Source organism: Osmia lignaria, unplaced genomic scaffold (genome assembly GCF_051020975.1).
Source record: "Osmia lignaria lignaria isolate PbOS001 unplaced genomic scaffold, iyOsmLign1 scaffold0006, whole genome shotgun sequence".
NCBI lineage: Eukaryota > Metazoa > Arthropoda > Insecta > Hymenoptera > Megachilidae > Osmia > Osmia lignaria.
In genome coordinates, this window is record NW_027478163.1 from 14,680,793 (window position 1) to 14,752,881 (window position 72,089).

A 72,089-nucleotide genomic window follows, 5' to 3' on the forward strand; every position below is an offset into this window, starting at 1 on the left:
AAGCTGGAAGTGGCATTTGCAGCTCGCAATAGTGCAGAGTTATCTCAAAGAAAGGGGCCACGGTGTTTCTGTATCTCTATTATGTTGGTGCGGCTTCGGAACTTTTAAATATCTTGGTATATCTCGAGAACTACGCATCTGATCAAAAAATATCATAGAACATAAATTGTAGGAAACATAATTCTCTACAAAAAAGGTCTCTTAACATTTTGCCATAGCTCGCTTCGTTTCCGAGATATTTGCAGATATATCTCAAGGGAAGGGGCCTGACGGACATATTTCGAGATATTTCTTCTTCTTGTTGTTCTTCTTCTACGCAGCTAAGCTGGAAGTGGCATTTGCAGCTCGCAATAGTGCAGAGTTATCTCAAACAAAGGGGCCACGGTGTTTCTGTATCTCTATTATGTTGGTGCGGCTTCGGAACTTTTAAATATCTTGATATATCTCGAGAACTACGCATCTGATCAGAAAATATCATAGAAGATAAAAAGTAGGAAACTTAATTCTCTACAAAAAAGGTCTCTTAACATTTTGCCATAGCTCGCTTCGTTTCCGAGATATTTGCAGATTTATCTCAAGGTAAGGTGCCTGACGGACATATTTCGAGATATTTCTTCTTCTTGTTGTTCTTGTTCTGCACAGCTAAGCTGGAAGTTGCATTTGCGGCTCGCACTAGTGCAGAGTTATCTCAAAGAAAGGGGCCACGGTGTTTCTGTATCTCTATTATGTTGGTGCGGCTTCGGAACTTTTAAATATCTCGATATATCTCGAAAACTACGCTTCTGATCAAAAAATATCATAGAACATAAATTGTAGAAAACATAATTCTCTACAAAAAACGTCTCTTAACATTTTGCCATAGCTCGCTTCGTTTCCGAGATATTTGCGGATTCAGCTCAAAGGAACTGGCCTGACGGACATATTTCGAGATATTCCTTCTTCTTGTTGTTCTTCCTCTGCACAGCTAAGCTGGAAGTGGCATTTGCAGCTCGCAATAGTGCAGAGTTATCTCAAAGAAAGGGGCCACGGTGTTTCTGTATCTCTATTATGTTGGTGCGGCTTCGGAACTTTTGAATATCTTGATATATCTCGAGAACTACGCATCTGATCAAAAAATATCATAGAACATAAAAAGTAGGAAACTTAATTCTCTACAAAAAAGGTCTCTTAACATTTTGCCATAGCTCGCTTCGTTTCCGAGATATTTGCAGATTTATCTCAAGGGAAGGGGCCTGACGGACATATTTCGAGATATTTCTTCTTCTTGTTGTTCTTCTCCTGCACAGCTAAGCTGGAAGTGGCATTTGCGGCTCGCACTAGTGCAGAGTTATCTCAACGAAAGGGGCCACGGTGTTTCTGTATCTCTATTATGTTGGTGCGGCTTCGGAACTTTTAAATATCTCGATATATCTCGAAAACTACGCATCTGATCAGAAAATATCATAGAAGATAAAAAGTAGGAAACTTAATTTTCTACAAAAAAGGTCTCTTAACATTTTGCCATAGCTCGCTTCGTTTCCGAGATATTTGCAGATTCAGCTCAAAGGAACTGGCCTGACGGACATATTTCGAGATATTCCTTCTTCTTGTTGTTCTTCCTCTGCACAGCTAAGCTGGAAGTGGCATTTGCAGCTCGCAATAGTGCAGAGTTATCTCAAAGAAAGGGGCCACGGTGTTTCTGTATCTCTATTATGTTGGTGCGGCTTCGGAACTTTTAAATATCTTGGTATATCTCGAGAACTACGCATCTGATCAAAAAATATCATAGAACATAAATTGTAGGAAACATAATTCTCTACAAAAAAGGTCTCTTAACATTTTGCCATAGCTCGCTTCGTTTCCGAGATATTTGCAGATATATCTCAAGGGAAGGGGCCTGACGGACATATTTCGAGATATTTCTTCTTCTTGTTGTTCTTCTTCTGCGCAGCTAAGCTGGAAGTGGCATTTGCAGCTCGCAATAGTGCAGAGTTATCTCAAAGAAAGGGGCCACGGTGTTTCTGTATCTCTATTATGTTGGTGCGGCTTCGGAACTTTTAAATATCTTGATATATCTCGAGAACTACGCATCTGATCAGAAAATATCATAGAAGATAAAAAGTAGGAAACTTAATTCTCTACAAAAAAGGTCTCTTAACATTTTGCCATAGCTCGCTTCGTTTCCGAGATATTTGCAGATTTATCTCAAGGTAAGGTGCCTGACGGACATATTTCGAGATATTTCTTCTTCTTGTTGTTCTTGTTCTGCACAGCTAAGCTGGAAGTGGCATTTGCGGCTCGCACTAGTGCAGAGTTATCTCAAAGAAAGGGGCCACGGTGTTTCTGTATCTCTATTATGTTGGTGCGGCTTCGGAACTTTTAAATATCTCGATATATCTCGAAAACTACGCTTCTGATCAAAAAATATCATAGAACATAAATTGTAGAAAACATAATTCTCTACAAAAAACGTCTCTTAACATTTTGCCATAGCTCGCTTCGTTTCCGAGATATTTGCGGATTCAGCTCAAAGGAACTGGCCTGACGGACATATTTCGAGATATTCCTTCTTCTTGTTGTTCTTCCTCTGCACAGCTAAGCTGGAAGTGGCATTTGCAGCTCGCAATAGTGCAGAGTTATCTCAAAGAAAGGGGCCACGGTGTTTCTGTATCTCTATTATGTTGGTGCGGCTTCGGAACTTTTGAATATCTTGATATATCTCGAGAACTACGCATCTGATCAAAAAATATCATAGAACATAAAAAGTAGGAAACTTAATTCTCTACAAAAAAGGTCTCTTAACATTTTGCCATAGCTCGCTTCGTTTCCGAGATATTTGCAGATTTAACTCAAGGGAAGGGGCCTGACGGACATATTTCGAGATATTTCTTCTTCTTGTTGTTCTTCTCCTGCACAGCTAAGCTGGAAGTGGCATTTGCGGCTCGCACTAGTGCAGAGTTATCTCAACGAAAGGGGCCACGGTGTTTCTGTATCTCTATTATGTTGGTGCGGCTTCGGAACTTTTAAATATCTCGATATATCTCGAAAACTACGCATCTGATCAGAAAATATCATAGAAGATAAAAAGTAGGAAACTTAATTTTCTACAAAAAAGGTCTCTTAACATTTTGCCATAGCTCGCTTCGTTTCCGAGATATTTGCAGATTTATCTCAAGGGAAGGGGCCTGACGGACATATTTCGAGATATTTCTTCTTCTTGTTGTTCTTCTTCTGCACAGCTAAGCTGAAAGTGGCATTTGCAGCGCGCAATAGTGCAGAGTTATCTCAAAGAAAGGAGCCACGGTGTTTCTGTATCTCTATTATGTTGGTGCGGCTTCGGAACTTTTAAATATCTTGATATATCTCGAGAACTACGCATCTGATCAGAAAATATCATAGAAGATAAAAAGTAGGAAACTTAATTCTCTACAAAAAAGGTCTCTTAACATTTTGCCATAGCTCGCTTCGTTTCCGAGATATTTGCAGATTTATCTCAAGGTAAGGGGCCTGACGGACATATTTCGAGATATTTCTTCTTCTTGTTGTTCTTCTTCTGCACAGCTAAGCTGGAAGTGGCATTTGCAGCTCGCAATAGTGCATAGTTATCTGAAAGAAAGGGGCCACGGTGTTTCTGTATCTCTATTATGTTGGTGCGGCTTCGGAACTTTTAAATATCTCGATATATCTCGAAAACTACGCTTCTGATCGAAAAATATCGTAGAACATAAATTGTAGGAAACATAATTCTCTACAAAAAAGGTCTCTTAACATTTTGCCATACCTCGCTTCGTTTCCGAGATATTTGCAGATTTATCTCAAGGGAAGGGGCCTGACGGACATATTTCGAGATATTTCTTCTTCTTGTTGTTCTTCTTCTGCACAGCTAAGCTGAAAGTGGCATTTGCAGCTCGCAATAGTGCAGAGTTATCTCAAAGAAAGGAGCCACGGTGTTTCTGTATCTCTATTATGTTGGTGCGGCTTCGGAACTTTTAAATATCTTGATATATCTCGAGAACTACGCATCTGATCAGAAAATATCATAGAAGATAAAAAGTAGGAAACTTAATTCTCTACAAAAAAGGTCTCTTAACATTTTGCCATAGCTCGCTTCGTTTCCGAGATATTTGCAGATTTATCTCAAGGTAAGGGGCCTGACGGACATATTTCGAGATATTTCTTCTTCTTGTTGTTCTTCTTCTGCACAGCTAAGCTGGAAGTGGCATTTGCAGCTCGCAATAGTGCATAGTTATCTGAAAGAAAGGGGCCACGGTGTTTCTGTATCTCTATTATGTTGGTGCGGCTTCGGAACTTTTAAATATCTTGATATATCTCGAGAACTACGCATCTGATCAAAAAATATCATAGAACATAAAAAGTAGGAAACTCAATTCTCTACAAAAAAGGTCTCTTAACATTTTGCCATAGCTCGCTTCGTTTCCGAGATATTTGCAGATTCAGCTCAAAGGAACTGGCCTGACGGACATATTTCGAGATATTCCTTCTTCTTGTTGTTCTTCTTCTGCGCAGCTAAGCTGGAAGTGGCATTTGCAGCTCGCAATAGTGCAGAGTTATCTCAAAGAAAGGGGCCACGGTGTTTCTGTATCTCTATTATGTTGGTGCGGCTTCGGAACTTTTAAATATCTTGGTATATCTCGAGAACTACGCATCTGATCAAAAAATATGATACGACATAAATTGTAGGAAACATAATTCTCTACAAAAAAGGTCTCTTAACATTTTGCCATAGCTCGCTTCGTTTCCGAGATATTTGCAGATATATCTCAAGGGAAGGGGCCTGACGGACATATTTCGAGATATTTCTTCTTCTTGTTGTTCTTCTTCTGCGCAGCTAAGCTGGAAGTGGCATTTGCAGCTCGCAATAGTACAGAGATATCTCAAAGAAAGGGGCCACGGTGTTTCTGTATCTCTATTATGTTGGTGCGGCTTCGGAACTGTTAAATATCTTGATATATCTCGAGAACTACGCGTCTGATCAAAAAATATCATAGAACATACAAAGTAGGAAACTTAATTCTCTACAAAAAAGGTCTCTTAACATTTTGCCATAGCTCGCTTCGTTTCCGAGATATTTGCAGATTTATCTCAAGGGAAGGGGCCTGACGGACATATTTCGAGATATTTCTTCTTCTTGTTGTTCTTCTTCTGCACAGCTAAGCTGGAAGTGGCATTTGCGGCTCGCACTAGTGCAGAGTTATCTCAACGAAAGGGGCCACGGTGTTTCTGTATCTCTATTATGTTGGTGCGGCTTCGGAACTTTTAAATATCTCGATATATCTCGAAAACTACGCTTCTGAACAAAAAATATCATAGAACATAAATTGTAGGAAACATAATTCTCTACAAAAAAGGTCTCTTAACATTTTGCCATAGCTCGCTTCGTTTCCGAGATATTTGCAGATATATCTCAAGGGAAGGGGCCTGACGGACATATTTCGAGATATTTCTTCTTCTTGTTGTTCTTCTTCTGCACAGCTAAGCTGGAAGTGGCATTTGCAGCTCGCAATAGTGCATAGTTATCTGAAAGAAAGGGGCCACGGTGTTTCTGTATCTCTATTATGTTGGTGCGGCTTCGGAACTTTTAAATATCTTGATATATCTCGAGAACTACGCATCTGATCAAAAAATATCATAGAACATAAAAAGTAGGAAACTCAATTCTCTACAAAAAAGGTCTCTTAACATTTTGCAATAGCTCGCTTCGTTTCCGAGATATTTGCAGATTTATCTCAAGGGAAGGGGCCTGACGGACATATTTCGAGATATTTCTTCTTCTTGTTGTTCTTCTTCTGCACAGCTTAACTGGAAGTGGCATTTACAGCTCGCAATAGTGCAGAGTTATCTCAAAGAAAGGGGCCACGGTGTTTCTGTATCTCTATTATGTTGGTGCGGCTTCGGAACTTTTAAATATCTTGATATATCTCGAGAACTACGCATCTGATCGAAAAATATCATAGAACATAAAAAGTAGGAAACCTAATTCTCTACAAAAAAGGTCTCTTAACATTTTGCCATAGCTCTCTTCGTTTCCGAGATATTTGCAGATTTATCTCAAGGGAAGGGGCCTGACGGACATATTTCGAGATATTTCTTCTTCTTGTTGTTCTTCTTCTGCACAGCTAAGCTGAAAGTGGCATTTGCAGCTCGCAATAGTGCAGAGTTATCTCAAAGAAAGGGGCCACGGTGTTTCTGTATCTCTATTATGTTGGTGCGGCTTCGGAACTTTTGAATATCTTGATATATCTCGAGAACTACGCATCTGATCAAAAAATATCATAGAACATAAAAAGTAGGAAACTTAATTCTCTACAAAAAAGGTCTCTTAACATTTTGCCATAGCTCGCTTCGTTTCCGAGATATTTGCAGATTTATCTCATGGTAATGGGCCTGACGGACATATTTCGAGATATTTCTTCTTCTTGTTGTTCTTCTTCTGCACAGCTAAGCTGGAAGTGGCATTTGCGGCTCGCACTAGTGCAGAGTTATCTCAACGAAAGGGGCCACGGTGTTTCTGTATCTCTATTATGTTGGTGCGGCTTCGGAACTTTTAAATATCTCGATATATCTCGAAAACTACGCTTCTGATCGAAAAATATCATAGAACATAAATTGTAGGAAACATAATTCTCTACAAAAAAGGTCTCTTAACATTTTGCCATAGCTCGCTTCGTTTCCGAGATATTTGCAGATTTATCTCAAGGGAAGGGGCCTGACGGACATATTTCGAGATATTTCTTCTTCTTGTTGTTCTTCTTCTGCACAGCTAAGCTGAAAGTGGCATTTGCAGCTCGCAATAGTGCAGAGTTATCTCAAAGAAAGGGGCCACGGTGTTTCTGTATCTCTATTATGTTGGTGCGGCTTCGGAACTGTGAAATATCTTGATATATCTCGAGAACTACGCGTCTGATCATAAAATATCATAGAACATACAAAGTAGGAAACTTAATTCTCTACAAAAAAGGTCTCTTAACATTTTGCCATAGCTCGCTTCGTTTCCGAGATATTTGCAGATTTATCTCAAGGGAAGGGGCCTGACGGACATATTTCGAGATATTTCTTCTTCTTGTTGTTCTTCTTCTGCACAGCTTAACTGGAAGTGGCATTAACAGCTCGCAATAGTGCAGAGTTATCTCAAAGAAAGGGGCCACGGTGTTTCTGTATCTCTATTATGTTGGTGCGGCTTCGGAACTTTTAAATATCTTGATATATCTCGAGAACTACGCATCTGATCAAAAAATATCATAGAACATAAAAAGTAGGAAACATAATTCTCTACAAAAAAGGTCTCTTAACATTTTGCCATAGCTCTCTTCGTTTCCGAGATATTTGCAGATTTATCTCAAGGGCAGGGGCCTGACGGACATATTTCGAGATATTTCTTCTTCTTGTTGTTCTTCTTCTGCACAGCTAAGCTGAAAGTGGCATTTGCAGCTCGCAATAGTGCATAGTTATCTCAAAGAACGGGGCCACGGTGTTTCTGTATCTCTATTATGTTGGTGCGGCTTCGGAACTTTTAAATATCTTGATATATCTCGAGAACTACGCATCTGATCAAAAAATATCATAGAACATAAAAAGTAGGAAACTTAATTCTCTACAAAAACGGTCTCTTAACATTTTGCCATAGCTCGCTTCGTTTCCGAGATATTTGCATATTTATCTCAAGGGAAGGGGCCTGACGGACATATTTCGAGATATTTCTTCTTCTTGTTGTTCTTCTTCTGCACAGCTAAGCTGGAAGTGGCATTTGCGGCTCGCACTAGTGCAGAGTTATCTCAAAGAACGGGGCCACGGTGTTTCTGTATCTCTATTATGTTGGTGCGGCTTCGGAACTTTTAAATATCTTGATATATCTCGAGAACTACGCATCTGATCAAAAAATATCATAGAACATAAAAAGTAGGAAACTTAATTCTCTACAAAAACGGTCTCTTAACATTTTGCCATAGCTCGCTTCGTTTCCGAGATATTTGCAGATTTATCTCAAGGGAAGGGGCCTGACGGACATATTTCGAGATATTTCTTGTTCTTCTTGTTCTTCTTCTGCACAGCTAAGCTGGAAGTGGCATTTGCGGCTCGCAATAGTGCAGAGTTATCTCAACGAAAGGGGCCACGGTGTTTCTGTATCTCTATTATGTTGGTGCGGCTTCGGAACTTTTAAATATCTCGATATATCTCGAAAACTATGCTTCTGATCAAAAAATATCATAGAACATAAATTGTAGGAAACATAATTCTCTACAAAAAAGGTCTCTTAACATTTTGCCATAGCTCGCTTCGTTTCCGAGATATTTGCAGATTTATCTCAAGGGAAGGGGCCTGACGGACATATTTCGAGATATTTCTTCTTCTTGTTGTTCTTCTTCTGCACAGCTAAGCTGAAAGTGGCATTTGCAGCTCGCAATAGTGCAGAGTTATCTCAAAGAAAGGGGCCACGGTGTTTCTGTATCTCTATTATGTTGGTGCGGCTTCGGAACTTTTAAATATCTTGATATATCTCGAGAACTACGCATCTGATCAGAAAATATCATAGAAGATAAAAAGTAGGAAACTTAATTCTCTACAAAAAAGGTCTCTTAACATTTTGCCATAGCTCGCTTCGTTTCCGAGATATTTGCAGATTTATCTCAAGGTAAGGGGCCTGACGGACATATTTCGAGATATTTCTTCTTCTTGTTGTTCTTCTTCTGCACAGCTAAGCTGGAAGTGGCATTTGCAGCTCGCAATAGTGCATAGTTATCTGAAAGAAAGGGGCCACGGTGTTTCTGTATCTCTATTATGTTGGTGCGGCTTCGGAACTTTTAAATATCTTGATATATCTCGAGAACTACGCATCTGATCAAAAAATATCATAGAACATAAAAAGTAGGAAACTCAATTCTCTACAAAAAAGGTCTCTTAACATTTTGCAATAGCTCGCTTCGTTTCCGAGATATTTGCAGATTTATCTCAAGGGAAGGTGCCTGACGGACATATTTCGAGATATTTCTTCTTCTTGTTGTTCTTGTTCTGCACAGCTAAGCTGGAAGTGGCATTTGCGGCTCGCACTAGTGCAGAGTTATCTCAAAGAAAGGGGCCACGGTGTTTCTGTATCTCTATTATGTTGGTGCGGCTTCGGAACTTTTAAATATCTCGATATATCTCGAAAACTACGCTTCTGATCAAAAAATATCATAGAACATAAATTGTAGGAAACATAATTCTCTACAAAAAACGTCGCTGAACATTTTGCCATAGCTCGCTTCGTTTCCGAGATATTTGCAGATTCAGCTCAAAGGAACTGGCCTGACGGACATATTTCGAGATATTTCTTCTTCTTGTTGTTCTTCTTCTGCGCAGCTAAGCTGGAAGTGGCATTTGCAGCTCGCAATAGTGCAGAGATATCTCAAAGAAAGGGGCCACGGTGTTTCTGTATCTCTATTATGTTGGTGCGGCTTCGGAACTGTGAAATATCTTGATATATCTCGAGAACTACGCGTCTGATCATAAAATATCATAGAACATACAAAGTAGGAAACTTAATTCTCTACAAAAAAGGTCTCTTAACATTTTGCCATAGCTCGCTTCGTTTCCGAGATATTTGCAGATTTATCTCAAGGGAAGGGGCCTGACGGACATATTTCGAGATATTTCTTCTTCTTGTTGTTCTTCTTCTGCACAGCTAAGCTGGAAGTGGCATTTGCAGCTCGCAATAGTGCATAGTTATCTGAAAGAAAGGGGCCACGGTGTTTCTGTATCTCTATTATGTTGGTGCGGCTTCGGAACTTTTAAATATCTCGATATATCTCGAAAACTACGCTTCTGATCAAAAAATATCATAGAACATAAATTGTAGGAAACATAATTCTCTACAAAAAAGGTCTCTTAACATTTTGCCATAGCTCGCTTCGTTTCCGAGATATTTGCAGATTTATCTCAAGGGAAGGGGCCTGACGGACATATTTCGAGATATTTCTTCTTCTTGTTGTTCTTCTTCTGCACAGCTAAGCTGAAAGTGGCATTTACAGCTCGCAATAGTGCAGAGTTATCTCAAAGAAAGGGGCCACGGTGTTTCTGTATCTCTATTATGTTGGTGCGGCTTCGGAACTTTTAAATATCTTGATATATCTCGAGAACTACGCATCTGATCAGAAAATATCATAGAAGATAAAAAGTAGGAAACTTAATTCTCTACAAAAAAGGTCCCTTAACATTTTGCCATAGCTCGCTTCGTTTCCGAGATATTTGCAGATTTATCTCAAGGTAAGGGGCCTGACGGACATATTTCGAGATATTTCTTCTTCTTGTTGTTCTTCTTCTGCACAGCTAAGCTGGAAGTGGCATTTGCAGCTCGCAATAGTGCATAGTTATCTGAAAGAAAGGGGCCACGGTGTTTCTGTATCTCTATTATGTTGGTGCGGCTTCGGAACTTTTAAATATCTTGATATATCTCGAGAACTACGCATCTGATCAAAAAATATCATAGAACATAAAAAGTAGGAAACTTAATTCTCTACAAAAAAGGTCGCTTAACATTTAGCCATAGCTCGCTTCGTTTCCGAGATATTTGCATATTTATCTCAAGGGAAGGGGCCTGACGGACATATTTCGAGATATTTCTTCTTCTTGTTGTTCTTCTTCTGCACAGCTAAGCTGGAAGTGGCATTTGCGGCTCGCACTAGTGCAGAGTTATCTCAAAGAACGGGGCCACGGTGTTTCTGTATCTCTATTATGTTGGTGCGGCTTCGGAACTTTTAAATATCTTGATATATCTCGAGAACTACGCATCTGATCGAAAAGTATCATAGAACATAAAAAGTAGGAAACCTAGTTCTCTACAAAAAAGGTCTCTTAACATTTTGCCATAGCTCTCTTCGTTTCCGAGATATTTGCAGATTTATCTCAAGGGAAGGTGCCTGACGGACATATTTCGAGATATTTCTTGTTCTTGTTGTTCTTGTTCTGCACAGCTAAGCTGGAAGTGGCATTTGCGGCTCGCACTAGTGCAGAGTTATCTCAAAGAAAGGGGCCACGGTGTTTCTGTATCTCCATTATGTTGGTGCGGCTTCGGAACTTTTAAATATCTCGATATATCTCGAAAACTACGCTTCTGATCAAAAAATATCATAGAACATAAATTGTAGGAAACATAATTCTCTACAAAATACGTCTCTTAACATTTTGCCATAGCTCGCTTCGTTTCCGAGATATTTGCAGATTCAGCTCAAAGGAACTGGCCTGACGGATATATTTCGAGATATTCCTTCTTCTTGTTGTTCTTCCTCTGCACAGCTAAGCTGGAAGTGGCATTTGCAGCTCGCAATAGTGCAGAGTTATCTCAAAGAAAGGGGCCACGGTGTTTCTGTATCTCTATTATGTTGGTGCGGCTTCGGAACTTTTGAATATCTTGATATATCTCGAGAACTACGCATCTGATCAAAAAATATCATAGAACATAAAAAGTAGGAAACTTAATTCTCTACAAAAAAGGTCTCTTAACATTTTGCCATAGCTCGCTTCGTTTCCGAGATATTTGCAGATTTATCTCATGGTAATGGGCCTGACGGACATATTTCGAGATATTTCTTCTTCTTGTTGTTCTTCTTCTGCACAGCTAAGCTGGAAGTGGCATTTGCGGCTCGCACTAGTGCAGAGTTATCTCAACGAAAGGGGCCACGGTGTTTCTGTATCTCTATTATGTTGGTGCGGCTTCGGAACTTTTAAATATCTCGATATATCTCGAAAACTACGCTTCTGATCGAAAAATATCATAGAACATAAATTGTAGGAAACATAATTCTCTACAAAAAAGGTCTCTTAACATTTTGCCATAGCTCGCTTCGTTTCCGAGATATTTGCAGATTTATCTCAAGGGAAGGGGCCTGACGGACATATTTCGAGATATTTCTTCTTCTTGTTGTTCTTCTTCTGCACAGCTAAGCTGAAAGTGGCATTTGCAGCTCGCAATAGTGCAGAGTTATCTCAAGGAAAGGGGCCACGGTGTTTCTGTATCTGTATTATGTTGGTGCGGCTTCGGAACTGTGAAATATCTTGATATATCTCGAGAACTACGCGTCTGATCATAAAATATCATAGAACATACAAAGTAGGAAACTTAATTCTCTACAAAAAAGGTCTCTTAACATTTTGTCATAGCTCGCTTCGTTTCCGAGATATTTGCAGATTTATCTCAAGGGAAGGGGCCTGACGGACATATTTCGAGATATTTCTTCTTCTTGTTGTTCTTCTTCTGCACAGCTTAACTGGAAGTGGCATTTACAGCTCGCAATAGTGCATAGTTATCTGAAAGAAAGGGGCCACGGTGTTTCTGTATCTCTATTATGTTGGTGCGGCTTCGGAACTTTTAAATATCTTGATATATCTCGAGAACTACGCATCTGATCAAAAAATATCATAGAACATAAAAAGTAGGAAACTCAATTCTCTACAAAAAAGGTCTCTTAACATTTTGCAATAGCTCGCTTCGTTTCCGAGATATTTGCAGATTTATCTCAAGGGAAGGTGCCTGACGGACATATTTCGAGATATTTCTTCTTCTTGTTGTTCTTGTTCTGCACAGCTAAGCTGGAAGTGGCATTTGCGGCTCGCACTAGTGCAGAGTTATCTCAAAGAAAGGGGCCACGGTGTTTCTGTATCTCTATTATGTTGGTGCGGCTTCGGAACTTTTAAATATCTCGATATATCTCGAAAACTACGCTTCTGATCAAAAAATATCATAGAACATAAATTGTAGGAAACATAATTCTCTACAAAAAACGTCTCTTAACATTTTGCCATAGCTCGCTTCGTTTCCGAGATATTTGCAGATTCAGCTCAAAGGAACTGGCCTGACGGACATATTTCGAGATATTTCTTCTTCTTGTTGTTCTTCTTCTGCGCAGCTAAGCTGGAACTGGCATTTGCAGCTCGCAATAGTGCAGAGATATCTCAAAGAAAGGGGCCACGGTGTTTCTGTATCTCTATTATGTTGGTGCGGCTTCGGAACTGTGAAATATCTTGATATATCTCGAGAACTACGCGTCTGATCATAAAATATCATAGAACATACAAAGTAGGAAACTTAATTCTCTACAAAAAAGGTCGCTTAACATTTAGCCATAGCTCGCTTCGTTTCCGAGATATTTGCATATTTATCTCAAGGGAAGGGGCCTGACGGACATATTTCGAGATATTTCTTCGTCTTGTTGTTCTTCTTCTGCACAGCTAAGCTGGAAGTGGCATTTGCGGCTCGCACTAGTGCAGAGTTATCTCAAAGAACGGGGCCACGGTGTTTCTGTATCTCTAATATGTTGGTGCGGCTTCGGAACTTTTAAATATCTTGATATATCTCGAGAACTACGCATCTGATCAAAAAATATCATAGAACATAAAAAGTAGGAAACTTAATTCTCTACAAAAACGGTCTCTTAACATTTTGCCATAGCTCGCTTCGTTTCCGAGATATTTGCAGATATATCTCAAGGGAAGGGGCCTGACGGACATATTTCGAGATATTTCTTCTTCTTGTTGTTCTTCTTCTGCACAGCTAAGCTGGAAGTGGCATTTGCGGCTCGCAATAGTGCAGAGTTATCTCAACGAAAGGGGCCACGGTGTTTCTGTATCTCTATTATGTTGGTGCGGCTTCGGAACTTTTAAATATCTCGATATATCTCGAAAACTATGCTTCTGATCAAAAAATATCATAGAACATAAATTGTAGGAAACATAATTCTCTACAAAAAAGGTCTCTTAACATTTTGCCATAGCTCGCTTCGTTTCCGAGATATTTGCAGATTTATCTCAAGGGAAGGGGCCTGACGGACATATTTCGAGATATTTCTTCTTCTTGTTGTTCTTCTTCTGCACAGCTAAGCTGAAAGTGGCATTTGCAGCTCGCAATAGTGCAGAGTTATCTCAAAGAAAGGGGCCACGGTGTTTCTGTATCTCTATTATGTTGGTGCGGCTTCGGAACTTTTAAATATCTTGATATATCTCGAGAACTACGCATCTGATCAGAAAATATCATAGAAGATAAAAAGTAGGAAACTTAATTCTCTACAAAAAAGGTCTCTTAACATTTTGCCATAGCTCGCTTCGTTTCCGAGATATTTGCAGATTTATCTCAAGGTAAGGGGCCTGACGGACATATTTCGAGATATTTCTTCTTCTTGTTGTTCTTCTTCTGCACAGCTAAGCTGGAAGTGGCTTTTGCAGCTCGCAATAGTGCATAGCTATCTGAAAGAAAGGGGCCACGGTGTTTCTGTATCTCTATTATGTTGGTGCGGCTTCGGAACTTTTAAATATCTTGATATATCCCGAGAACTACGCATCTGATCAAAAAATATCATAGAACATAAAAAGTAGGAAACTTAATTCGCTACAAAAAAGGTCTCTTAACATTTTGCCATAGCTCGCTTCGTTTCCGAGATATTTGCAGATTTATCTCAAGGGAAGGGGCCTGACGGACATATTTCGAGATATTTCTTCTTCTTGTTGTTCTTCTTCTGCACAGCTAAGCTGGAAGTGGCATTTGCAGCTCGCAATAGTGCAGAGTTATCTCAAAGAAAGGGGCCACGGTGTTTCTGTATCTCTATTATGTTGGTGCGGCTTCGGAACTTTTAAATATCTTGATATATCTCGAGAACTACGCATCTGATCAAAAAATATCATAGAACATAAAAAGTAGGAAACTTAATTCTCTACAAAAAAGGTCTCTTATCATTTTGCCATAGCTCTCTTCGTTTCCGAGATATTTGCAGATTTATCTCAAGGGAAGGGGCCTGACGGACATATTTCGAGATATTTCTTCTTCTTGTTGTTCTTCTTCTGCACAGCTAAGCTGGAAGTGGCATTTGCAGCTCGCAATAGTGCAGAGTTATCTCAAAGAAAGGGGCCACGGTGTTTCTGTATCTCTATTATGTTGGTGCGGCTTCGGAACTTTTAAATATCTTGATATATCTCGAGAACTACGCATCGGATCAAAAAACATCATAGAACATAAAACGTAGGAAACTTAATTCTCTACAAAAAAGGTCTCTTAACATTTTGCCATGGCTCGCTTCGTTTCCGAGATATTTGCAGATTTATCTCAAGGGAAGGGGCCTAACGGACATATTTCGAGATATTTCTTCTTCTTGTTGTTCTTCTTCTGCACAGCTAAGCTGGAAGTGGCATTTGCAGCCCGCAATAGTGCAGAGATATCTCAAAGAAAGGGGCCACGGTGTTTCTGTATCTCTATTATGTTGGTGCGGCTTCGGAACTTTTAAATATCTTGATATATCTCGAGAACTACGCATCTGATCCAAAAATATCATAGAACATAAATAGTAGGAAACTTAATTCTCTACAAAAAAGGTCTCTCAACATTTTGCCATAGCTCGCTTCGTTTCCGAGATATTTGCAGATTTATCTCAAGGGAAGGGGCCTAACGGACATGTTTCCAGATATTTCTTCTTCTTGTTGTTCTTCTTCTGCACAGCTAAGCTGGAAGTGGCATTTGCGGCTCGCACTAGTGCAGAGTTATCTCAAAGAAAGGCGCCACGGTGTTTCTGTATCTCTATTATGTTGGTGCAGCTTCAGAACTTTTAAATATCTTGATGTATCTCGAGAACTACGCATCTGATCAAAAAATATCATGGAACATAAAAACTAGAAAACTTAATTCTCTACAGAAAAGGTTTCTTAACATTTTCCCATAGCTGGCATCGTTTCCGAGATATTTGCAGATTTATCTCAAGGGAAGGGGCCTGACGGACATATTTCGAGATATTTCTTCTTCTTGTTGTTCTTCTTCTGCACAGCTAAGCTGGAAGTGGCATTTGCAGCTCGCAATAGTGCATAGTTATCTGAAAGAAAGGGGCCACGGTGTTTCTGTATCTCTATTATGTTGGTGCGGCTTCGGAACTTTTAAATATCTCGATATATCTCGAAAACTACGCATCTGATCAGAAAATATCATAGAAGATAAAAAGTAGGAAACTTAATTCTCTACAAAAAAGGTCTCTTAACATTTTGCCATAGCTCGCTTCGTTTCCGAGATATTTGCAGATTTATCTCAAGGGAAGGGGCCTGACGGACATATTTCGAGATATTTCTTCTTCTTGTTGTTCTTCTTCTGCACAGCTAAGCTGAAAGTGGCATTTGCAGCTCGCAATAGTGCAGAGTTATCTCAAAGAAAGGGGCCACGGTGTTTCTGTATCTCTATTATGTTGGTGCGGCTTCGGAACTTTTAAATATCTTGATATATCTCGAGAACTACGCATCTGATCAGAAAATATCATAGAAGATAAAAAGTAGGAAACTTAATTCTCTACAAAAAAGGTCTCTTAACATTTTGCCATAGCTCGCTTCGTTTCCGAGATATTTGCAGATTTATCTCAAGGTAAGGGGCCTGACGGACATATTTCGAGATATTTCTTCTTCTTGTTGTTCTTCTTCTGCACAGCTAAGCTGGAAGTGGCTTTTGCAGCTCGCAATAGTGCATAGCTATCTGAAAGAAAGGGGCCACGGTGTTTCTGTATCTCTATTATGTTGGTGCGGCTTCGGAACTTTTAAATATCTTGATATATCCCGAGAACTACGCATCTGATCAAAAAATATCATAGAACATAAAAAGTAGGAAACTTAATTCGCTACAAAAAAGGTCTCTTAACATTTTGCCATAGCTCGCTTCGTTTCCGAGATATTTGCAGATTTATCTCAAGGGAAGGGGCCTGACGGACATATTTCGAGATATTTCTTCTTCTTGTTGTTCTTCTTCTGCACAGCTAAGCTGGAAGTGGCATTTGCAGCTCGCAATAGTGCAGAGTTATCTCAAAGAAAGGGGCCACGGTGTTTCTGTATCTCTATTATGTTGGTGCGGCTTCGGAACTTTTAAATATCTTGATATATCTCGAGAACTACGCATCTGATCAAAAAATATCATAGAACATAAAAAGTAGGAAACTTAATTCTCTACAAAAAAGGTCTCTTATCATTTTGCCATAGCTCTCTTCGTTTCCGAGATATTTGCAGATTTATCTCAAGGGAAGGGGCCTGACGGACATATTTCGAGATATTTCTTCTTCTTGTTGTTCTTCTTCTGCACAGCTAAGCTGGAAGTGGCATTTGCAGCTCGCAATAGTGCAGAGTTATCTCAAAGAAAGGGGCCACGGTGTTTCTGTATCTCTATTATGTTGGTGCGGCTTCGGAACTTTTAAATATCTTGATATATCTCGAGAACTACGCATCGGATCAAAAAACATCATAGAACATAAAACGTAGGAAACTTAATTCTCTACAAAAAAGGTCTCTTAACATTTTGCCATGGCTCGCTTCGTTTCCGAGATATTTGCAGATTTATCTCAAGGGAAGGGGCCTAACGGACATATTTCGAGATATTTCTTCTTCTTGTTGTTCTTCTTCTGCACAGCTAAGCTGGAAGTGGCATTTGCAGCTCGCAATAGTGCAGAGATATCTCAAAGAAAGGGGCCACGGTGTTTCTGTATCTCTATTATGTTGGTGCGGCTTCGGAACTTTTAAATATCTTGATATATCTCGAGAACTACGCATCTGATCCAAAAATATCATAGAACATAAATAGTAGGAAACTTAATTCTCTACAAAAAAGGTCTCTCAACATTTTGCCATAGCTCGCTTCGTTTCCGAGATATTTGCAGATTTATCTCAAGGGAAGGGGCCTAACGGACATGTTTCCAGATATTTCTTCTTCTTGTTGTTCTTTTTCTGCACAGCTAAGCTGGAAGTGGCATTTGCGGCTCGCACTAGTGCAGAGTTATCTCAAAGAAAGGCGCCACGGTGTTTCTGTATCTCTATTATGTTGGTGCAGCTTCAGAACTTTTAAATATCTTGATGTATCTCGAGAACTACGCATCTGATCAAAAAATATCATGGAACATAAAAACTAGAAAACTTAATTCTCTACAGAAAAGGTTTCTTAACATTTTCCCATAGCTGGCATCGTTTCCGAGATATTTGCAGATTTATCTCAAGGGAAGGGGCCTGACGGACATATTTCGAGATATTTCTTCTTCTTGTTGTTCTTCTTCTGCACAGCTAAGCTGGAAGTGGCATTTGCAGCTCGCAATAGTGCATAGTTATCTGAAAGAAAGGGGCCACGGTGTTTCTGTATCTCTATTATGTTGGTGCGGCTTCGGAACTTTTAAATATCTCGATATATCTCGAAAACTACGCATCTGATCAGAAAATATCATAGAAGATAAAAAGTAGGAAACTTAATTCTCTACAAAAAAGGTCTCTTAACATTTTGCCATAGCTCGCTTCGTTGCCGAGATATTTGCAGATTTATCTCAAGGGAAGGGGCCTGACGGACATATTCCGAGATATTTCTTCTTCTTGTTGTTCCTCTTCTGCACAGCTAAGCTGGAAGTGGCATTTGCAGCTCGCAATAGTGCAGAGTTATCTCAAAGAGAGGGGCCACGGTGTTTCTGTATCTCTATTATGTTGGTGCGGCTTCGGAACTTTTAAATATCTTGATATATCTCGAGAACTACGCATCTGATCAGAAAATATCATAGAAGATAAAAAGTAGGAAACTTAATTCTCTACAAAAAAGGTCTCTTAACATTTTGCCATAGCTCGCTTCGTTTTCGAGATATTTGCAGATTTATCTCAAGGTAAGGGGCCTGACGGACATATTTCCAGATATTTCTTCTTCTTGTTGTTCTTCTTCTGCACAGCTAAGCTGGAAGTGGCATTTGCGGCTCGCACTAGTGCAGAGTTATCTCAAAGAAAGGGGCCACGGTGTTTCTGTATCTCTATTATGTTGGTGCGGCTTCGGAAATTTTAAATATCTCGATATATCTCGAAAACTACGCTTCGGATCAAAAAATATCATAGAACATAAATTGTAGGAAACATAATTCTCTACAAAAAACGTCTCTTAACATTTTGCCATAGCTCGCTTCGTTTCCGAGATATTTGCAGATTCAGCTCAAAGGAACTGGCCTGACGGACATATTTCGAGATATTTCTTCTTCTTGTTGTTCTTCTTCTGCACAGCTAAGCTGGAAGTGGCATTTGCAGCTCGCAATAGTGCAGAGTTATCTCAAAGAGAGGGGCCACGGTGTTTCTGTATCTCTATTATGTTGGTGCGGCTTCGGAACTTTTAAATATCTTGATATATCTCGAGAACTACGCATCTGATCAGAAAATATCATAGAAGATAAAAAGTAGGAAACTTAATTCTCTACAAAAAAGGTCTCTTAACATTGTGCCATAGCTCGCTTCGTTTCCGAGATGTTTGCAGATTTATCTCAAGGTAAGGGGCCTGACGGACATATTTCGAGATATTTCTTCTTCTTGTTGTTCTTCTTCTGCACAGCTAAGCTGGAAGTGGCATTTGCAGCTCGCAATAGTGCATAGCTATCTGAAAGAAAGGGGCCACGGTGTTTCTGTATCTCTATTATGTTGGTGCGGCTTCGGAACTTTTAAATATCTTGATATATCTCGAGAACTACGCATCTGATCAAAGAATATCATAGAACATAAAAAGTAGGAAACTTAATTCGCTACAAAAAAGGTCTCTTAACATTTTGCCATAGCTCGCTTCGTTTCCGAGATATTTGCAGATTTATCTCAAGGGAAGGGGCCTAACGGACATATTTCGTGATATTTCTTCTTCTTGTTGTTCTTCTTCTGCACAGCTAAGCTGGAAGTGGCATTTGCAGCTCGCAATAGTGCAGAGTTATCTCAAAGAAAGGGGCCACGGTGTTTCTGTATCTCTATTATGTTGGTGCGGCTTCGGAACTTTTAAATATCTTGATATATCTCGAGAACTACGCATCTGATCAAAAAATATCATAGAACATAAAAAGTAGGAAACTTAATTCTCTACAAAAAAGGTCTCTTATCATTTTGCCATAGCTCTCTTCGTTTCCGAGATATTTGCAGATTTATCTCAAGGGAAGGGGCCTGACGGACATATTTCGAGATATTTCTTCTTCTTGTTGTTCTTCTTCTGCACAGCTAAGCTGGAAGTGGCATTTGCAGCTCGCAATAGTGCAGAGTTATCTCAAAGAAAGGGGCCACGGTGTTTCTGTATCTCTATTATGTTGGTGCGGCTTCGGAACTTTTAAATATCTTGATATATCTCGAGAACTACGCATCTGATCAAAAAATATCATAGAACATAAAACGTAGGAAACTTAATTCTCTACAGAAAAGGTCTCTTAACATTTTGCCATAGCTCGCTTCGTTTCCGAGATATTTGCAGATTTATCTCAAGGGAAGGGGCCTAACGGACATATTTCGAGATATTTCTTCTTCTTGTTGTTCTTCTTCTGCACAGCTAAACTGGAAGTGGCATTTCCTGGTCGCAATAGTGCAGAGTTATCTCAAAGAAAGGAGCCACGGTGTTTCTGTATCTCTATTATGTTGGTGCGGCTTCGGAACTTTTAAATATCTTGATATATCTCGAGAACTACGCGTCTGATCAAAAAATATCATAGAACATAAAAAGTAGGAAACATAATTCTCTACAAAAAAGGTCTCTTAACATTTTGCCATAGCTCGCTTCGTTTCCGAGATATTTGCAGATTTATCTCAAGGGAAGGGGCCTAACGGACATATTTCGTGATATTTCTTCTTCTTGTTGTTCTTCTTCTGCACAGCTAAGCTGGAAGTGGCATTTGCAGCTCGCAATACGTGCAGAGTTATCTCAAAGAAAGGGGCCACGGTGTTTCTGTATCTCTATTATGTTGGTGCGGCTTCGGAACTTTTAAATATCTTGATATATCTCGAGAACTACGCATCTGATCAAAAAATACCATAGAACATAAAAAGTAGGAAACTTAATTCTCTACACATAAGGTCTCTTAACATTTTGCCATAGCTCGCTTCGTTTCCGAGATATTTGCAGATTTATCTCAAGGGAAGGGGCCTGACGGACATATTTCGAGATATTCCTTCTTCTTGTTGTTCTTCTTCTGCACAGCTAAGCTGGAAGTGGCATTTGCAGCTCGCAATAGTGCAGAGTTATCTCAAAGAAAGGGGCCACGGTGTTTCTGTATCTCTATTATGTTGGTGCGGCTTCGGAACTTTTAAATATCTTGATATATCTCGAGAACTACGCATCTGATCAAAAAATATCATAGAAGATAAAAAGTAGGGAACTTAATTCTCTACAAAAAAGGTCTCTTAACATTTTCCCATACCTGGCATCGTTTCCGAGATATTTGCAGATTTATCTCAAGGGAAGGGGCCTGACGGACATATTCCGAGATATTTCTTCTTCTTGTTGTTCCTCTTCTGCACAGCTAAGCTGGAAGTGGCATTTGCAGCTCGCAATAGTGCAGAGTTATCTCAAAGAGAGGGGCCACGGTGTTTCTGTATCTCTATTATGTTGGTGCGGCTTCGGAACTTTTAAATATCTTGATATATCTCGAGAACTACGCATCTGATCAGAAAATATCATAGAAGATAAAAAGTAGGAAACTTAATTCTCTACAAAAAAGGTCTCTTAACCTTTTGCCATAGCTCGCTTCGTTTCCGAGATATTTGCAGATTTATCTCAAGGGAAGGGGCCTGACGGACATATTTCGAGATATTTCTTCTTCTTGTTGTTCTTCTTCTGCACAGCTAAGCTGGAAGTGGCATTTGCAGCTCGCAATAGTGCAGAGTTATCTCAAAGAAAGGGGCCACGGTGTTTCCGTATCTCTATTATGTTGGTGCGGCTTCGGAACTTTTAAATATCTTGATATATCTCGAGAACTACGCATCTGATCAAAAAATATCATAGAACATAAAACGTAGGAAACTTAATTCTCTACAAAAAAGGTCTCTTAACATTTTGCCATAGCTCGCTTCGTTTCCGAGATATTTGCAGATTTATCTCAAGGGAAGGGGCCTTACGGACATATTTCGAGATATTTCTTCTTCTTGTTGTTCTTCTTCTGCACAGCTAAACTGGAAGTGGCATTTCCTGGTCGCAATAGTGCAGAGTTATCTCAAAGAAAGGAGCCACGGTGTTTCTGTATCTCTATTATGTTGGTGCGGCTTCGGAACTTTTAAATATCTTGATATATCTCGAGAACTACGCGTCTGATCAAAAAATATCATAGAACATAAAAAGTAGGAAACATAATTCTCTACAAAAAAGGTCTCTTAACATTTTGCCATAGCTCGCTTGGTTTCCGAGATATTTGCAGATTTATCTCAAGGGAAGGGGCCTGACGGACATATTTCGAGATATTTCTTCTTCTTGTTGTTCCTCTTCTGCACAGCTAAGCTGGAAGTGGCATTTGCAGCTCGCAATTGTGCAGAGTTATCTCAAAGAGAGGGGCCACGGTGTTTCTGTATCTCTATTATGTTGGTGCGGCTTCGGAACTTTTAAATATCTTGATATATCTCGAGAACTACGCATCTGATCAGAAAATATCATAGAAGATAAAAAGTAGGAAACTTAATTCTCTACAAAAAAGGTCTCTTAACATTGTGCCATAGCTCGCTTCGTTTCCGAGATGTTTGCAGATTTATCTCAAGGTAAGGGGCCTGACGGACATATTTCGAGATATTTCTTCTTCTTGTTGTTCTTCTTCTGCACAGCTAAGCTGGAAGTGGCATTTGCAGCTCGCAATAGTGCATAGCTATCTGAAAGAAAGGGGCCACGGTGTTTCTGTATCTCTATTATGTTGGTGCGGCTTCGGAACTTTTAAATATCTTGATATATCTCGAGAACTACGCATCTGATCAAAGAATATCATAGAACATAAAAAGTAGGAAACTTAATTCGCTACAAAAAAGGTCTCTTAACATTTTGCCATAGCTCGCTTCGTTTCCGAGATATTTGCAGATTTATCTCAAGGGAAGGGGCCTAACGGACATATTTCGTGATATTTCTTCTTCTTGTTGTTCTTCTTCTGCACAGCTAAGCTGGAAGTGGCATTTGCAGCTCGCAATAGTGCAGAGTTATCTCAAAGAAAGGGGCCACGGTGTTTCTGTATCTCTATTATGTTGGTGCGGCTTCGGAACTTTTAAATATCTTGATATATCTCGAGAACTACGCATCTGATCAAAAAATATCATAGAACATAAAAAGTAGGAAACTTAATTCTCTACAAAAAAGGTCTCTTATCATTTTGCCATAGCTCTCTTCGTTTCCGAGATATTTGCAGATTTATCTCAAGGGAAGGGGCCTGACGGACATATTTCGAGATATTTCTTCTTCTTGTTGTTCTTCTTCTGCACAGCTAAGCTGGAAGTGGCATTTGCAGCTCGCAATAGTGCAGAGTTATCTCAAAGAAAGGGGCCACGGTGTTTCTGTATCTCTATTATGTTGGTGCGGCTTCGGAACTTTTAAATATCTTGATATATCTCGAGAACTACGCATCTGATCAAAAAATATCATAGAACATAAAACGTAGGAAACTTAATTCTCTACAGAAAAGGTCTCTTAACATTTTGCCATAGCTCGCTTCGTTTCCGAGATATTTGCAGATTTATCTCAAGGGAAGGGGCCTAACGGACATATTTCGAGATATTTCTTCTTCTTGTTGTTCTTCTTCTGCACAGCTAAACTGGAAGTGGCATTTCCTGGTCGCAATAGTGCAGAGTTATCTCAAAGAAAGGAGCCACGGTGTTTCTGTATCTCTATTATGTTGGTGCGGCTTCGGAACTTTTAAATATCTTGATATATCTCGAGAACTACGCGTCTGATCAAAAAATATCATAGAACATAAAAAGTAGGAAACATAATTCTCTACAAAAAAGGTCTCTTAACATTTTGCCATAGCTCGCTTCGTTTCCGAGATATTTGCAGATTTATCTCAAGGGAAGGGGCCTAACGGACATATTTCGTGATATTTCTTCTTCTTGTTGTTCTTCTTCTGCACAGCTAAGCTGGAAGTGGCATTTGCAGCTCGCAATACGTGCAGAGTTATCTCAAAGAAAGGGGCCACGGTGTTTCTGTATCTCTATTATGTTGGTGCGGCTTCGGAACTTTTAAATATCTTGATATATCTCGAGAACTACGCATCTGATCAAAAAATACCATAGAACATAAAAAGTAGGAAACTTAATTCTCTACACATAAGGTCTCTTAACATTTTGCCATAGCTCGCTTCGTTTCCGAGATATTTGCAGATTTATCTCAAGGGAAGGGGCCTGACGGACATATTTCGAGATATTCCTTCTTCTTGTTGTTCTTCTTCTGCACAGCTAAGCTGGAAGTGGCATTTGCAGCTCGCAATAGTGCAGAGTTATCTCAAAGAAAGGGGCCACGGTGTTTCTGTATCTCTATTATGTTGGTGCGGCTTCGGAACTTTTAAATATCTTGATATATCTCGAGAACTACGCGTCTGATCAAAAAATATCATAGAACATAAAAAGTAGGAAACATAATTCTCTACAAAAAAGGTCTCTTAAGATTTTGCCATAGCTCGCTTCGTTTCCGAGATATTTGCAGATTTATCTCAAGGGAAGGGGCCTGACGGACATATTTCGAGATATTTCTTCTTCTTGTTGTTCTTCTTCTGCACAGCTAAACTGGACGTGGCATTTCCAGCTCGCAATAGTGCAGAGTTATCTCAAAGAGAGGGGCCACGGTGTTTCTGTATCTCTATTATGTTGGTGCGGCTTCGAAACTTTTAAATATCTTGATATATCTCGAGAACTACGCATCTGATCAAAAAATATCATAGAACATAAATCGTAGGAAACATAATTGTCTACAAAAAACGTCTCTTAACATTTTGCCATAGCTCGCTTCGTTTCCGAGATATTTGCAGATTCAGCTCAAAGGAACTGGCCTGACGGACATATTTCGAGATATTTCTTCTTCTTGTTGTTCTTCCTCTGCACAGCTAAGCTGGAAGTGGCATTTGCAGCTCGCAATAGTGCAGAGTTATCTCAAAGAAAGGGGCCACGGTGTTTCTGTATCTCTATTACGTTGGTGCGGCTTCGGAACTTTTAAATATCTTGATATATCTCGAGAACTACGCGTCTGATCAAAAAATATCATAGAACATAAAAGTAGGAAACATAATTCTCTACACATAAGGTCTCTTAACATTTTGCCATAGCTCGCTTCGTTTCCGAGATATTTGCAGATTTATCTCAAGGGAAGGGGCCTGACGGACATATTTCGAGATATTTCTTCTTCTTGTTGTTCTTCTTCTGCACAGCTAAGCTGGACGTGGCATTTCCAGCTCGCAATAGTGCAGAGTTATCTCAAAGAGAGGGGCCACGGTGTTTCTGTATCTCTATTATGTTGGTGCGGCTTCGGAACTTTTAAATATCTTGATATATCTCGAGAACTACGCATCTGATCAAAAAATATCATAGAACATAAATCGTAGGAAACATAATTGTCTACAAAAAACGTCTCTTAACATTTTGCCATAGCTCGCTTCGTTTCCGAGATATTTGCAGATTCAGCTCAAAGGAACTGGCCTGACGGACATATTTCGAGATATTTCTTCTTCTTGTTGTTCTTCCTCTGCACAGCTAAGCTGGAAGTGGCATTTGCAGCTCGCAATAGTGCAGAGTTATCTCAAAGAAAGGGGCCACGGTGTTTCTGTATCTCTATTACGTTGGTGCGGCTTCGGAACTTTTAAATATCTTGATATATCTCGAGAACTACGCGTCTGATCAAAAAATATCATAGAACATAAAAGTAGGAAACATAATTGTCTACAAAAAAGGTCTCTTAACATTTTGCCATAGCTCTCTTCGTTTCCGAGATATATGCCGATTTATCTCAAGGGAAGGGGCCTGACGGACATATTTCGAGATATTTCTTCTTCTTGTTGTTCTTCTTCTGCACAGCTAAGCTGGAAGTGGCATTTACAGCTCGCAATAGTGCAGAGTTATCTCAAAGAAAGGGGCCACGGTGTTTCTGTATCTCTATTATGTTGGTGCGGCTTCGGAACTTTTAAATATCTTGATATATCTCGAGAACTACGAATCTGGTCAGAAAATATCATAGAAGATAAAAAGTAGGAAACTTAATTCTCTACAAAAAAGGTCTCTTAACATTTTGCCATAGCTCGCTTCGTTTCCGAGATATTTGCAGATATATCTCAAGGGAAGGGGCCTGACGGACATATTTCGAGATATTTCTTCTTCTTGTTGTTCTTCTTCTGCACACCTAAGCTGGAAGTGGCATTTACAGCTCGCAATACTGCAGAGTTATCTCAAAGAAAGGGGCCACGGTGTTTCTGTATCTCTATTATGTTGGTGCGGCTTCGGAACTTTTAAATATCTTGATATATCTCGAGAACTACGCATCTGATCAAAAAATATCATAGAAGATAAAAAGTAGGAAACTTAATTCTCTACAAAAAAGGTTTCTTAACATTTTCCCATAGCTGGCATCGTTTCCGAGATATTTGCAGATTTATCTCAAGGGAAGGGGCCTGACGGACATATTCCGAGATATTTCTTCTTCTTGTTGTTCCTCTTCTGCACAGCTAAGCTGGAAGTGGCATTTGCAACTCGCAATAGTGCAGAGTTATCTCAAAGAAAGAGGCCACGGTGTTTCTGCACCTCTATTATGTTGGTGCAGCTTCGGAACTTTTAAATATCTTGATATATCTCGAGAACTACGCATCTGATCAAAAAATATCATAGAACATAAAAAGTAGGAAACTTAATTGTCTACAAATAAGGTCTCTTAACATTTTGGCATAGCTCGCTTCGTTTCCGAGATATTTGCAGATTTATCTCAAGGGAAGGGGCCTGACGGACATATTTCGAGATATTTCTTCTTCTTGTTGTTCTTCTTCTGCACAGCTAAGCTGGAAGTGGCATTTACAGCTCGCAATAGTGCAGAGTTATCTCAAAGAAAGGGGCCACGGTGTTTCTGTATCTCTATTATGTTGGTGCGGCTTCGGAACTTTTAAATATCTTGATATATCTCGAGAACTACGCATCTGATCAAAAAATATCATAGAAGATAAAAAGTAGGAAACTTAATTCTCTACAAAAAAGGTTTCTTAACATTTTCCCATAGCTGGCATCGTTTCCGAGATATTTGCAGATTTATCTCAAGGGAAGGGGCCTGACGGACATATTCCGAGATATTTCTTCTTCTTGTTGTTCCTCTTCTGCACAGCTAAGCTGGAAGTGGCATTTGCAGCTCGCAATAGTGCAGAGTTATCTCAAAGAAAGAGGCAACGGTGTTTCTGCACCTCTATTATGTTGGTGCAGCTTCGGAACTTTTAAATATCTTGATATATCTCGAGAACTACGCATCTGATCAAAAAATATCATAGAACATGAAAAGTAGGAAACTTAATTGTCTACAAATAAGGTCTCTTAACATTTTGGCATAGCTCGCTTCGTTTCCGAGATATTTGCAGATTTATCTCAAGGGAAGGGGCCTGACGGACATATTTCGAGATATTTCTTCTTCTTGTTGTTCTTCTTCTGCACAGCTAAGCTGGAAGTGGCATTTGCAGCTCGCAATAGTGCAGAGTTATCGCAAAGAAAGGGGCCACGGTGTTTCTGTATCTCTATTATGTTGGTGCGGCTTCGGAACTTTTAAATATCTTGATATATCTCGAGAACTACGAATCTGATCAAAAAATATCATAGAACATAAATTGTAGGGAACATAATTCTCTACAAAAAAGGTCTCTTAACATTTTGCCATAGCTCGCTTCGTTTCCGAGATATTTGCAGATTTATCTCAAGGGAAGGGTCCTGATGGACATATTTCGAGATATTTCTTCTTCTTGTTGTTCTTCTTCTGCACAGCTAAACTGGAAGTGGCATTTCCAGCTCGCAATCGTGCAGAGTTATCTCAAAGAAAGGGGCCACGGTGTTTCTGTATCTCTATTATGTTGGTGCGGCTTCGGAACTTTTAAATATCTTGATATATCTCGAGAACTACGCATCTGATCAAAAAATATCATAGAACATAAATTGTAGGAAACATAATTCTCTACAAAAAAGGTCTCTTAACATTTTGCCATAGCTCGCTTCGTTTCCGAGATACTTGCCGATTTATCTCAAGGGAAGGGGCCTGACGGACATATTTCGAAATATTTCTTATTCTTGTTGTTCTTCTTCTGCACAGCTAAGCTGGAAGTGGCATTTGCAGCTCGCAATAGTGCAGAGTTATCTCAAAGAAAGGGGCCACGGTGTTTCTGTACCTCTATTATGTTGGTGCGGCTTCGGAACTTTTAAATATCTTGATATATCTCGAGAACTACGAATCTGGTCAGAAAATATCATAGAAGATAAAAAGTAGGAAACTTAATTCTCTACAAAAAAGGTCTCTTAACATTTTGCCATAGCTCGCTTCGTTTCCGAGATATTTGCAGATTTATCTCAAGGTAAGGGGCCTGACGGACATATTTCGAGATATTTCTTCTTCTTGTTGTTCTTCTTCTGCACAGCTAAACTGGAAGTGGCATTTCCAGCTCGCAATAGTGCAGAGTTATCCCAAAGAAAGGGGCCACGGTGTTTCTGTATCTCTATTATGTTGGTGCGGCTTCGGAACTTTTAAATATCTCGATATATCTCGAAAACTACGCTTCTGATCAAAAAATATCATAGAACATAAATTGTAGGAAACATAATTCTCTACAAAAAAGGTCTCTTAACATTTTGCCATAGCTCGCTTCGTTTCCGAGATATTTGCAGATTTATCTCAAGGGAAGGGTCCTGATGGACATATTTCGAGATGTTTCTTCTTCTTGTTGTTCTTCTTCTGCACAGCTAAACTGGAAGTGGCATTTCCAGCTCGCAGTAGTGCAGAGTTATCTCAAAGAAAGGGGCCACGGTGTTTCTGTATCTCTATTATGTTGGTGCGGCTTCGGAACTTTTAAATATCTCGATATATCTCGAAAACTACGCTTCTGATCAAAAAATATCAGAGAACGTAAATTGTAGGAAACATAATTCTCTACAAAAAAGGTCTCTTAACATTTTGCCATAGCTCGCTTGGTTTCCGAGATATTTGCAGATTTATCTCAAGGGAAGGGGCCTGAGGGACATATTTCGAGATATTTCTTCTTCTTGTTGTTCTTCTTCTGCACAGCTAAACTGGAAGTGGCATTTCCAGCTCGCAGTAGTGCAGAGTTATCTCAAAGAAAGGGGCCACGGTGTTTCTGTATCTCTATTATGTTGGTGCGGCTTCGGAACTTTTAAATATCTCGATATATCTCGAAAACTACGCTTCTGATCAAAAAATATCAGAGAACGTAAATTGTAGGAAACATAATTCTCTACAAAAAAGGTCTCTTAACATTTTGCCATAGCTCGCTTGGTTTCCGAGATATTTGCAGATTTATCTCAAGGGAAGGGGCCTGAGGGACATATTTCGAGATATTTCTTCTTCTTGTTGTTCTTCTTCTGCTCAGCTAAGCTGGAAGTGGCATTTGCAGGTCGCAATAGTGCAGAGTTATCTCAAAGAAAGGGGCCACGGTGTTTCTGTATCTCTATTATGTTGGTGCGGCTTCGGAACTTTTAAATATCTTGATATATCTCGAGAACTACGCATCTGATCAAAAAATATCGTAGAACATAAAAAGTAGGAAACTTAATTCTCTACAAATAAGGTCTCTTAACATTTTGCCATAGCTCGCTTCGTTTCCGAGATATTTGCAGATTTATCTCAAGGGAAGGGGCCTAACGGACATATTTCGTGATATTTCTTCTTCTTGTTGTTCTTCTTCTGCACAGCTAAGCTGGAAGTGGCATTTGCAGCTCGCAATAGTGCAGAGTTATCTCAAAGAGAGGGGCCACGGTGTTTCTGTATCTCTATTATGTTGGTGCGGCTTCGGAACTTTTAAATATCTTGATATATCTCGAGAACTACGCTTCTGATCAAAAAATATCATAGAACATAAAAAGTAGGAATCCTAATTTTCTACAAAAAAGGTCTCTTAACATTTTGCCGTAGCTCGCTTCGTTTCCGAGATATTTGCAGATTTATCTCAAGGGAAGGGGCCTGACGGACATATTTCCAGATAATTCTTCTTCTTGTTGTTCTTCTTCTGCACAGCTAAGCTGGAAGCGGCATTTGCAGCTCGCAATAGTGCAGAGTTATCTCAAAGAGAGGGGCCACGGTGTTTCTGTATCTCTATTATGCTGGTGCGGCTTCGGAACTTTTAAATATCTTGATATATCTCGAGAACTACGCATCTGATCAAAAAATATCATAGAACATAAATTGTAGGAAACATAATTGTCTATAAAAAACGTCTCTTAACATTTTGCCATAGCTCGCTTCGTTTCCGAGATATTTGCAGATTCAGCTCAAAGGAACTGGCCTGACGGACATATTTCGAGATATTTCTTCTTCTTGTTGTTCTTCCTCTGCACAGCTAAGCTGGAAGTGGCATTTGCAGCTCGCAATAGTGCAGAGTAATCTCAAAGAAAGGGGCCAGGGTGTTTCTGTATCTCTATTATGTTGGTGCGGCTTCGGAACTTTTAAATATCTTGATATATCTCGAGAACTACGCCTCTGATCGAAAAATATCATAGAACATAAAAAGTAGGAAACTTAATTCTCTACAAAAAAGGTCTCTTAACATTTTGCCATAGCTCGCTTCGTTTCCGAGATATTTGCAGATTTATCTCAAGGGAAGGGGCCGACGGACATATTTCGAGATATTTCTTCTTCTTGTTGTTCTTCTTCTGCACAGCTAAGCTGGAAGTGGCATTTGCAGCTCGCAATAGTGCAGAGTTATCTCAAAGAAAGGGGCCACGGTGTTTCGGTACCTCTATTATGTTGGTGCAGCTTCGGAGCTTTTAAATATCTTGATATATCTCGAGAACTACGCATCTGATCAAAAAATATCATAGAACATAAAAAGTAGGAAACTTAATTCTCTACAAAAAAGGTCTCTTAACATTTTGCCATAGCTCGCTTCGTTTCCGAGATATTTGCAGATTTATCTCAAGGGAAGGGGCCGACGGACATATTTCGAGATATTTCTTCTTCTTGTTGTTCTTCTTCTGCACAGCTAAACTGGAAGTGGCATTTCCAGCTCGCAATAGTGCGGAGTTATCCCTAAGAAAGGGGCCACGGTGTTTCTGTATCTCTATTATGTTGGTGCGGCTTCGGAACTTTTAAATATCTCGATATATCTCGAAAACTACGCTTCTGATCAAAAAATATCATAGAACATAAATTGTAGGAAACATAATTCTCTACAAAAAAGGTCTCTTAACATTTTGCCATAGCTCGCTTGGTTTCCGAGATATTTGCAGATTTATCTCAAGGGAAGGGGCCTGAGGGACATATTTCGAGATATTTCTTCTTCTTGTTGTTCTTCTTCTGCTCAGCTAAGCTGGAAGTGGCATTTGCAGGTCGCAATAGTGCAGAGTTATCTCAAAGAAAGGGGCCACGGTGTTTCTGTATCTCTATTATGTTGGTGCGGCTTCGGAACTTTTAAATATCTTGATATATCTCGAGAACTACGCATCTGATCAAAAAATATCGTAGAACATAAAAAGTAGGAAACTTAATTCTCTACAAATAAGGTCTCTTAACATTTTGCCATAGCTCGCTTCGTTTCCGAGATATTTGCAGATTTATCTCAAGGGAAGGGGGTAACGGACATATTTCGTGATATTTCTTCTTCTTGTTGTTCTTCTTCTGCACAGCTAAGCTGGAAGTGGCATTTGCAGCTCGCAATAGTGCAGAGTTATCTCAAAGAGAGGGGCCACGGTGTTTCTGTATCTCTATTATGTTGGTGCGGCTTCAAGACTTTTAAATATCTTGATATATCTCGAGAACTACGCATCTGATCAAAAAATATCATAGAACATAAAAAGTAGGAATCCTAATTTTCTACAAAAAAGGTCTCTTCACATTTTGCCGTAGCTCGCTTCGTTTCCGAGATATTTGCAGATTTATCTCAAGGGAAGGGGCCTGACGGACATATTTCCAGATAATTCTTCTTCTTGTTGTTCTTCTTCTGCACAGCTAAGCTGGAAGCGGCATTTGCAGCTCGCAATAGTGCAGAGTTATCTCAAAGAGAGGGGCCACGGTGTTTCTGTATCTCTATTATGTTGGTGCGGCTTCGGAACTTTTAAATATCTTGATATATCTCGAGAACTACGCATCTGATCAAAAAATATCATACAACATAAATTGTAGGAAACATAATTGTCTACAAAAAACGTCTCTTAACATTTTGCCATAGCTCGCTTCGTTTCCGAGATATTTGCAGATTCAGCTCAAAGGAACTGGCCTGACGGACATATTTCGAGATATTTCTTGTTCTTGTTGTTCTTCCTCTGCACAGCTAAGCTGGAAGTGGCATTTGCAGCTCGCAATAGTGCAGAGTTATCTCAAAGAAAGGGGCCACGGTGTTTCTGTATCTCTATTACGTTGGTGCGGCTTCGGAACTTTTAAATATCTTGATATATCTCGAGAACTACGCGTCTGATCAAAAAATATCATAGAACATAAAAGTAGGAAACATAATTTTCTACAAAAAAGGTCTCTTAACATTTTGCCATAGCTCTCTTCGTTTCCGAGATATTTGCCGATTTATCTCAAGGGAAGGGGCCTGACGGACATATTTCGAGATATTTCTTCTTCTTGTTGTTCTTCTTCTGCACAGCTAAGCTGGAAGTGGCATTTACAGCTCGCAATAGTGCAGAGTTATCTCAAAGAAAGGGGCCACGGTGTTTCTGTATCTCTATTATGTTGGTGCGGCTTCGGAACTTTTAAATATCTTGATATATCTCGAGAACTACGCATCTGATCAAAAAATATCATACAACATAAATTGTAGGAAACATAATTCTCTACAAAAAAGGTCTCTTAACATTTTGCCATAGCTCGCTTCGTTTCCGAGATACTTGCCGATTTATCTCAAGGGAAGGGGCCTGACGGACATATTTCGAGATATTTCTTCTTCTTGTTGTTCTTCTTCTGCACAGCTAAGCTGGAAGTGGCATTTGCAGCTCGCAATTGTGCAGAGTTATCTCAAAGAGAGGGGCCACGGTGTTTCTGTATCTCTATTATGTTGGTGCGGCTTCGGAACTTTTAAATATCTTGATATATCTCGAGAACTAGGAATCTGGTCAGAAAATATCATAGAAGATAAAAAGTAGGAAACTTAATTCTCTACAAAAAAGGTCTCTTAACATTTTCCCATAGCTGGCATCGTTTCCGAGATATTTGCAGATTTATCTCAAGGTAAGGGGCCTGACGGACATATTCCGAGATATTTCTTCTTCTTGTTGTTCCTCTTCTGCACAGCTAAGCTGGAAGTGGCATTTGCAGCTCGCAATAGTGCAGAGTTATCTCAAAGAAAGAGGCCACGGTGTTTCTGCACCTCTATTATGTTGGTGCAGCTTCGGAACTTTTAAATATCTTGATATATCTCGAGAACTACGCATCTGATCAAAAAATATCATAGAACATAAAAAGTAGGAAACTTAATTGTCTACAAATAAGGTCTCTTAACATTTTGGCATAGCTCGCTTTGTTTCCGAGATATTTGCAGATTTATCTCAAGGGAAGGGGCCTGACGGACATATTTCGAGATATTTCTTCTTCTTGTTGTTCTTCTTCTGCACAGCTAAGCTGGAAGTGGCATTTGCAGCTCGCAATAGTGCAGAGTTATCGCAAAGAAAGGGGCCACGGTGTTTCTGTATCTCTATTATGTTGGTGCGGCTTCGGAACTTTTAAATATCTTGATATATCTCGAGAACTACGCATCTGATCAAAAAATATCATAGAACATAAATTGTAGGGAACATAATTCTCTACAAAAAAGGTCTCTTAACATTTTGCCATAGCTCGCTTCTTTTCCGAGATATTTGCAGATTTATCTCAAGGGAAGGGTCCTGATGGACATATTTCGAGATATTTCTTCTTCTTGTTGTTCTTCTTCTGCACAGCTAAACTGGAAGTGGCATTTCCAGCTCGCAATCGTGCAGAGTTATCTCAAAGAAAGGGGCCACGGTGTTTCTGTATCTCTATTATGTTGGTGCGGCTTCGGAACTTTTAAATATCTTGATATATCTCGAGAACTACGCCTCTGATCGAAAAATATCATAGAACATAAAAAGTAGGAAACTTAATTCTCTACAAAAAAGGTCTCTTAACGTTTTGCAATAGCTCGCTTCGTTTCCGAGATATTTGCAGATTTATCTCAAGGGAAGGGTCCTGACGGACATATTTCGAGATATTTCTTCTTCTTGTTGTTCTTCTTCTGCACAGCTAAACTGGAAGTGGCATTTGCAGCTCGCAATAGTGCAGAGTTATCTCAAAGAAAGGGGCCACGGTGTTTCTGTACCTCTATTATGTTGGTGCAGCTTCGGAGCTTTTAAATATCTTGATATATCTCGAGAACTACGCATCTGATCAAAAAATATCATAGAACATAAAAAGTAGGAAACTTAATTCTCTACAAAAAAGGTCTCTTAACGTTTTGCAATAGCTCGCTTCGTTTCCGAGATATTTGCAGATTTATCTCAAGGGAAGGGGCCTGACGGACATATTTCGAGATATTTCTTCTTCTTGTTGTTCTTCTTCTGCACAGCTAAGCTGGAAGTGGCATTTGCAGCTCGCAATAGTGCAGAGTTATCGCAAAGAAAGGGGCCACGGTGTTTCTGTATCTCTATTATGTTGGTGCGGCTTCGGAACTTTTAAATATCTTGATATATCTCGAGAACTACGCATCTGATCAAAAAATATCATAGAACATAAATTGTAGGGAACATAATTCTCTACAAAAAAGGTCTCTTAACATTTTGCCATAGCTCGCTTCTTTTCCGAGATATTTGCAGATTTATCTCAAGGGAAGGGTCCTGATGGACATATTTCGAGATATTTCTTCTTCTTGTTGTTCTTCTTCTGCACAGCTAAACTGGAAGTGGCATTTCCAGCTCGCAATCGTGCAGAGTTATCTCAAAGAAAGGGGCCACGGTGTTTCTGTATCTCTATTATGTTGGTGCGGCTTCGGAACTTTTAAATATCTTGATATATCTCGAGAACTACGCCTCTGATCGAAAAATATCATAGAACATAAAAAGTAGGAAACTTAATTCTCTACAAAAAAGGTCTCTTAACGTTTTGCAATAGCTCGCTTCGTTTCCGAGATATTTGCAGATTTATCTCAAGGGAAGGGTCCTGACGGACATATTTCGAGATATTTCTTCTTCTTGTTGTTCTTCTTCTGCACAGCTAAGCTGGAAGTGGCATTTGCAGCTCGCAATAGTGCAGAGTTATCGCAAAGAAAGGGGCCACGGTGTTTCTGTATCTCTATTATGTTGGTGCGGCTTCGGAACTTTTAAATATCTTGATATATCTCGAGAACTACGCATCTGATCAAAAAATATCATAGAACATAAATTGTAGGGAACATAATTCTCTACAAAAAAGGTCTCTTAACATTTTGCCATAGCTCGCTTCTTTTCCGAGATATTTGCAGATTTATCTCAAGGGAAGGGTCCTGATGGACATATTTCGAGATATTTCTTCTTCTTGTTGTTCTTCTTCTGCACAGCTAAACTGGAAGTGGCATTTCCAGCTCGCAATCGTGCAGAGTTATCTCAAAGAAAGGGGCCACGGTGTTTCTGTATCTCTATTATGTTGGTGCGGCTTCGGAACTTTTAAATATCTTGATATATCTCGAGAACTACGCCTCTGATCGAAAAATATCATAGAACATAAAAAGTAGGAAACTTAATTCTCTACAAAAAAGGTCTCTTAACGTTTTGCAATAGCTCGCTTCGTTTCCGAGATATTTGCAGATTTATCTCAAGGGAAGGGTCCTGACGGACATATTTCGAGATATTTCTTCTTCTTGTTGTTCTTCTTCTGCACAGCTAAACTGGAAGTGGCATTTGCAGCTCGCAATAGTGCAGAGTTATCTCAAAGAAAGGGGCCACGGTGTTTCTGTACCTCTATTATGTTGGTGCAGCTTCGGAGCTTTTAAATATCTTGATATATCTCGAGAACTACGCATCTGATCAAAAAATATCATAGAACATAAAAAGTAGGAAACTTAATTCTCTACAAAAAAGGTCTCTTAACGTTTTGCAATAGCTCGCTTCGTTTCCGAGATATTTGCAGATTTATATCAAGGGAAGGGTCCTGACGGACATATTTCGAGATATTTCTTCTTCTTGTTGTTCTTCTTCTGCACAGCTAAACTGGAAGTGGCATTTCCAGCTCGCAATAGTGCAGAGTTATCCCAAAGAAAGGGGCCACGGTGTTTCTGTATCTCTATTATGTTGGTGCGGCTTCGGAACTTTTAAATATCTCGATATATCTCGAAAACTACGCTTCTGATCAAAAAATATCATAGAACATAAATTGTAGGAAACATAATTCTCTACAAAAAAGGTCTCTTAACATTTTGCCATAGCTCGCTTCGTTTCCGAGATATTTGCAGATTTATCTCAAGGGAAGGGTCCTGATGGACATATTTCGAGATGTTTCTTCTTCTTGTTGTTCTTCTTCTGCACAGCTAAACTGGAAGTGGCATTTCCAGCTCGCAGTAGTGCAGAGTTATCTCAAAGAAAGGGGCCACGGTGTTTCTGTATCTCTATTATGTTGGTGCGGCTTCGGAACTTTTAAATATCTCGATATATCTCGAAAACTACGCCTCTGATCAAAAAATATCAGAGAACGTAAATTGTAGGAAACATAATTCTCTACAAAAAAGGTCTCTTAACATTTTGCCATAGCTCGCTTGGTTTCCGAGATATTTGCAGATTTATCTCAAGGGAAGGGGCCTGAGGGACATATTTCGAGATATTTCTTCTTCTTGTTGTTCTTCTTCTGCTCAGCTAAGCTGGAAGTGGCATTTGCAGGTCGCAATAGTGCAGAGTTATCTCAAAGAACGGGGCCGCGGTGTTTCTGTATCTCTATTATGTTGGTGCGGCTTCGGAACTTTTAAATATCTTGATATATCTCGAGAACTACGCATCTGATCAAAAAATATCGTAGAACATAAAAAGTAGGAAACTTAATTCTCTACAGATAAGGTCTCTTAACATTTTGCCATAGCTCGCTTCGTTTCCGAGATATTTGCAGATTTATCTCAAGGGAAGGGGCCTAACGGACATATTTCGTGATATTTCTTCTTCTTGTTGTTCTTCTTCTGCACAGCTAAGCTGGAAGTGGCATTTGCAGCTCGCAATAGTGCAGAGTTATCTCAAAGAGAGGGGCCACGGTGTTTCTGTATCTCTATTATGTTGGTGCGGCTTCGGAACTTTTAAATATCTTGATATATCTCGAGAACTACGCATCTGATCAAAAAATATCATAGAACATAAAAAGTAGGAATCCTAATTTTCTACAAAAAAGGTCTCTTAACATTTTGCCGTAGCTCGCTTCGTTTCCGAGATATTTGCAGATTTATCTCAAGGGAAGGGGCCTGACGGACATATTTCCAGATAATTCTTCTTCTTGTTGTTCTTCTTCTGCACAGCTAAGCTGGAAGCGGCATTTGCAGCTCGCAATAGTGCAGAGTTATCTCAAAGAAAGGGGCCACGGTGTTTCTGTATCTCTATTATGTTGGTGCGGCTTCGGAACTTTTAAATATCTTGATATATCTCGAGAACTACGCATCTGATCAAAAAATATCATAGAACATAAAAAGTAGGAAACTTAATTCTCTACAAAAAAGATCTCTTAACGTTTTGCAATAGCTCGCTTCGTTTCCGAGATATTTGCAGATTTATCTCAAGGGAAGGGTCCTGACGGACATATTTCGAGATATTTCTTCTTCTTGTTGTTCTTCTTCTGCACAGCTAAACTGGAAGTGGCATTTCCAGCTCGCAATAGTGCAGAGTTATCCCAAAGAAAGGGGCCACGATGTTTCTGTATCTCTATTATGTTGGTGCGGCTTCGGAACTTTGAAATATCTCGATATATCTCGAAAACTACGCTTCTGATCAAAAAATATCATAGAACATAAATTGTAGGAAACATAATTCTCTACAAAAAAGGTCTCTTAACATTTTGCCATAGCTCGCTTCGTTTCCGAGATATTTGCAGATTTATCTCAAGGGAAGGGGCCTGACGGACATATTTCGAGATATTTCTTCTTCTTGTTGTTCTTCTTCTGCACAGCTAAGCTGGAAGTGGCATTTGCAGCTCGCAATAGTGCAGAGTTATCGCAAAGAAAGGGGCCACGGTGTTTCTGTATCTCTATTATGTTGGTGCGGCTTCGGAACTTTTAAATATCTTGATATATCTCGAGAACTACGCATCTGATCAAAAAATATCATAGAACATAAATTGTAGGGAACATAATTCTCTACAAAAAAGGTCTCTTAACATTTTGCCATAGCTCGCTTCGTTTCCGAGATATTTGCAGATTTATCTCAAGGGAAGGGGCCTGATGGACATATTTCGAGATATTTCTTCTTCTTGTTGTTCTTCTTCTGCACAGCTAAACTGGAAGTGGCATTTCCAGCTCGCAATCGTGCAGAGTTATCTCAAAGAAAGGGGCCACGGTGTTTCTGTATCTCTATTATGTTGGTGCGGCTTCGGAACTTTTAAATATCTTGATATATCTCGAGAACTACGCCTCTGATCGAAAAATATCATAGAACATAAAAAGTAGGAAACTTAATTCTCTACAAAAAAGGTCTCTTAACGTTTTGCAATAGCTCGCTTCGTTTCCGAGATATTTGCAGATTTATCTCAAGGGAAGGGTCCTGACGGACATATTTCGAGATATTTCTTCTTCTTGTTGTTCTTCTTCTGCACAGCTAAACTGGAAGTGGCATTTGCAGCTCGCAATAGTGCAGAGTTATCTCAAAGAAAGGGGCCACGGTGTTTCTGTACCTCTATTATGTTGGTGCAGCTTCGGAGCTTTTAAATATCTTGATATATCTCGAGAACTACGCATCTGATCAAAAAATATCATAGAACATAAAAAGTAGGAAACTTAATTCTCTACAAAAAAGGTCTCTTAACGTTTTGCAATAGCTCGCTTCGTTTCCGAGATATTTGCAGATTTATCTCAAGGGAAGGGTCCTGACGGACATATTTCGAGATATTTCTTCTTCTTGTTGTTCTTCTTCTGCACAGCTAAACTGGAAGTGGCATTTCCAGCTCGCAATAGTGCAGAGTTATCCCAAAGAAAGGGGCCACGGTGTTTCTGTATCTCTATTATGTTGGTGCGGCTTCGGAACTTTTAAATATCTTGATATATCTCGAGAACTACGCATCTGATCAAAAAATATCATAGAACATAAAAAGTAGGAATCCTAATTTTCTACAAAAAAGGTCTCTTAACATTTTGCCGTAGCTCGCTTCGTTTCCGAGATATTTGCAGATTTATCTCAAGGGAAGGGGCCTGACGGACATATTTCCAGATAATTCTTCTTCTTGTTGTTCTTCTTCTGCACAGCTAAGCTGGAAGCGGCATTTGCAGCTCGCAATAGTGCAGAGTTATCTCAAAGAAAGGGGCCACGGTGTTTCTGTATCTCTATTATGTTGGTGCGGCTTCGGAACTTTTAAATATCTTGATATATCTCGAGAACTACGCATCTGATCAAAAAATATCATAGAACATAAAAAGTAGGAAACTTAATTCTCTACAAAAAAGGTCTCTTAACGTTTTGCAATAGCTCGCTTCGTTTCCGAGATATTTGCAGATTTATCTCAAGGGAAGGGTCCTGACGGACATATTTCGAGATATTTCTTCTTCTTGTTGTTCTTCTTCTGCACAGCTAAACTGGAAGTGGCATTTCCAGCTCGCAATAGTGCAGAGTTATCCCAAAGAAAGGGGCCACGATGTTTCTGTATCTCTATTATGTTGGTGCGGCTTCGGAACTTTTAAATATCTCGATATATCTCGAAAACTACGCTTCTGATCAAAAAATATCATAGAACATAAATTGTAGGAAACATAATTCTCTACAAAAAAGGTCTCTTAACATTTTGCCATAGCTCGCTTCGTTTCCGAGATATTTGCAGATTTATCTCAAGGGAAGGGGCCTGACGGACATATTTCGAGATATTTCTTCTTCTTGTTGTTCTTCTTCTGCACAGCTAAGCTGGAAGTGGCATTTGCAGCTCGCAATTGTGCAGAGTTATCTCAAAGAGAGGGGCCACGGTGTTTCTGTATCTCTATTATGTTGGTGCGGCTTCGGAACTTTTAAATATCTTGATATATCTCGAGAACTACGCATCTGATCGAAAAATATCGTAGAACATAAAAAGTAGGAAACTTAATTCTCTACAAATAAGGTCTCTTAACATTTTGCCATAGCTCGCTTGGTTTCCGAGATATTTGCAGATTTATCTCAAGGGAAGGGGCCTGAGGGACATATTTCGAGATATTTCTTCTTCTTGTTGTTCTTCTTCTGCACAGCTAAGCTGGAAGTGGCATTTGCAGCTCGCAATAGTGCAGAGTTACCTCAAAGAAAGGGGCCACGGTGTTTCTGTATCTCTATTATGTTGGTGCCGCTTCGGAACTTTTAAATATCTGGATATATCTCGAGAACTACGCATCTGATCAAAAAATATCATACAACATAAAAAGTAGGAAACTTAATTCTCTACAAAAAAGGTCTCTTAACATTTTGCCATAGCTCGCTTCGTTTCCGAGATATTTGCAGATTTATCCCAAGGGAAGGGGCCTGACGGACATATTTCGAGATATTTCTTCTTCTTGTTGTTCTTCTTCTGCACAGCTAAGCTGGAAGTGGCATTTGCAGCTCGCAGTAGTGCAGAGTTATCTCAAAGAAAGGGGCCACGGTGTTTCTGTATCTCTATTATGTTGGTGCGGCTTCGGAACTTTTAAATATCTTGATATATCTCGAGAACTACGCATCTGATCAAAAAATATCATAGAACGTAAAAAGTAGGAAACTGAATTCTCTACAAAAAAGGTCTCTTAACATTTTGCCATAGCTCGCTTCGTTTCCGAGATATTTGCAGATTTATCTCAAGGGAAGGGGCCTGACGGACATATTTCGAGATATTTCTTCTTCTTGTTGTTCTTCTTCTGCACAGCTAAGCTGGAAGTGCCATTTGCAGCGCGCAATAGTGCAGAGTTATCTCAAAGAAAGGGGCCACGGTGTTTCTGTATCTCTATTATGTTGGTGCGGCTTCGGAACTTTTAAATATCTTGATATATCTCGAGAACTACGCATCTGTTCAAAAAATATCATAGAACATAAAAAGTAGTAAACTTAATTCTCTACAAATAAGGTCTCTTAACATTTTGCCATAGCTCGCTTGGTTTCCGAGATATTTGCAGATTTATCTCAAGGGAAGGGGCCTGACGGACATATTCCGAGATATTTCTTCTTCTTGTTGTTCCTCTTCTACACAGCTAAGCTGGAAGTGGCATTTGCAGGTCGCAATAGTGCAGAGTTATCTCAAAGAAAGGGGCCACGGTGTTTCTGTATCTCTATTATGTTGGTGCGGCTTCGGAACTTTTAAATATCTCGATATATCTCGAAAACTACGCTTCTGATCAAAAAATGTCAGAGAACGTAAATTGTAGGAAACATAATTCTCTACAAAAAAGGTCTCTTAACATTTTGCCATAGCTCGCTTCGTTTCCGAGATATTTGCAGATTTATCTCAAGGGAAGGGGCCTGACGGACATATTTCGAGATATTTCTTCTTCTTGTTGTTCTTCTTCTGCACAGCTAAGCTGGAAGTGGCATTTGCAGCTCGCAGTAGTGCAGAGTTATCTCAAAGAAAGGGGCCACGGTGTTTCTGTATCTCTATTATGTTGGTGCGGCTTCGGAACTTTTAAATATCTTGATATATCTCGAGAACTACGCATCTGATCAAAAAATATCGTAGAACATAAAAAGTAGGAAAATTAATTCTCTACAAAAAAGGCCTCTTAACATTTTGCCATAGCTCGCTTCGTTTCCGAGATATTTGCAGATTTATCTCAAGGGAAGGGGCCTGACGGACATATTTCGAGATATTTCTTCTTCTTGTTGTTCTTCTTCTGCACAGCTAAGCTGGAAGTGGCATTTGCAGCGCGCAATAGTGCAGAGTTATCTCAAAGAAAGGGGCCACGGTGTTTCTGTATCTCTATTATGTTAGTGCGGCTTCGGAACTTTTAAATATCTTGATATATCTCGAGAACTACGCATCTGGTCAAAAAATATCATAGAACATAAAAAGTAGGAATCCTAATTTTCTACAAAAAAGGTCTCTTAACATTTTGCCGTAGCTCGCTTCGTTTCCGAGATATTTGCAGATTTATCTCAAGGGAAGGGGCCTGACGGACATATTTCCAGATATTTCTTCTTCTTGTTGTTCTTCTTCTGCACAGCTAAGCTGGAAGTGGCATTTGCAGCTCGCAATAGTGCAGAGTTATCTCAAAGAAAGGGGCCACGGTGTTTCTGTATCTCTATTATGTTGGTGCGGCTTCGGAACTTTTAAATATCTCGATATATCTCGAAAACTACGCTTCTGATCAAAAAATATCAGAGAACGTAAATTGTAGGAAACATAATTCTCTACAAAAAAGGTCTCTTAAGATTTTGCCATAGTTCGCTTCGTTTCCGAGATATTTGCAGATTTATCTCAAGGGAAGGGGCCTGACGGACATATTTCGAGATATTTCTTCTTCTTGTTGTTCTTCTTCTGCACAGCTAAGCTGGAAGTGGCATTTGCAGCTCGCAGTAGTGCAGAGTTATCTCAAAGAAAGGGGCCACGGTGTTTCTGTATCTCTATTATGTTGGTGCGGCTTCGGAACTTTTAAATATCTTGATATATCTCGAGAACTACGCATCTGATCAAAAAATATCATAGAACATAAAAAGTGGGAAACTTAATTCTCTACAAAAAAGGTCTCTTAACATTTTGCCATAGCTCGCTTCGTTTCCGCGATATTTGCAGATTTATCTCAAGGGAATGGGCCTGACGGACATATTTCGAGATATTTCTTCTTGTTGTTGTTCTTCTTCTGCACAGCTAAGCTGGAAGTGGCATTTGCAGCGCGCAATAGTGCAGAGTTATCTCAAAGAAAGGGGCCACGGTGTTTCTGTATCTCGATTATGTTAGTGCGGCTTCGGAACTTTTAAATATCTTGATATATCTCGAGAACTACGCATCTGTTCAAAAAATATCATAGAACATAAAAAGTAGGAATCCTAATTTTCTACAAAAAAGGTCTCCTAACATTTTGCCGTAGCTCGCTTCGTTTCCGAGATATTTGCAGATTTATCTCAAGGGAAGGGGCCTGACGGACATATTTCCAGATATTTCTTCTTCTTGTTGTTCTTCTTCTGCACAGCTAAGCTGGAAGTGGCATTTGCAGCTCGCAGTAGTGCAGAGTTATCTCAAAGAAAGGGGCCACGGTGTTTCTGTATCTCTATTATGTTGGTGCGGCTTCGGAACTTTTAAATATCTTGATATATCTCGAGAACTACGCATCTGATCAAAAAATATCATAGAACATAAATTGTAGGAAACATAATTCTCTACAAAAAAGGTATCTTAACATTTTGCCATAGCTCGCTTCGTTTCCGAGATATTTGCAGATATATCTCAAGGGAAGGGGCCTGCCGGACATATTTCGAGATATTTCTTCTTCTTCTTGTTCTTCTTCTGCACAGCTAAGCTGGAAGTGGCATTTACAGCTCGCAATAGTGCAGAGTTATCTCAAAGAAAGGGGCCACGGTGTTTCTGTATCTCTATTATGTTGGTGCTGCTTCGGAACTTTTAAATATCTTGATATATCTCGAGAACTACGCATCTGATCAAAAAATATCGTAGAGCATGAAAAGTAGGAAACTTAATTCTCTACAAAAAAGGTCTCTTAACATTTTGCAATAGCTCTCTTCGTTTCCGAGATATTTGCAGATTTATCTCAAGGGAAGGGGCCTGACGGACATATTTCGAGATATTTCTTCTTCTTGTTGTTCTTCTTCTGCACAGCTAAGCTGGAAGTGGCATTTGCAGCTCGCAATAGTGCAGAGTTATCTCAAAGAAAGGGGCCACGGTGTTTCTGTATCTCTATTATGTTGGTGCGGCTTCGGAACTTTTAAATATCTTGATATATCTCGAGAACTGCGCATCTGATCAAAAAATATCATAGAACATAAAAAGTAGGAAACTTAATTCTCTACAAAAAAGGTCTCTTAACATTTTGCCATAGCTCGCTTCGTTTCCGAGATATTTGCAGATTTATCTCAAGGGAAGTTGCCTGACGGACATATTTCGAGATATTTCTTCTTCTTGTTGTTCTTCTTCTGCACAGCTAAGCTGGAAGTGGCATTTGCGGCTCGCACTAGTGCAGAGTTAGCTCAAAGAAAGGGGCCACGGTGTTTCTGTATCTCTATTATGTTGGTGCGGCTTCGGAACCTTTAAATATCTCGATATATCTCGAAAACTACGCTTCTGATCGAAAAATATCATAGAACATAAATTGTAGGAAACATAATTCTCTACAAAAAAGGTCTCTTAACATTTTGCCATAGCTCGCTTCGTTTCCGAGATATTTGCAGATATATCTCAAGGGAAGGGGCCTGACGGACATATTTCGAGATATTTCTTCTTCTTGTTGTTCTTCTTCTGCACAGCTAAGCTGGAAGTGGCATTTACAGCTCGCAATAGTGCAGAGTTATCTCAAAGAAAGGGGCCACGGTGTTTCTGTATCTCTATTATGTTGGTGCGGCTTCGGAACTTTTAAATATATTGATATATCTCGAGAACTACGCATCTGATCAAAAAATATCATAGAACATAAAAAGTAGGAAACTTAATTCTCTACAAAAAAGGTCTCTTAACATTTTGCCATAGCTCGCTTCGTTTCCGAGATATTTGCAGATTTATCTCAAGGGAAGGGGCCTGACGGACATATTTCGAGATATTTCTTCTTCTTGTTGTTCTTCTTCTGCACAGCTAAGCTGGAAGTGGCATTTGCGGCTCGCACTAGTGCAGAGTTAGCTCAAAGAAAGGGGCCACGGTGTTTCTGTATCTCTATTATGTTGGTGCGGCTTCGGAACCTTTAAATATCTCGATATATCTCGAAAACTACGCTTCTGATCGAAAAATATCATAGAACATAAATTGTAGGAAACATAATTCTCTACAAAAAAGGTCTCTTAACATTTTGCCATAGCTCGCTTCGTTTCCGAGATATTTGCAGATATATCTCAAGGGAAGGGGCCTGACGGACATATTTCGAGATATTTCTTCTTCTTGTTGTTCTTCTTCTGCACAGCTAAGCTGGAAGTGGCATTTACAGCTCGCAATAGTGCAGAGTTATCTCAAAGAAAGGGGCCACGGTGTTTCTGTATCTCTATTATGTTGGTGCGGCTTCGGAACTTTTAAATATCTTGATATATCTCGAGAACTACGCATCTGATCAAAAAATATCATAGAACATAAAAAGTAGGAAACCTAATTTTCTACAAAAAAGGTGTCTTAACATTTTGCCATAGCTCGCTTCGTTTCCGAGATATTTGCAGATTTATCTCAAGGGAAGGGGCCTGACGGACATATGTCGAGATATTTCCTCTTCTTGTTGTTCTTCTTCTGCACAGCTAAGCTGGAAGTGGCATTTGCAGCTCGCACTAGTGCAGAGTTATCTCAAAGAAAGGGGCCACGGTGTTTCTGTATCTCTATTATGTTGGTGCGGCTTCGGAACTTTTAAATATATTGATATATCTCGAGAACTACGCATCTGATCAAAAAATATCATAGAACATAAAAAGTAGGAAACTTAATTCTCTACAAAAAAGGTCTCTTAAGATTTTGCCATAGCTCGCTTCGTTTCCGAGATATTTGCAGATTTATCTCAAGGGAAGGGGCCTGACGGACATATTTCGAGATATTTCTTCTTCTTGTTGTTCTTCTTCTGCACAGCTGAGCTGGAAGTGGCATTTGCAGGTCGCAATAGTGCAGAGTTATCTCAAAGAAAGGGGCCACGGTGTTTCTGTATCTCTATTATGTTGGTGCGGCTTCGGAACTTTTAAATATCTCGATATATCTCGAAAACTACGCTTCTGATCAAAAAATATCATAGAACATAAATTGTAGGAAACATAATTCTCTACAAAAAACGTCTCTTAACATTTTGCCATAGCTCGCTTCGTTTCCGAGATATTTGCAGATTCAGCTCAAAGGAACTGGCCTGACGGACATATTTCGAGATATTTCTTCTTCTTGTTGTTCTTCCTCTGCACAGCTAAGCTGGAAGTGGCATTTGCAGCTCGCAATAGTGCAGAGTTATCTCAAAGAAAGGGGCCACGGTGTTTCTGTATCTCTATTATGTTGGTGCGGCTTCGGAACTTTTAAATATCTTGATATATCTCGAGAACTACGCATCTGATCAAAAAATATCATAGAACATAAATTGTAGGAAACATAATTCTCTACAAAAAAGGTCTCTTAACATTTTGCCATAGCTCTCTTCGTTTCCGAGATATTTGCAGATTTATCTCAAGGGAAGGGTCCTGATGGACATATTTCGAGATATTTCTTCTTCTTGTTGTTCTTCTTCTGCACAGCTAAACTGGAAGTGGCATTTCCAGCTCGCAATCGTGCAGAGTTATGTCAAAGAAAGGGGCCACGGTGTTTCTGTATCTCTATTATGTTGGTGCGGCTTCGGAACTTTTAAATATCTCGATATATCTCGAAAACTACGCTTCTGATCAAAAAATATCATAGAACATAAATTGTAGGAAACATAATTCTCTACAAAAAACATCTGTAAGATTTTGCCATAGCTCGCTTCGTTTCCGAGATATTTGCAGATTCAGCTCAAAGGAACTGGCCTGACGGACATATTTCGAGATACTTCTTCTTCTTGTTGTTCTTCCTCTGCACAGCTAAGCTGGAAGTGGCATTTGCAGCTCGCAATAGTGCAGAGTTATCTCAAAGAAAGGGGCCACGGTGTTTCTGTATCTCTATTATGTTGGTGCGGCTTCGGAACTTTTAAATATCTTGATATATCTCGAAAACTACGCTTCTGATCAAAAAATATCATAGAACATAAATTGTAGGAAACATAATTCTCTACAAAAAACGTCTCTTAACATTTTGCGATAGCTCGCTTCGTTTCCGAGATATTTGCAGATTCAGCTCAAAGGAACTGGCGTGACGGACATATTTCGAGATATTTCTTCTTCTTGTTGTTCTTCCTCTGCACAGCTAAGCTGGAAGTGGCATTTGCAGCTCGCAATAGTGCAGAGTTATCTCAAAGAAAGGGGCCACGGTGTTTCTGTATCTCTATTATGTTGGTGCGGCTTCGGAACTTTTAAATATCTTGATATATCTCGAGAACTACGCATCTCATCAAAAAATATCATAGAACATAAAAAGTAGGAAACTTAATTCTCTACAAAAAAGGTGTCTTAACATTTTGCCAAGGCTCGCTTCGTTTCCGAGATATTTGCAGATTTATCTCAAGGGAAGGGGCCTGACGGACATATTTCGAGATATTTCTTCTTCTTGTTGTTCTTCTTCTGCACAGCTAAGCTGGAAGTGGCATTTGCGGCTCGCACTAGTGCAGAGTTATCTCAAAGAAAGGGGCCACGGTGTTTCTGTATCCCTATTATGTTGGTGCGGCTTCGGAACTTTTAAATATCTCGATATATCTCGAAAACTACGCTTCTGATCAAAAAATATCATAGAACATAAATTGTAGGAAACATAATTCTCTACAAAAAACGTCTCTTAACATTTTGCCATAGCTCGCTTCGTTTCCGAGATATTTGCAGATTCAGCTCAAAGGAACTGGCCTGACGGACATATTTCGAGATATTTCTTCTTCTTGTTGTTCTTCCTCTGCACAGCTAAGCTGGAAGTGGCATTAGCAGCTCGCAATAGTGCAGAGTTATCTCAAAGAAAGGGGCCACGGTGTTTCTGTATCTCTATTATGTTGGTGCGGCTTCGGAACTTTTAAATATCTTGATATATCTCGAGAACTACGCATCTGATCAAAAAATATCATAGAACATAAAAAGTAGGAAACTTAATTCTCTACAAAAAAGGTCTCTGAACATTTTGCCATAGCTCGCTTCGTTTCCGAGATATTTGCAGATTTATCTCAAGGGAAGGGGCCTAACGGACTTATTTCGAGATATTTCTTCTTCTTGTTGTTCTTCTTCTGCACAGCTAAACTGGAAGTGGCATTTCCAGGTCGCAATAGTGCAGAGCTATCTAAAAGAAAGGAGCCACGGTGTTTCTGTATCTCTATTATGTTGGTGCGGCTTCGGAACTTTTAAATATCTTGATATATCTCGAGAACTACGCGTCTGATCAAAAAATATCATAGAACATAAAAAGTAGGAAACATAATTCCATACAAAAAAGGTCTCTCAACATTTTGCCATAGCTCGCTTCGTTTCCGAGATACTTGCCGATTTATCTCAAGGGAAGGGGCCTGACGGACATATTTCGAGATATTTCTTCTTCTTGTTGTTCTTCTTCTGCACAGCTAAGCTGGAAGTGGCATTTGCAGCTCGCAATAGTGCAGAGTTATCTCAAAGAAAGGGGCCACGGTGTTTCTGTATCTCTATTATGTTGGTGCGGCTTCGGAACTTTTAAATATCTTGATATATCTCGAGATCTACGCATCTGATCAAAAAATATCATAGAACATAAAAAGTAGGAAACTTAATTCTCTACAAAGAAGGTCTCTCAACATTTTACCATAGCTCGCTTCGGTTCCGAGATACTTGTCGATTTATCTCAAGGGAAGGGGCCTGACGGACATATTTCGAGATATTTCTTCTTCTTGTTGTTCTTCTTCTGCACAGCTAAGCTGGAAGTGGCATTTGCAGCTCGCAATTGTGCAGAGTTATCTCAAAGAGAGGGGCCACGGTGTTTCTGTATCTCTATTATGTTGGTGCGGCTTCGGAACTTTTAAATATCTTGATATATCTCGAGAACTACGAATCTGATCAGAAAATATCATACAAGATAAAAAGTAGGAAACTTAATTCTCTACAAAAAAGGTCTCTTAACATTTTGCCATACCTCGCTTCGTTTCCGAGATATTTGCAGATTTATCTCAAGGGAAGGGGCCTGACGGACACATTTCGAGATATTTCTTCTTCTTGTTGTTCTTCTTCTGCACAGCTAAACTGGAAGTGGCATTTCCAGCTCGCAATAGTGCAGAGTTATCTCAAAGAGAGGGGCCACGGTGTTTCTGTATCTCTATTATGTTGGTGCTGCTTCGGAACTTTTAAATATCTCGATATATCTCGAAAACTACGCTTCTGATCAAAAAATATCATAGAACATAAATTGTAGGAAACATAATTCTCTACAAAAAACGTCTCTTAACATTTTGCCATAGCTCGCTTCGTTTCCGAGATATTTGCAGATTTATCTCAAGGGAAGGGGCCTAACGGACATATTTCGAGATATTTCTTCTTCTTGTTGTTCTTCTTCTGCACAGCTAAACTGGAAGTGGCATTTCCAGCTCGCAATAGTACAGAGTTATCTCAAAGAAAGGGGCCACGGTGTTTCTGTATCTCTATTATGTTTGTGCGGCTTCGGAACTTTTAAATATCTTGATATATCTCGAGAACTACGCATCTAATCAAAAAATATCATAGAACATAAAAAGTAGGAAACTTAATTCTCTACAAAAAAGGTCTCTTAACATTTTGCCATATATCTCTTCGTTTCCGAGATATTTGCAGATTTATCTCAAGGGAAGGGGCCTGACGGACACATTTCGAGATATTTCTTCTTCTTGTTGTTCTTCTTCTGCACGCTAAGCTGGAAGTGGCATTTGCAGCTCGCAATAGTGCAGAGTTATCTCAAAGAAAGGGGCCACGGTGTTTCTGTATCTCTATTATGTTGGTGCGGCTTCGGAACTTTTAAATATCTTGATATATCTCGAGAACTACGCATCTGATCAAAAAATATCATAGAACATAAAAAGTAGGAAACATAATTCCATACAAAAAAGGTCTCTTAACATTTTGCCATAGCTCGCTTCGTTTCCGAGATATTTGCAGATTTATCTCAAGGGAAGTGGCCTGACGGACATATTTCGAGATATTTCTTCTTCTTGTTGTTCTTCTTCTGCACAGCTAAGCTGGAAGTGGCATTTGCGGCTCGCACTAGTGCAGAGTTATCTCAAAGAAAGGGGCCACGGTGTTTCTGTATCTCTATTATGTTGGTGCGGCTTCGGAACTTTTAAATATCTTGATATATCTCGAGAACTACGCATCTGATCAAAAAATATCATAGAACATAAAAAGTAGGAAACTCAATTCTCTACAAAAAAGGTCTCTTAACATTTTGCAATAGCTCGCTTCGTTTCCGAGATATTTGCAGATTTATCTCAAGGGAAGGGGCCTGACGGACATATTTCGAGATATTTCTTCTTCTTGTTGTTCTTCTTCTGCACAGCTAAGCTGGAAGTGGCATTTGCAGCTCGCAATTGTGCAGAGTTATCTCAAAGAGAGGGGCCACGGTGTTTCTGTATCTCTATTATGTTGGTGCGGCTTCGGAACTTTTAAATATCTTGATATACCTCGAGAACTACGCATCTGATCAAAAAATATCATAGAACATAAAAAGTAGGAAACTTAATTCGCTACAAAAAAGGTCTCTTAACATTTTGCCATAGCTCGCTTCGTTTCCGAGATATTTGCAGATTTATCTCAAGGGAAGGGGCCGAACGGACATATTTCGTGATATTTCTTCTTCTTGTTGTTCTTCTTCTGCACAGCTAAGCTGGAAGTGGCATTTGCGGCTCGCACTAGTACAGAGTTATCTCAAAGAAAGGGGCCACGGTGTTTCTGTATCTCTATTATGTTGGTGCGGCTTCGGAACTTTTAAATATCTTGATATATCCCGAGAACTACGCATCTGATCAAAAAATATCATACAACATCAAACGTAGGAAACTTAATTCTCTACAAAAAAGGTCTCTTAACATTTTGCCATAGCTCGCTTCGTTTCCGAGATATTTGCAGATTTATCTCAAGGGAAGGGGCCTAACGGACTTATTTCGAGATATTTCTTCTTCTTGTTGTTCTTCTTCTGCACAGCTAAACTGGAAGTGGCATTTCCAGGTCGCAATAGTGCAGAGCTATCTAAAAGAAAGGAGCCACGGTGTTTCTGTATCTCTATTATGTTGGTGCGGCTTCGGAACTTTTAAATATCTTGATATATCTCGAGAACTACGCGTCTGATCAAAAAATATCATAGAACATAAAAAGTAGGAAACATAATTCCATACAAAAAAGGTCTCTCAACATTTTGCCATAGCTCGCTTCGTTTCCGAGATACTTGCCGATTTATCTCAAGGGAAGGGGCCTGACGGACATATTTCGAGATATTTCTTCTTCTTGTTGTTCTTCTTCTGCACAGCTAAGCTGGAAGTGGCATTTGCAGCTCGCAATAGTGCAGAGTTATCTCAAAGAAAGGGGCCACGGTGTTTCTGTATCTCTATTATGTTGGTGCGGCTTCGGAACTTTTAAATATCTTGATATATCTCGAGATCTACGCATCTGATCAAAAAATATCATAGAACATAAAAAGTAGGAAACTTAATTCTCTACAAATAAGGTCTCTTAACATTTTGGCATAGCTCGCTTCGTTTCCGAGATATTTGCAGATTTATCTCAAGGGAAGGGGCCTGACGGACATATTTCGAGATATTTCTTCTTCTTGTTGTTCTTCTTCTGCACAGCTAAGCTGGAAGTGGCATTTGCAGCTCGCAATAGTGCAGAGTTATCGCAAAGAAAGGGGCCACGGTGTTTCTGTACCTCTATTATGTTGGTGCAGCTTCGGAGCTTTTAAATATCTTGATATATCTCGAGAACTACGCATCTGATCAAAAAATATCATAGAACATAAAAAGTAGGAAACTTAATTTTCTACAAAAAAGGTCTCTTAACGTTTTGCAATAGCTCGCTTCGGTTCCGAGATATTTGCAGATTTATCTCAAGGGAAGGGTCCTGATGGACATATTTCGAGATATTTCTTCTTCTTGTTGTTCTTCTTCTGCACAGCTAAACTGGAAGTGGCATTTCCAGCTCGCAATCGTGCAGAGTTATCTCAAAGAAAGGGGCCACGGTGTTTCTGTATCTCTATTATGTTGGTGCGGCTTCGGAACTTTTAAATATCTTGATATATCTCGAGAACTACGCCTCTGATCGAAAAATATCATAGAACATAAAAAGTAGGAAACTTAATTCTCTACAAAAAAGGTCTCTTAACATTTTGCCATAGCTCGCTTCGTTTCCGAGATATTTGCAGATTTATCTCAAGGGAAGGGGCCTGACGGACATATTTCGAGATATTTCTTCTTCTTGTTGTTCTTCTTCTGCACAGCTAAGCTGGAAGTGGCATTTGCAGCTCGCAATAGTGCAGAGTTATCGCAAAGAAAGGGGCCACGGTGTTTCTGTACCTCTATTATGTTGGTGCGGCTTCGGAACTTTTAAATATCTTGATATATCTCGAGAACTACGCATCCGATCAAAAAATATCGTAGAACATAAAAAGTAGGAAACTTAATTCTCTACAAAAAAGGTCTCTTAACATTTTGCCATAGCTCGCTTCGTTTCCGAGATATTTGCAGATTTATCTCGAGGGAAGGGGCCTGACGGACATATTTCGAGATATTTCTTCTTCTTGTTGTTCTTCTTCTGCACAGCTAAACTGGAAGTGGCATTTCCAGCTCGCAATAGTGCAGAGTTATCTCAAAGAAAGGGGCCACGGTGTTTCTGTATCTCTATTATGTTGGTGCGGCTTCGGAACTTTAAAATATCTTGATATATCTCGAGAACTACGCATCTGATCAAAAAATATCATAGAACGTAAAAAGTAGGAAACTTAATTCTCTACAAATAAAGTCGCTTAACATTTTGCCATAGCTCGCTTCCTTTCCGAGATATTTGCAGATTTATCTCAAGGGAAGCGGCCTGACGGACATATTTCGAGATATTTCTTCTTCTTGTTGTTCTTCTTCTGCACAGCTAAGCTGGAAGTGGCATTTGCAGCTCGCAATAGTGCAGAGTTATCTCAAAGAAAGGGGCCACGGTGTTTCTGTATCTCTATTATGTTGGTGCGGCTTCGGAACTTTTAAATATCTTGATATATCTCGAGAACTACGCATCTGATCAAATAATATCATAGAACATAAAAAGTAGGAAACTTAATTCTCCACAAATAAGGTCTCTTAACATTTTGCCATAGCTCGCTTCGTTTCCGAGATATTTGCAGATTTATCTCAAGGGAAGGGGCCTGACGGACATATTTCGAGATATTTCTTCTTCTTGTTGGTCTTCTTCTGCACAGCTAAGCTGGAAGTGGCATTTGCAGCTCGCAATAGTGCAGAGTTATCTCAAAGAAAGGCGCCACGGTGTTTCTGTATCTCTATTATGTTGGTGCGGCTTCGGAACTTTTAAATATCTTGATATATCTCGAGAGCTACGCATCCGATCAAAAAATATCATAGAACATAAAAAGTAGGAAACTTAATTCTCTACAAAAAAGGTCTCTTAACATTTTGCCATAGCTCGCTTCGTTTCCGAGATATTTGCAGATTTATCTCGAGGGAAGGGGCCTGACGGACATATTTCGAGATATTTCTTCTTCTTGTTGTTCTTCTTCTGCACAGCTAAGCTGGAAGCGGCATTTGCGGCTCGCACTAGTGCAGAGTTATCTCAAAGAAAGGGGCCACGGTGTTTCTGTATCTCTATTATGTTGGTGCAGCTTCGGATCTTTTAAATATCTCGATATATCTCGAAAACTACGCTTCTGATCAAAAAATATCATAGAACATAAATTGTAGGAAACATAATTCTCTACAAAAAAGGTCTCTTAACATTTTGCCATAGCTCGTTTCGTTTCCGAGATATTTGCAGATATATCTCAAGGGAAGGGGCCTGACGGACATATTTCGAGATATTTCCTCTTCTTGTTGTTCTTCTTCTGCACAGCTAAACTGGAAGTGGCATTTCCAGCTCGCAATAGCGCAGAGTTATCTCAAAGAAAGGGGCCACGGTGTTTCTGTATCTCTATTATGTTGGTGCGGCTTCGGAACTTTTAAATATCTCGATATATCTCGAAAACTACGCTTCTGATCAAAAAATATCATAGAACATAAATTGTAGGAAACATAATTCTCTACAAAAAAGGTCTCTTAACATTTTGCCATAGCTCGCTTCGTTTCCGAGATATTTGCAGATATATCTCAAGGGAAGGGGCCTGACGGACATATTTCGAGATATGTCTTCTTCTTGTTGTTCTTCTTCTGCACAGCTAAGCTGGAAGTGGCATTTGCGGCTCGCAATAGTGCAGAGTTATCTCAAAGAAAGGGGCCACGGTGTTTCTGTATCTCTATTATGTTGGTGCGGCTTCGGAACTTTTAAATATCTCGATATATCTCGAAAACTACGCTTCTGATCAAAAAATATCATAGAACATAAATTGTAGGAAACATAATTCTCTACAAAAAAGGTCTCTTAACATTTTGCCATAGCTCGCTTCGTTTCCGAGATATTTGCAGATATATCTCAAGGGAAGGGGCCTGACGGACATATTTCGAGATATGTCTTCTTCTTGTTGTTCTTCTTCTGCACAGCTAAGCTGGAAGTGGCATTTACAGCTCGCAATAGTGCAGAGTTATCTCAAAGAAAGGGGCCACGGTGTTTCTGTATCTCTATTATGTTGGTGCGGCTTCGGAACTTTTAAATATCTTGATATATCTCGAGAACTACGCATCAGATCAAAAAATATCATAGAACATAAAAAGTAGGAAACTTAATTCTCTACAAAAAAGGTCTCTTAACATTTTGCCATAGCTCTCTTCGTTTCCGAGATATTTGCAGATTTATCTCAAGGGAAGGGGCCTGACGGACATATTTCGAGATATTTCTTCTTCTTGATGTTCTACTTCTGCACAGCTAAGCTGGAAGTGGCATTTGCAGCTCGCAATAGTGCAGAGTTATCTCAAAGAAAGGGGCCACGGTGTTTCTGTATCTCTATTATGTTGGTGCGGCTTCGGAACTTTTAAATATCTTGATATATCTCGAGAACTACGCATCTGATCAAAAAATATCATAGAACGTAAAACGTAGGAAACTTAATTCTCTACAAAAAAGGTCTCTCAACATTTTGCCATAGCTCGCTTCGTTTCCGAGATATTTGCAGATTTATCTCAAGGGAAGGGGCCTGACGGACATATTTCGAGATATTTCTTCTTCTTGTTGTTCTTCTTCTGCACAGCTAAGCTGGAAGTGGCATTTGCGGCTCGCAATAGTGCAGAGTTATCTCAAAGAAAGGGGCCACGGTGTTTCTGTATCTCTATTATGTTGGTGCGGCTTCGGAACTTTTAAATATCTTGATATATCTCGAGAAGTACGCATCAGATCAAAAAATATCATAGAACATAAAAAGTAGGAAACTTAATTCTCTACAAAAAAGGTCTCTTGACATTTTGCCATAGCTCTCTTCGTTTCCGAGATATTTGCAGATTTATCTCAAGGGAAGGGGCCTGACGGACATATTTCGAGATATTTCTTCTTCTTGATGTTCTTCTTCTGCACAGCTAAGCTGGAAGTGGCATTTGCAGCTCGCAATAGTGCAGAGTTATCTCAAAGAAAGGGGCCACGGTGTTTCTGTATCTCTATTATGTTGGTGCGGCTTCGGAACTTTTAAATATCTTGATATATCTCGAGAACTACGCATCTGATCAAATAATATCATAGAACATAAAAAGTAGGAAACTTAATTCTCTACAAATAAGGTCTCTTAACATTTTGCCATAGCTCGCTTCGTTTCCGAGATATTTGCAGATTTATCTCAAGGGACGGGGCCTGACGGACATATTTCGAGATATTTCTTCTTCTTGTTGTTCTTCTTCTGCACAGCTAAGCTGGAAGTGGCATTTACAGCTCGCAATAGTGCAGAGTTATCTCAAAGAAAGGGGCCACGGTGTTTCTGTATCTCTATTATGTTGGTGCGGCTTCGGATCTTTTAAATATCTCGATATATCTCGAAAACTACGCTTCTGATCAAAAAATATCATAGAACCTAAATTGTGGGAAATATAATTCTCTACAAAAAAGGTCTCTTAACATTTTGCCATAGCTCGCTTTGTTTAGGAGATATATGCAGATTTATCTCAAGGGAAGGGGCCTGACGGACATATTTCGGGATATTTCTTCTTCTTGTTGTTCTTCTTCTGCACAGCTAAGCTGGAAGTGGCATTTGCAGCTCGCAATAGTGCAGAGTTATCTCAAAGAAAGGGGCCACGGTGTTTCTGTATCTCTATTATGTTGGTGCGGCTTCGGAACTTTTAAATATCTTGATATATCTCGAGAACTACGCATCCGATCAAAAAATATCATAGAACATAAAAAGTAGGAAACTTAATTCTGTACAAAAAAGGTCTCTGAACATTTTGCCATAGCTCGCTTCGTTTCCGAGATATTTGCAGATTTATCTCAAGGGAAGTGGCCTGACGGACATATTTCGAGATATTTCTTCTTCTTGTTGTTCTTCTTCTGCCCAGCTAAGCTGGAAATGGCATTTGCGGCTCGCTCTAGTGCAGAGTTATCTCAAAGAAAGGGGCCACGGTGTTTCTGTATCTCTATTATGTTGGTGCGGCTTCGGAACTTTTAAATATCTTGATATATCTCGAGAACTACGCATCTGATCCAAAAATATCATAGAACATAAATAGTAGGAAACTTAATTCTCTACAAAAAAGGTCTCTCAACATTTTGCCATAGCTCGCTTCGTTTCCGAGATATTTGCAGATATATCTCATGGGAAGGGGCCTGACGGACATATTTCGAGATATTTCCTCTTCTTGTTGTTCTTCTTCTGCACAGCTAAACTGGAAGTGGCATTTCCAGCTCGCAATAGCGCAGAGTTATCTCAAAGAAAGGGGCCACGGTGTTTCTGTATCTCTATTATGTTGGTGCGTCTTCGGAACTTTTAAATATCTCGATATATCTCGAAAACTACGCTTCTGATCAAAAAATATCATAGAACATAAATTGCAGGAAACATAATTCTCTACAAAAAACGTCTCTTAACATTTTGCCATAGCTCGCTTCGTTTCCGAGATATTTGCAGATTCAGCTCAAAGGAACTGGCCTGACGGACATATTTCGAGATATTTTTTCTTCTTGTTGTTCTTCCCCTGCACAGCTAAGCTGGAAGTGGCATCTGCAGCTCGCAATAGTGCAGAGTTATCTCAAAGAAAGGGGCCACGGTGTTTCTGTATCTCTATTATGTTGGTGCGGCTTTGGAACTTTTAAATATCTCGATATATCTCGAAAACTACGCTTCTGATCAAAAAATATCATAGAACATAAATTGTAGGAAACATAATTCTCTACAAAAAAGGTCTCTTAACATTTTGCCATAGCTCGCTTCGTTTCCGAGATATTTGCAGATATATCTCAAGGGAAGGGGCCTGACGGACATATTTCGAGATATGTCTTCTTCTTGTTGTTCTTCTTCTGCACAGCTAAGCTGGAAGTGGCATTTACAGCTCGCAATAGTGCAGAGTTATCTCAAAGAAAGGGGCCACGGTGTTTCTGTATCTCTATTATGTTGGTGCGGCTTCGGAACTTTTAAATATCTTGATATATCTCGAGAACTACGCATCAGATCAAAAAATATCATAGAACATAAAAAGTAGGAAACTTAATTCTCTACAAAAAAGGTCTCTTAACATTTTGCCATAGCTCTCTTCGTTTCCGAGATATTTGCAGATTTATCTCAAGGGAAGGGGCCTGACGGACATATTTCGAGATATTTCTTCTTCTTGATGTTCTTCTTCTGCACAGCTAAGCTGGAAGTGGCATTTGCAGCTCGCAATAGTGCAGAGTTATCTCAAAGAAAGGGGCCACGGTGTTTCTGTATCTCTATTATGTTGGTGCGGCTTCGGAACTTTTAAATATCTTGATATATCTCGAGAACTACGCATCTGATCAAAAAATATCATAGAACATAAAACGTAGGAAACTTAATTCTCTACAAAAAAGGTCTCTCAACATTTTGCCATAGCTCGCTTCGTTTCCGAGATATTTGCAGATTTATCTCAAGGGAAGGGGCCTGACGGACATATTTCGAGATATTTCTTCTTCTTGTTGTTCTTCTTCTGCACAGCTAAGCTGGAAGTGGCATTTGCGGCTCGCAATAGTGCAGAGTTATCTCAAAGAAAGGGGCCACGGTGTTTCTGTATCTCTATTATGTTGGTGCGGCTTCGGAACTTTTAAATATCTCGATATATCTCGAAAACTACGCTTCTGATCAAAAAATATCATAGAACATAAATTGTAGGAAACATAATTCTCTACAAAAAAGGTCTCTTAACATTTTGCCATAGCTCGCTTCGTTTCCGAGATATTTGCAGATATATCTCAAGGGAAGGGGCCTGACGGACATATTTCGAGATATGTCTTCTTCTTGTTGTTCTTCTTCTGCACAGCTAAGCTGGAAGTGGCATTTACAGCTCGCAATAGTGCAGAGTTATCTCAAAGAAAGGGGCCACGGTGTTTCTGTATCTCTATTATGTTGGTGCGGCTTCGGAACTTTTAAATATCTTGATATATCTCGAGAACTACGCATCAGATCAAAAAATATCATAGAACATAAAAAGTAGGAAACTTAATTCTCTACAAAAAAGGTCTCTTAACATTTTGCCATAGCTCTCTTCGTTTCCGAGATATTTGCAGATTTATCTCAAGGGAAGGGGCCTGACGGACATATTTCGAGATATTTCTTCTTCTTGATGTTCTACTTCTGCACAGCTAAGCTGGCAGTGGCATTTGCAGCTCGCAATAGTGCAGAGTTATCTCAAAGAAAGGGGCCACGGTGTTTCTGTATCTCTATTATGTTGGTGCGGCTTCGGAACTTTTAAATATCTTGATATATCTCGAGAACTACGCATCTGATCAAAAAATATCATAGAACGTAAAACGTAGGAAACTTAATTCTCTACAAAAAAGGTCTCTCAACATTTTGCCATAGCTCGCTTCGTTTCCGAGATATTTGCAGATTTATCTCAAGGGAAGGGGCCTGACGGACATATTTCGAGATATTTCTTCTTCTTGTTGTTCTTCTTCTGCACAGCTAAGCTGGAAGTGGCATTTGCGGCTCGCAATAGTGCAGAGTTATCTCAAAGAAAGGGGCCACGGTGTTTCTGTATCTCTATTATGTTGGTGCGGCTTCGGAACTTTTAAATATCTTGATATATCTCGAGAACTACGCATCAGATCAAAAAATATCATAGAACATAAAAAGTAGGAAACTTAATTCTCTACAAAAAAGGTCTCTTGACATTTTGCCATAGCTCTCTTCGTTTCCGAGATATTTGCAGATTTATCTCAAGGGAAGGGGCCTGACGGACATATTTCGAGATATTTCTTCTTCTTGATGTTCTTCTTCTGCACAGCTAAGCTGGAAGTGGCATTTGCAGCTCGCAATAGTGCAGAGTTATCTCAAAGAAAGGGGCCACGGTGTTTCTGTATCTCTATTATGTTGGTGCGGCTTCGGAACTTTTAAATATCTTGATATATCTCGAGAACTACGCATCTGATCAAATAATATCATAGAACATAAAAAGTAGGAAACTTAATTCTCTACAAATAAGGTCTCTTAACATTTTGCCATAGCTCGCTTCGTTTCCGAGATATTTGCAGATTTATCTCAAGGGACGGGGCCTGACGGACATATTTCGAGATATTTCTTCTTCTTGTTGTTCTTCTTCTGCACAGCTAAGCTGGAAGTGGCATTTACAGCTCGCAATAGTGCAGAGTTATCTCAAAGAAAGGGGCCACGGTGTTTCTGTATCTCTATTATGTTGGTGCGGCTTCGGATCTTTTAAATATCTCGATATATCTCGAAAACTACGCTTCTGATCAAAAAATATCATAGAACCTAAATTGTGGGAAATATAATTCTCTACAAAAAAGGTCTCTTAACATTTTGCCATAGCTCGCTTCGTTTCCGAGATATATGCAGATTTATCTCAAGGGAAGGGGCCTGACGGACATATTTCGGGATATTTCTTCTTCTTGTTGTTCTTCTTCTGCACAGCTAAGCTGGAAGTGGCATTTGCAGCTCGCAATAGTGCAGAGTTATCTCAAAGAAAGGGGCCACGGTGTTTCTGTATCTCTATTATGTTGGTGCGGCTTCGGAACTTTTAAATATCTTGATATATCTCGAGAACTACGCATCCGATCAAAAAATATCATAGAACATAAAAAGTAGGAAACTTAATTCTGTACAAAAAAGGTCTCTTAACATTTTGCCATAGCTCGCTTCGTTTCCGAGATATTTGCAGATTTATCTCAAGGGAAGTGGCCTGACGGACATATTTCGAGATATTTCTTCTTCTTGTTGTTCTTCTTCTGCCCAGCTAAGCTGGAAATGGCATTTGCGGCTCGCTCTAGTGCAGAGTTATCTCAAAGAAAGGGGCCACGGTGTTTCTGTATCTCTATTATGTTGGTGCGGCTTCGGAACTTTTAAATATCTTGATATATCTCGAGAACTACGCATCTGATCCAAAAATATCATAGAACATAAATAGTAGGAAACTTAATTCTCTACAAAAAAGGTCTCTCAACATTTTGCCATAGCTCGCTTCGTTTCCGAGATATTTGCAGATTTATCTCAAGGGAAGGGGCCTGACGGACATATTTCGAGATATTTCTTCTTCTTGTTGTTCTTCTTCTGCACAGCTAAGCTGGAAGTGGCATTTGCGGCTCGCAATAGTGCAGAGTTATCTCAAAGAAAGGGGCCACGGTGTTTCTGTATCTCTATTATGTTGGTGCGGCTTCGGAACTTTTAAATATCTTGATATATCTCGAGAACTACGCATCAGATCAAAAAATATCATAGAACATAAAAAGTAGGAAACTTAATTCTCTACAAAAAAGGTCTCTTGACATTTTGCCATAGCTCTCTTCGTTTCCGAGATATTTGCAGATTTATCTCAAGGGAAGGGGCCTGACGGACATATTTCGAGATATTTCTTCTTCTTGATGTTCTTCTTCTGCACAGCTAAGCTGGAAGTGGCATTTGCAGCTCGCAATAGTGCAGAGTTATCTCAAAGAAAGGGGCCACGGTGTTTCTGTATCTCTATTATGTTGGTGCGGCTTCGGAACTTTTAAATATCTTGATATATCTCGAGAACTACGCATCTGATCAAATAATATCATACAACCTAAATTGTGGGAAATATAATTCTCTACAAAAAAGGTCTCTTAACATTTTGCCATAGCTCGCTTCGTTTCCGAGATATATGCAGATTTATCTCAAGGGAAGGGGCCTGACGGACATATTTCGGGATATTTCTTCTTCTTGTTGTTCTTCTTCTGCACAGCTAAGCTGGAAGTGGCATTTGCAGCTCGCAATAGTGCAGAGTTATCTCAAAGAAAGGGGCCACGGTGTTTCTGTATCTCTATTATGTTGGTGCGGCTTCGGAACTTTTAAATATCTTGATATATCTCGAGAACTACGCATCCGATCAAAAAATATCATAGAACATAAAAAGTAGGAAACTTAATTCTGTACAAAAAAGGTCTCTTAACATTTTGCCATAGCTCGCTTCGTTTCCGAGATATTTGCAGATTTATCTCAAGGGAAGTGGCCTGACGGACATATTTCGAGATATTTCTTCTTCTTGTTGTTCTTCTTCTGCCCAGCTAAGCTGGAAATGGCATTTGCGGCTCGCTCTAGTGCAGAGTTATCTCAAAGAAAGGGGCCACGGTGTTTCTGTATCTCTATTATGTTGGTGCGGCTTCGGAACTTTTAAATATCTTGATATATCTCGAGAACTACGCATCTGATCCAAAAATATCATAGAACATAAATAGTAGGAAACTTAATTCTCTACAAAAAAGGTCTCTCAACATTTTGCCATAGCTCGCTTCGTTTCCGAGATATTTGCAGATTTATCTCAAGGGAAGGGGCCTGACGGACATATTTCGAGATATTTCTTCTTCTTGTTGTTCTTCTTCTGCACAGCTAAGCTGGAAGTGGCATTTGCGGCTCGCACTAGTGCAGAGTTATCTCAACGAAAGGGGCCACGGTGTTTCTGTATCTCTATTATGTTGGTGCGGCTTCGGAACTTTTAAATATCTTGATATATCTCGAGAACTACGCATCTGATCAAATAATATCATAGAACATAAAAAGTAGGAAACTTAATTCTCTACAAATAAGGTCTCTTAACATTTTGCCATAGCTCGCTTCGTTTCCGAGATATTTGCAGATTTATCTCAAGGGAAGGGGCCTGACGGACATATTTCGAGATATTTCTTCTTCTTGTTGGTCTTCTTCTGCACAGCTAAGCTGGAAGTGGCATTTGCAGCTCGCAATGGTGCAGAGTTATCTCAAAGAAAGGGGCCACGGTGTTTCTGTATCTCTATTATGTTGGTGCGGCTTCTGATCTTTTAAATATCTCGATATATCTCGAAAACTACGCTTCTGATCAAAAAATATCATAGAACCTAAATTGTGGGAAATATAATTCTCTACAAAAAAGGTCTCTTAACATTTTGCCATAGCTCGCTTCGTTTCCGAGATATATGCAGATTTATCTCAAGGGAAGGGGCCTGACAGACATATTTCGGGATATTTCTTCTTCTTGTTGTTCTTCTTCTGCACAGCTAAGCTGGAAGTGGCATTTGCAGCTCGCAATAGTGCAGAGTTATCTCAAAGAAAGGGGCCACGGTGTTTCTGTATCTCTATTATGTTGGTGCGGCTTCGGAACTTTTAAATATCTTGATATATCTCGAGAACTACGCATCCGATCAAAAAATATCATAGAACATAAAAAGTAGGAAACTTAATTCTCTACAAAAAAGGTCTCTTAACATTTTGCCATAGCTCGCTTCGTTTCCGAGATATTTGCAGATTTATCTCGAGGGAAGGGGCCTGACGGACATATTTCGAGATATTTCTTCTTCTTGTTCTTCTTCTGCACAGCTAAGCTGGAAGCGGCATTTGCGGCTCGCACTAGTGCAGAGTTATCTCAAAGAAAGGGGCCACGGTGTTTCTGTATCTCTATTATGTTGGTGCAGCTTCGGATCTTTTAAATATCTCGATATATCTCGAAAACTACGCTTCTGATCAAAAAATATCATAGAACATAAATTGTAGGACACATAATTCTCTACAAAAAAGGTCTCTTAACATTTTGCCATAGCTCGTTTCGTTTCCGAGATATTTGCAGATATATCTCAAGGGAAGGGGCCTGACGGACATATTTCGAGATATTTCCTCTTCTTGTTGTTCTTCTTCTGCACAGCTAAACTGGAAGTGGCATTTCCAGCTCGCAATAGCGCAGAGTTATCTCAAAGAAAGGGGCCACGGTGTTTCTGTATCTCTATTATGTTGGTGCGTCTTCGGAACTTTTAAATATCTCGATATATCTCGAAAACTACGCTTCTGATCAAAAAATATCATAGAACATAAATTGTAGGAAACATAATTCTCTACAAAAAACGTCTCTTAACATTTTGCCATAGCTCGCTTCGTTTCCGAGATATTTGCAGATTCAGCTCAAAGGAACTGGCCTGACGGACATATTTCGAGATATTTTTTCTTCTTGTTGTTCTTCCCCTGCACAGCTAAGCTGGAAGTGGCATCTGCAGCTCGCAATAGTGCAGAGTTATCTCAAAGAAAGGGGCCACGGTGTTTCTGTATCTCTATTATGTTGGGGCGGCTTCGGAACTTTTAAATATCTCGATATATCTCGAAAACTACGCTTCTGATCAAAAATATCATACAACCTAAATTGTGGGAAATATAATTCTCTACAAAAAAGGTCTCTTAACATTTTGCCGTAGCTCGCTTCGTTTCCGAGATATTTGCAGATTTATCTCAAGGGAAGGGGCCTGACGGACATATTTCCAGATATTTCTTCTTCTTGTTGTTCTTCTTCTGCACAGCTAAGCTGGAAGTGGCATTTGCAGCTCGCAATAGTGCAGAGTTATCTCAAAGAAAGGGGCCACGCTGTTTCTGTATCTCTATTATGTTGGTGCGGCTTCGGAACTTTTAAATATCTTGATATATCTCGAGAACTACGCATCCGATCAAAAAATATCATAGAACATAAAAAGTAGGAAACTTAATTCTCTACAAAAAAGGTCTCTTAACATTTTGCCATAGCTCGCTTCGTTTCCGAGATATTTGCAGATTTATCTCGAGGGAAGGGGCCTGACGGACATATTTCGAGATATTTCTTCTTCTTGTTCTTCTTCTGCACAGCTAAGCTGGAAGCGGCATTTGCGGCTCGCACTAGTGCAGAGTTATCTCAAAGAAAGGGGCCACGGTGTTTCTGTATCTCTATTATGTTGGTGCAGCTTCGGATCTTTTAAATATCTCGATATATCTCGAAAACTACGCTTCTGATCAAAAAATATCATAGAACATAAATTGTAGGAGACATAATTCTCTACAAAAAAGGTCTCTTAACATTTTGCCATAGCTCGTTTCGTTTCCGAGATATTTGCAGATTCAGCTCAAAGGAACTGGCCTGACGGACATATTTCGAGATATTTCTTCTTCTTGTTGTTCTTCCTCTGCACAGCTAAGCTGGAAGTGGCATTTGCAGCTCGCAATAGTGCAGAGTTATCTCAAAGAAAGGGGCCACGCTGTTTCTGTATCTCTATTATGTTGGTGCGGCTTCGGAACTTTTAAATATCTTGATATATCTCGAGAGCTACGCGTCTGATCAAAAAATATCATAGAACATAAAAAGTAGGAAACATAATTCTGTACAAAAAAGGTCTCTTAAGGGGGTAGACACGGCACGTGACCTCTCCGATTCGGGACGTCGGTATTACAGCAGATTTTTCTGCACCGAAATGGTAATACCCATAGATGTAGGGCAGGTCGATGAAAACGAGAGGGCGCTTTTGGCTAATTCTATATTCTATTCTGAATGTAAAAGAAATAGTCAGCTGTCGCATTATACTTGACAAAATGTAAACGCAAAGTTTGGTTAATAGTGCAAATTTATTATACTTTTAATTAATGAGAATATGCTTATGCTACAAAATGTTACGTTGGAGTGAGGAATAAGTCAGAAGGAAAAATAAAAGATGGGAAATCCCAGAAAAATAAAGTTCCTTACGTTACACCTTTTTCCATAATAAAATACTAAACGGTTAGGGTTAGGGTTAGATTAGTAAATAAAAGGATTAAAACACTGCCCAGTAAATTACAAGCCTTTTTTATTAATAAAATACTACAGTAGAACATGAACTGCGTACACTTATAAGATAATTGACAGTAATTATTGAAGAAACATTATGTATACAATTCGGTTGAGACAATACCGAATATCTTCAACTATCATGCTGTACACCCTGGTTTGATCTGTAAAAATAAATAAGTTTAATAACAATTACTTTTCAGTTTATACTGCTTTAATGTAAAAACTGGTACCTACACTTCCTGATGAATCCACTATTACTTTCCCATTTCTGACCGATATTTCTTGCAATGGTGTAAACAGTAAATTGTCATTGAACCTACAATAAAAAGTTACAATCAGTACTAATCAATCTGCATGCAATAAACATGTAAACGTATGTGATTTACTTATCTTTCTGCTTGCATTGCAAAGACCTGGTTGCTTTCCTCCCTTTGTAGAACAGGATTTTCACCATTGATACTGATCACTGAAAATAATTTAAATAAATTCATATATGAAATTCATTATGATTGCCAATTCATCCAACTATTTCTATATCAAAAGTATAAATGTCATACTTACGCTGTCATGCATTGCACTCTTCCTGTACAAAGTAAGGCAAAGTAGCTGCCAGTATACATTATTAGGAGAGTGTGAAGAGACCCACCACCACCCCCGTCATAGACGGTCCTCTTCACTCTCCAAATACTTTCATAGTTACATTCTTTTACATACTTACATTATTTTCTACTTCTATTATTGGACAGCTCTCCATATGAGCTGAATGCACTCGTCGGTGCATTAGTCACTTTGTATTGTATTTTCTTGTTTGACAGCTCTCCATATGAGCTGAATGCACACGTCGGTGCATTAGTGACTTCCGGTTGCTATTGCTTCTTTGACAGCTCTCCATATGAGCTGAATGCACTCGTCGGTGCATTAGTCACTTTGTATTGTATTTTCTTGTTTCACAGCTCTCCATATGAGCTGAATGCACACGTCGGTGCATTAGTGACTTCGGGTTGCTATTGCTTCTTTGACAGCTCTCCATATGAGCTGAATGCACTCGTCGGTGCATTAGTCACTTTGTATTGTATTTTCTTGTTTCACAGCTCTCCATATGAGCTGAATGCACACGTCGGTGCATTAGTGACTTCGGGTTGCTATTGCTTCTTTGACAGCTCTCCATATGAGCTGAATGCACTCGTCGGTGCATTAGTCACTTTGTACTGTATTTTCTTGTTTGACAGCTCTCCATATGAGCTGAATGCACACGTCGGTGCATTAGTGACTTCGGGTTGCTATTGCTTCTTTGACAGCTCTCCATATGAGCTGAATGCACTCGTCGGTGCATTAGTCACTTTGTACTGTATTTTCTTGTTTGACAGCTCTCCATATGAGCTGAATGCACACGTCGGTGCATTAGTGACTTCGGGTTGCTATTGCTTCTTTGACAGCTCTCCATATGAGCTGAATGCACTCGTCGGTGCATTAGTCACTTTGTATTGTATTTTCTTGTTTCACAGCTCTTCGTATGAGCTGAATGCACTCGTCGGTGCATTAGTGACTTTCGATTGTAATTGCTTGTTTCACAGCCATTTATTGTGTACTTGTACATGTTCCTCCTGTTTTTATGTACGGAGGTTCTCTAATCGGCTGGTGTCGATTGAATCTACTATCTATGATTTCTGGCAACATGCAGTCCTTATAAAACTTCTTCAGTTTTTCCTCCATCTCTGTTGCCCAGAATGTATCATTTCTTGGTACTTTGACAATTTTCATTCCTTTCGGCGTCCATAAACAGAACAGAGCACATTGTCTATTCGTTATGTGCAACTGTCCTTGCACTTGATAATAGTAATGATGAATTTTGTTCATTTCATCACCCCGGAAAATACGCCGTACTGCAGGAAGTTGCTCTATTGCTTCAGCAGGCGATAAATCCTTCGCCGATTCCGGACATTTTACTTCGACGATGATATCATCGTCTACAATGCCGTCAGGGGTTGCACCTAAGTAAGGCACAACGGCATCGATGAAGAGGCCACATGGTAGAATATGAATTCCTAATTCGTCTTCTAATTGCCTCAAGGCGTTTGCCTCGTTCTCTCTTCCGTATTCGAGGGAACGTAAATTCGGTATTTGCGGATACATTATACTCTTCAAAGTATTTGCCCGCGGTGTATCTTTTCGCAATCTGCATATCTTGCCGAAATTTGATGCGGTTAATAATTTTCTCCTGTAAGCTATCCACTTTTCACTTTTCGCTTGATCGCGAGTTTCCGCTTCAATCGTGTGTCGCATCGTCTGCCACTCATGGAGTATGGCCATGTGCCTTTCATACTCGGAAGAGTATACAGTCTCTTCCATATCTGGTTTTGCTGCACTGGGGCCGTAATCCTGGTCGTACGATTGATTTTGATTTCTGAAGGAGGATGCTTTCGCTTCTTTTTTATATTTAGATGCCATTTCTGCTGCACGCTTCCGACGTTCTTCCATCTTTCTTACGATGTTTGTCGGCTCTTTATTCATTGCCATACTCAATTTACTAAAGGTCTCTTTAGTGTTAAATTGGACGACAGCAGCGGAGACTCTACCCTGGTATGAGCCTCTTCGTCCAAAGTTTATCCTTTTCCCTCCGATGAATTTGGCAATTATATTGTTAAAGCTTTCTACAGCATTATTATTTAAAGCGTACAACAAACTTTCAGCTTGAGCGAAGAGTGGCTGCATCGCTTCTTCAATGCTTTGATATATACCACCTTGCTTCAATCGTGGAACATAATTCACTCTGTTCGGATCAGAATATTTGGTGCAGAAATATGCTAACTTCTGACACTCCTTGTGTTCACCGAAAACATGACTCGGTACATTTTTCATGTCCTCCTTCAAATTTTTTATTTGCTCGACTAGTCTAATTTTTTCTTTGAATCGGTATTCTGCAGCTTTCTTTATTCCAGTACGCAGCCGCAGAGCATTGTCCTTTACGACAGCTCTTAGCTCTTTGTAGCGGCCTTTTGCTACGATGTCGTTTATTTTCCTACTGAAATTCCGTAGCAGGTGATTGGTGCATTCTATTTTCCGTATATGCACCATATAATCTTTATATGGATCATTGTCCAATATTTTCTTGTACACGCTGCTATCGCCATCGGCAACTAATATAGAATATACTAGGCCGTGCATTTCTAGGCTGCATTTAAATCCTTCGACGATAGCAGCACTTTCCATACCGGTTGAACTTTGCTGACGACCCCAGTTCTTGAAACAGCGATGTTCGCGCGCTGCTTCTTTCTTTTTGGCTGCTGTTTGGCAAATCATACAAAATTTATTTTTAACGCTGATATACAGCACTTTTTTCGTATGATATCCCACGATGGCTCCTACGCCAGAAAGAGAATTGTAGTCTCCTCCGCGGTACGATCTTCTCATCCAGCTGCCATCTGCGACAACTGGAATCCACGGTATATTGTAGCCTGCAAGCACATCGCCTCTTGCAATAGCCAATTCTCTTTCCTCTTTTCCAGCTTCTTCCATTTCTTGTTGTGCGGCCACTTCGAAGCCGTCGATTATGTCATCCTGACATTTCTCGTACATCCTTTTTGTCATGCAAGACATGTTCACGCCGGAAAGTAATTCCTCCAGTTGATTATATCCGCCGCCTGTAACCATTGTTGCAGAAACAGCGGCGTGATTAATATCCATACTGCTATCATTCTTTCGAAGACACGGAACGTGTCCTACGTAATTGCACATTCGGCACTGTACATTATACGTTTTTTCTAAGCCATATTGTTGACATCCAATTATTTCGAAATGTTCAATGCCACAGCCAATAGGTGAATGATTTGCAAGATTTTTTATTTCTTCAAATATGTATGCAAAATCAGCAAAATCTATTCCTTCCGAAATTGCTTCTTTTGGCTGTTGTGGTTCGGCTTTCTCTACCACCCAATTTATTTCTTCGTCTTCATCGGTGGTATTCAATTCGTGTTCTGTATAGAAATCTCCTTCTTCTACAATTTCTTCGATAGTTTCCATTTCTTCAACATTTTCTATATTTTCTATGTTTTCTTCATATAATCTGTCCGTAAGAGAATCATCCGCAGCAGATGTAGTTGGGATTGTTCTTTCGGAGGTACCTGCACTGGTACCTGCTTCCGCTGCGGTACCTTCACTTACCGTGAGGCATGCTGCCTTTTTTAACTGTTGCCTGCAAGGAAAGTGTTAGTAATAAATAGTGTTGCCTCGAAATAAGCAACTCGCTCCGGGTCGAACAGTTGTTTATTACGGAGCAGGTATGCTATACCGTTTGACTTTCTTCTCGAAACGGGACGATAGAGAACACGAGAAACGAGTGAGAGATCGGAGGTAGTGGCAAGCCATAAAGTGATCGACCGAGCAGCGATGTTATTTCTTGAAAAGAGATCGAATATAACATGTCCTCTCATTTTGGCACTAATTGTAAGCGCTTCCGAATGAACGTAGAATCTCACGAATGAAACACATCAGAATCGCTAATGCCAGAATGAGAAAGGATTACATGTGTTGTACATAATAATTATACCTAAATTCAGATTCTTGTTATACATTTTTACGATTTGATTTTACAAGAATTGCTACTGTCGGAACTGTTTGGTTTGCCATTCGCTCTAAATCTGATCGCTCTGTCTTTTATAATTGCCGGTTGCTACACACGCTTCTCTCTCATTCTCACACTCATTCTCTCCCGCTCTTTCCTCATCCAGCCTATCATTCGCTCTGTTTGAAATACATGCGATCACTCATTCAGTGTTTCGCATTCGCGCACGTTATCCCTCTCTCTCTCTCTCTCTCTCTCTCTCTCTCTTTCTCTCGGGCTGAAGTCTCGGTCGAGAACGATACAGTAAAAGCAGGATATATACAACAGAAATTCGGACCCAAGCATTTCGTTTATAGAATCGAGTTGTCGACTGCGGGTTACGCGCGACGCCAGCCAAGCGTGAACGTAGAAAGGGACATACAGTAGAGGAGAGAGAGAGGTCCAAGAATTCAAAGCGAGGAGCCGAAACGTATCGGTGTGACTAATACTAATTCAATTATAAAACTTTTTTATTTTTGACTTTTTTAAAATAAAATTTGTACTAGCGCATTGGTGAGATTTTTCTGATTAAAATGATACCGAACACGATATACTTTTATTTATTTATTTATTCAGAATATGCTGCGGAACTATTGACTGCAAATTAGATGCTTTATGATGTAGGAAAAGCCCGTGATTTCAAACCGGACAGTTTTTTCCTATTGAAAATTAAAGTAATCTACAAGCTAACAATAATAATAGAATGATAATAGAACGATGTGTGCGGACGCAGAATCGACACCTCGCTTGGATATGCGCAATGTTTTGATTCGATCTCACCAATGGGCTAGTACAAATTTTATTTTAAAAAAGTCCAAAATAAAAAAGTTTTATGATTGAATTACTATTAGTCACACCGATACGTTTCGGCTCCTCGCTTTGAATTTTTGGACCTCTCTCTCTCCCCTACTGTCTGTCCCTTACTACGTTCACGCTTGCCTGGAACCGCATGTAAACATAGAATCGACACCTCGGCTGCAATGTTTAGATCGCAAATCTCCCTTGCATTTATTGTGCTTTTACTGTACATAATAATAAGAAAAACATGCAGTAGAAAAGAAAAGCAGGCATAGTAAAAGAAGATACAGTAAAATCTCAATTACTGCATTTTGCTCAGGATTGAATGCGTTTTGTAATTTGTACGGAGCAACAAAATACAATGCGAACTGTAATACAGGACACGTTTCTTGAACGAGTTCAACTCGCCTTTGATGTGGCAGCCGCGAATCGAGGCAGCATACGGTGATAGAATCGGTGGAAGTCTATTTCTGGCCCGTTTTCTTTTCACACATACATATCTGTACAAACGTCTCCGCTACTCGCAAGCTGACGCTGCACAAGCAGGCATGCCTCTGCTGCGATTCGCGCCTGTGTGTTTACAAGCGCGCGTGCAGTTGACCGCGCGGAAAACATTTGTTTTCAACACTTCAAACACTTCACAATATTTTAGACCAGGGTTTCCCAAACTATGTTCCGCTGAACCTGAATAGGTGTTCTGCGACAATTAGGAAAATTTTATATTTAAAAATAATTACTAAATAAATAATGTGTTTTAACAACATTTTTTTTAAATTTTTATTAGTAGGAATGACCGAACCGAAAAAATAAGCTGTGTTCTGTTAAAATTTCCAGGTTTGCGAACTGTTCGATTGCAGAAAAAGTTTGAGAAACCCTGTTTTAGAGTATCTCTTCCGCGAGGGGCTGCAGGCTGGTATTTCATTTTATGGCAAGTTGTAAACTAATGAAGAAACGAAGGGGTCCGATAAACACGTGTTCGCCTTTCGCGAAGTAAACCCTGCTTGACCGCGCCGGTGACAGAAAGCAGACCCACTCAATTGTCAGAAATATTTTGTAAGCAGTTTTTAGAACTATTCACAATTGACTAGTCACTTTTGTACACGTTTAGGAGGTCATGGGCAAGTTTTTGACAATATTATGATGACACTATAGTATTTTGTTATCGAAACAATATTTGTATGTTTACATAAAAAAATATGATACATTACAGAAAAAATATAATTACTTATCTTACGTCCGGATATATATTTCTGGTACTCAAGAATGCATGAAAGATTTGACGATCGATATTCCTACGAAACGAGATCGAACGTTCCACGAGGACGCCGACATTCTTTTTTTACCATTCAATGCGATCAAGATCTCGGTGACGTTTGTTTATTTTAGATGAACCGTTTGTACTAATTGGAAAATATTCAAATTGTAAATAGGATTGTAGGATATATACAGGTATATAATTCGTTATATTTAACAATTTCCACTTGTTGTAATAAAAGATTAAAAAGGGGACAGTATTTACACCTATTTAGTAAATTTTATCACATCGTCACTCGGTTCGAAATCTAATTTGTACGATGTAGGTATATTCAGCGAACAGTATTCTTCAATACTCGCGGTTACTTCGTCGCTGTCAATGGGTCATAAAAGAGAAGGATACAACGAGGGTCGTAGCAGCC